General features: G+C 38.1%; 5 protein-coding genes across 6 annotated transcripts; 3 read left to right on the top strand and 2 right to left on the bottom strand.

Annotated features, from left to right (window-relative positions):
* Positions 1 to 10,798: 10,798 nt before the first annotated feature.
* On the top strand, positions 10,799 to 22,873 carry LOC117292301 (nucleolar protein 11-like). Of its 2 annotated transcripts, XM_033774311.1 has the most exons (10): positions 10,799 to 10,879; positions 11,869 to 12,004; positions 12,580 to 12,648; positions 17,295 to 17,497; positions 17,926 to 18,051; positions 18,803 to 18,904; positions 19,651 to 19,729; positions 20,522 to 20,599; positions 21,246 to 21,353; positions 22,480 to 22,873. In XM_033774311.1, exons 1-10 carry the CDS (start codon positions 10,815 to 10,817, stop codon positions 22,597 to 22,599), a joined length of 1,086 nt encoding a protein of 361 aa, XP_033630202.1. In that variant the 5' UTR covers positions 10,799 to 10,814; the 3' UTR covers positions 22,600 to 22,873. The 2 variants fall into 2 exon arrangements, with proteins under 2 accessions (XP_033630202.1, XP_033630203.1); XM_033774312.1 differs by lacking the exons at positions 10,799 to 10,879; positions 11,869 to 12,004 and adding an exon at positions 12,222 to 12,286.
* Positions 22,874 to 26,121: 3,248 nt separating this feature from the next.
* On the bottom strand, positions 26,122 to 39,793 carry LOC117292905 (85/88 kDa calcium-independent phospholipase A2-like). The gene is made up of 14 exons (XM_033775082.1): positions 39,686 to 39,793; positions 38,178 to 38,428; positions 36,538 to 36,753; positions 34,900 to 35,086; positions 33,991 to 34,175; positions 33,055 to 33,340; positions 32,511 to 32,799; positions 31,262 to 31,428; positions 30,120 to 30,216; positions 29,254 to 29,404; positions 28,864 to 29,003; positions 28,103 to 28,257; positions 27,314 to 27,484; positions 26,122 to 26,665 (listed from the first exon to the last, which is right to left on the bottom strand). Exons 2-14 carry the CDS (start codon positions 38,402 to 38,404, stop codon positions 26,441 to 26,443), a joined length of 2,496 nt encoding a protein of 831 aa, XP_033630973.1. The 5' UTR covers positions 38,405 to 38,428; positions 39,686 to 39,793; the 3' UTR covers positions 26,122 to 26,440.
* A 151-nt stretch (positions 39,794 to 39,944) lies between these two features.
* LOC117292911 (transcription factor MafK-like) lies at positions 39,945 to 43,227 on the top strand. The gene is made up of 3 exons (XM_033775087.1): positions 39,945 to 40,021; positions 40,745 to 40,809; positions 41,413 to 43,227. Exons 2-3 carry the CDS (start codon positions 40,777 to 40,779, stop codon positions 41,866 to 41,868), a joined length of 489 nt encoding a protein of 162 aa, XP_033630978.1. The 5' UTR covers positions 39,945 to 40,021; positions 40,745 to 40,776; the 3' UTR covers positions 41,869 to 43,227.
* Positions 43,228 to 48,197: 4,970 nt separating this feature from the next.
* LOC117293080 (protein SAND-like) lies at positions 48,198 to 59,874 on the bottom strand. Its single transcript, XM_033775295.1, has 13 exons — positions 59,743 to 59,874; positions 57,678 to 57,855; positions 56,280 to 56,460; positions 55,852 to 55,930; positions 55,059 to 55,145; positions 54,570 to 54,778; positions 54,109 to 54,248; positions 53,291 to 53,372; positions 51,990 to 52,201; positions 51,274 to 51,452; positions 50,560 to 50,662; positions 49,524 to 49,619; positions 48,198 to 48,731 (listed from the first exon to the last, which is right to left on the bottom strand). The coding sequence occupies exons 1-13, from the start codon at positions 59,820 to 59,822 to the stop codon at positions 48,687 to 48,689; spliced, it is 1,671 nt and encodes a 556-aa protein (XP_033631186.1). The 5' UTR covers positions 59,823 to 59,874; the 3' UTR covers positions 48,198 to 48,686.
* A 134-nt stretch (positions 59,875 to 60,008) lies between these two features.
* LOC117292738 (tubulin--tyrosine ligase-like protein 12) lies at positions 60,009 to 69,762 on the top strand. The gene is made up of 11 exons (XM_033774888.1): positions 60,009 to 60,177; positions 61,188 to 61,378; positions 62,260 to 62,458; positions 62,907 to 63,072; positions 63,619 to 63,937; positions 64,598 to 64,807; positions 65,455 to 65,569; positions 66,146 to 66,297; positions 66,862 to 66,955; positions 68,087 to 68,294; positions 68,994 to 69,762. The coding sequence occupies exons 1-11, from the start codon at positions 60,055 to 60,057 to the stop codon at positions 69,143 to 69,145; spliced, it is 1,929 nt and encodes a 642-aa protein (XP_033630779.1). The 5' UTR covers positions 60,009 to 60,054; the 3' UTR covers positions 69,146 to 69,762.
* The last annotated feature ends 1,791 nt before the right edge of the window (positions 69,763 to 71,553 follow it).

The following is a 71,553-nucleotide window of genomic DNA, read 5'->3' as shown; positions in this document are numbered from 1 at the left end:
TTCATTTGTCATTAGATGAAAACTGTTCCAATACCCAGTTGCCATAAAAACAACTTTTTGTTGTTGGCGCGCGAAGTTACAGAGGTGCAAAAACGCAATATATTGGTTAAATTTGTTTTAGGGATGCAAGCTCTTTCATTTGAACTTGTTTAATTCATGGGAAATTATAGGCGCGCTGAGTTATGAGGCGTTGAAAATGGCACGAGGGCACTGTTCGTCAAAGGTTCAGGTGCGCATAACATGATAGGCCAACGAGATCCCAACTTTTTTTTTATACTTTTGTTATAAGCCCAACTAGAGGTTTCAAAAAATGTTTTACTTTTGTTGGGATGACCTTGGCGCACATTTTTGTGTTTACAGGGAATGTACTATTCGTTTCTCGAGGGCTTTTTGGCCGAAACTTTGATAACTAGTAACTCCAAAACCGAAAGCGTCAGCAAACTAAAATTTTTGATTTATTCGTTTGGTATGATGATGTATCACTCTAATTTTTTAGAAGAAGATCTGAGAACCCATGAATCACCACTTGGTACACTCTTACAGGCAGGGACTCTTAACAACAATAATTTGCAAACTCTTTATGTTAAAAGGAAGTTGTACTGACAAAAACTAGTTTGTAGTGGCCGACATTTCAATCCTAGCAGAGTCTTCCTCAGGTAATTTACCTTTGAGATAGACTCTGTTAGGGTCAATAACACCAGGGCAAAATGTCATCGTCCTAACGTAGGACTAGCCATACATTTTTAATATCTCCTTGGACTAGTCCTAACTCTTTGAGAAATCGACCCCAGGGCCCAATTTCATAAAGCTGTTAAGCAGTAAGAAAATTTGCTCGCTAATAAAAGAAAATGAAGTGGGCACCAGTTGCGACAATGTAAGCTTTATAGAATTTCTACAAGAAGCCAGTTTTTGTTAATCTAGTTTTTTCTGTGCTTAGGAATATTTTTGGCTTTAAGGTTGTATGAAATTGGACGCTGACCACTATTCTTTGCATTTGGTTCTTTTGGTTGGTGAGCAATTTTCTCAAAGTTTAGCTGTGAAAAATCTGAAATAGATTCTTTTACGCGACTTTTTCTTGAAAGCAGCAAAGGAGAATTTGTAAACTTATAAGGTTGGGAAGTCTGACTCACAGAAGGCTAGAAAATATTAGTAATGTTTGATCTCAGAAACACTAGCCGAATACCAAAGTTGATAGATACAGCAAAAGTGTTATCCCCTACCTCATTCGCATTTTAAATAGAGCCTGACTGCTTTGGTTTCATCGTTTTCACATTTCGCTGGTCCATTTTTATGTAATTGCTCTCGTCCTGTTATTGTTTGTTATAGTTTCTGTGTATTCTCTTGAATATAATTTTTTTTTCTTGGTGGTCCTTGAGTTTGTAGTAGTTCTTTTGTGGCTTTTGTGGCTTTAATTTATTTTGGTTTACATTATTATTCTAATAATATTGTAAATCAAATACAATTCGGCCTCTGGCAACACTTTTGAAATGTTGTAATACTAATTAAATAAATAGTAAAAAATCTAACTTTTATGTTTCAAGGTGGTCCAGCGTCGATATGACGGATCAGTAAACTTCAACCGCAGTTGGACAGATTATAAAGACGGCTTTGGGTCATTTGATGGCGAGTTCTGGCTTGGCAATGAGGTTCTTCGTAAGCTAAGTGACGGTGACCAGAACTGGACAATCCGTTTGGACCTCACTAACCAAAATGGCTTGACTGAATATTTCCTAAAACCAATGTTTCACATTGCCAGTCAAACTACTTACGACTTGATTACAGGGCAATCAACTGAAACACCAACTGGTATGTACATGTTGTTTTTTAAAAGTCAATTAGACCAAATAATGACCGCAATTTCCTTTAAAAGCACTGGGCTTGATTTCACAAAGCAAATTGTCAGCATTTATAGTTATTTATAATGTGACATTACACTTTATTTAGCAACTTTGATTGAATTGCAGTTAAGAATCAATCCTTACTCTTTTAGAAATCAGCCCCTGGACACCCTTGGTAATTGTTAAAGACCAGCCGTTGATTTCACCAAACTCTTCCTAACTTAGGACTTAATAGGACAGAGTTAAGTTCCGTATTCATAGACGTGAGAAATAGCCTCTTTCTTGAAAACTATGTTACCTCAGAGGGAGCTATTTCTCAATGTTTTATCAACTACTCTCTATGTTGCTCATATTAATGTAAGTTTGATGCTATTATATATTTTGATTAACTACCAAGTGTCCACATAGCTGTGCCTTGAATTTCACTCCCTGCCCTGCCCTGCATGCTTTGTCATTTTGAATTCATTTACATGGATATGTAGTTAAAGGCACCTGGAAATAATGTTTTTTTTCCTTCAAACATTAGAGTATATGTTCCTGAACAATAAAATTATTTTTTGAGTAATTGTTTTTGACGATTTATATGTTTAACAAATTCAATAAAGTTGTGTGGGGGTGACTCCGCCTACCCCTTTTGTGACGTCAATCGAGGAAGACTTTGCCTCGATCGAACATCGAACACACGTACGTGCAAGTACATTCAAGTCCTGGACGTGAGTTTGTACGTTTGAAAAAGTTTTTTTCTTGCAATTTTCCGGCAATGTCAACCAGGTGTATTGCTGCTGGATGCAGCAAAACAACTAAAGATGGTGTCAGTTTGCCAAGTTGTCCGGTCCGACGTCTTTTCCAGCGCTGTGCAGCAAACACTTCGAGCCGTCGTGTTTCGAGAATCCGGAATACACCACACATTTTGACATGAAGAGAAACGTTTTTTTCTAAAACATGACGCCATCCCAATAATTTTTCCAGCTAGTGGGGAAGTCGAAGAAGGTACCTGAAAGACGTAACGAACCTAAAGGAGCATTTGCCTAACGTGAAAAAAATCAGGTATTGTTTCAACTTTGAGGGCATGTTTTCAGCTTGCGCCAAGCGTCACTATGCTGTGTTGGCACACTGCATGCGATTCATCGCGCCTCGATTGACGTCACGAACAGCGCCCTCTTGGGTCGGGCTTTTTTTCCAATTTGTAAATAACATGGAAACTGATTTATGTAAACCTTAGTTAGTTGTTTATTCATATTCCACTCATCAAAACACATAGTTTAGTGACAAAAGCTTTATTTTGACAAAATACCACTTCCAGGTGACTTTAATTGAAGTAAAGTAGATTGAGAGAAAGGGTTACAAAAACAGAAGTATAAAGCAGATCTCTTCATAAACAAGCCCAATGCCCCCTCGAGGGGATAGAGATGCTTATTACCTGAAAACAAAAATGGAACAGTCTTGCTCCTTTAGCACTAAAAAAAATACTGTCACACAAAGATTGTAGAACTTTAAAAAAAGTTCAGATGAATCAAGTAGATTCTGTGGACATCCTGTGTTTTTTAATGACAACCTAAATAATTGCTCTGATGCCCCACCCCCTTAATCTTCCAAACCCATCCCAAGTTTGTTGTGGTGACAAAGAAAATAAAACATCAATTTTGTTGCAGTTGAATCAAGGACATTCTGTGGACATCCTCTTGGGATGGAAGACAAGGGAATTCCTGACGAAAGAATCACAGCATCTAGTCAGCACTCAGAAATGCGTCAAGGAAAATATGCGAGACTGAACTTAAACAATTGCTGGTCAGCTGCATTAGAAGACACCCATCCATGGCTTCAAGTAGAGATAGATGATAAACTTGTACAGATTGTTGGTGTTATCACACAGGGACATCCACAGAGAGAATACTATGTGTCACATTATCAATTGCAATACAGCACTGACAGTACTGCATGGTCGTATGTGAGTGAGACACCCAGCTCTGCACCACAAGTAAGATCACTTATAATAGCAAAAATTGTGTAAACCTATGTCATAACCAAATAATAATCTTCATCACAGCATTATTGTATATTTGGTTTTGCGGTAACACCATGTGTGTATCTATACTTGCCAAGTAGATTATGTACTTTTGAGAACTTGTCTTAGTTTAACTATTCTATTACAGTGAAGTAGATTTTCGGAATTTGGGACACTTTTCAGTTCTGGATAGAACTGTCCCTGCTTTTTAACCTGGGCGATAGGTAGAAAATTGGCCAAAACTAGTTTAATCTGTAGTGGATTGAGGGGACTTCTCATTATAAACTTTATACTTCCATGGAGTTAGTTCTTAATTGGTCTTCAACGTTTCAAAAGCACAACAGTTTCTTTTCAGAACTGAGAACTCCCGAATTCCCAAAATCTACTACGCGGTAGTAGAATATAAAGCAAGACGAGTTCTCAAAAAACTGTTACCTGGCAAAGATACACACATGGTGTTACCGCAAACATATTGATACCTCACCATGCGATGCCTCAAATCCCTTACACAGCATTATTCTTCGACTTGTTCTTTTTCAGCAGCGTGTCGTGGTCGAGAGCTCAGAGCACTGGACTCAAGCCAGACCTTGAATTAAAAGGAGGCCATGCCCTGGTCAAGGCCTTGGTGCCCCATTTTTAAATTATGGGTTTCCCACAAATTTTCCAATGGAAATGCCCTTTGCAATAAAGTATAAATTGCCTTGCCTTCTCAAAGATGAAACTCCAGGCTTGCAGCTAGAAGGGGGTTTGCCCAGGTGTTTCTGGCAGATGCTGCTGAATTTGCCGAAGCACCTTGTGAACCATTACAAGGTGTTGCCGTAGTCGGGTGTCATTGTTGAAAACTCTCTGCCTATCCTGTTGAAAAACAAATAAAAGTCCCTGCGATGATAAAAATAAAGCAACAAACAGGAGGCAAATACTTTTCTCACAACTTCCTCCTTTGTTTTATACTGACAGACATTTCGTGGCAACACTGATGGAAGCACCCCAGTTACCAATCTATTCATGTACTTGATTCAAGCACGGTACATCCGCATCAGACCAACAGACTACATTGAGTACCCAGCCCTACGTCTTGAGCTCCTAGGTTACACTGGTAAATACTGGCAGGGTTTATGGCTGAACAATTGTTATGTTTCACTTTTAAAGAAACTAACTAAATGAAGAGAGAAATAAAACTCGGGTTGGGAAACCAAATTCTGGTTCATTTTACTTATTAGAAAAGTTTCTTACCTTAGAAAGTACATGTAAGTGAATATTTGGTTTGCGTAAACACCATGCGTGTGTCTACTTGCCAGGGAGAGTTTGTTCTTTAGAGAACTGTCTTGCTACATGTATTATATTCTACTCTACGGCGACGTAGATTTTTCAGATTTTTGGGAAGACTTCTCAGTTCTAAAAAGAACTGTCCATTTTTGTTTTACTACTACCTGGGCAGAAGGAAGAAAATCGGCTAGGACTACTTACAAAATAGGAAATGAAATTTATAGTTGTGAGACCAACGCCCTGTATAATGGAGCCATATCTGCCCAGTTCACTAGGCACGTTTAAAAAATATATATTATGGGCTAGACAATAAAGCCGTAGCTTGTTTCCAAAACTGTTATAAAGGGCCACACAACACAATCAGTTGTTATTAGGACCAGTTGATAATCTAGATTTTTATCTTCTAGCGACACAGAGGAACAATTCAAATAATTTAAACGACAAATTTACCAGAGTGGGACCTGAACCTGAGGCTTATAGATTAAGTGCTGGCACTCAGAGCTATATCTAGCGCTATGTTGGCAGCTTTCCATATTATTTTGTCAATATCTTTTTCAGGGGATGCCATTCTGAAGCCATTCAAAAGCTGATTACAGTAGCCTAAACAAATTGCCAAGTCGTCAAATGCGATTTATGATACCTACATGATGCGAGACTAATTTTGATTTTATTGATTCATTCTTTGTGAAAATGAGAAATCTGTAACAATTTGGGCGCAACTGGTCATCGAAGGCTGTGCACAAAAAAATAATGAATGTTAAAACACTTGCTGCACAATTTTGTGCATTCAGATGCCTGAGAAAGGCTTAAAGTTGAGTGACAATTAAATTACCTTTTTTCTTGAAAACTACATTCAGAGGGAGTCTTTTCTCGCTATCAACAGCTCTCTGTTGTTAGTTTTTATGCTATTATATATTTTGAGTAATTACCAAACAAGTCAATAGCATTGCCATCTTAACCCCCTGCCCCATACACTATGTCATTTTGAATTCATTTAAATGGGTAGGTATCATTTCCCTCACGTTGTTATTTTAAATTTCAGATGATTTTTTGGAGATGATCAACAATCATCCGTTCTCAACATACGACCGGCCAGCTAACAACTGCCCTCGCTTGCCGAGCGGTGAGGAGGGTTGGTGGTCCAATGGGTGCTGTGGTGCCGTGTACAATAATCTCAATGGTGAATACATCCAACCTGGGAATTATTCTGCTGGTAACAATCCTGTCATTAGTGGAACTTCTTGGAATGGTTCAGGAATTGTGAAAAGTGACATGAAAATACACCGCAATTCTCCCTGATGACTTGCTTTAAATTCTTACATTTTGTTAAAGGCAGTGGACACTATTGGTAATAGTCAAAGACTAGCCTTCACAGTTATTGTATCTCAACAAGTGCATAAAATAACTAACCTGTGAAAATTTGAGCTCAATCGGTCATCAAAGTTGCGAGATAATAATGAAAGAAGAAAACATCCTTGTCACACAAAGTTGTTTGCGTTTGAGGTCTCGAAATCAAAATTTGTGGAAAATTACTTCTTTCTCGAAAACTATGGCACTTCAGAGGGAGCCGTTTCTCACAATGTCTTATACCATCAACCTCTCCCCATTACTCGTCACCAAGAAAGGTTTTATGCTCATAATTATTTTGAGCAATTACCAATAGTGTCCACTGCCTTTAAAATGAAAGACACAATTGCAAGTTAACCAGTGGAAATTCTGGTATCAAAACAAATGTAGGTTTATTGATTTTAGTTTTAGTTATTAGGGCCATTCAGTATAGAATGAAGTAACAAAGTAATGCCTTGATGAGTGAACGAGATACTTTAGATCAAAGGTCTCCAACATCAGTTATTTTTTTCAACGGTTTTTCCTGGCTTAACACATTTTACTTTGTCGTTCAATCAGGAATACAACATTGACAATCATGGCCAGCTGAGTAATTTGACTTTCAACAAAAATAAAACTGAATTTTGATTTTCAGTTATTTTGTTTGTAATAACTAACTGATACAACAAGAGGTGTGGATTTCCAGAGAGTGAGGGAACAAACTTTGAGGGTAACATGTAATTTTCAAGTTGACTATAAAATCTAAGCTTGGAGTATGAGGCCCTTTGAACGTGTGGCAAAATGTTTCAAAACTTTCACTAATTTAAGTTCATAAAACACATTTAAAATGTTATTGGCCTTGAAGAACCAGCAGACTGTTTCTTCAAGGCAAAAGCCATGAAAATGATCAAGTCACTCCCTGAGTCACTGCTACACTGGATATTGGTATATTAACAACCTACATGTACGTGCCATTGCAAAATCATAAATTTTTGTTGACAAATTTTCTATAAAAGAGGTAGCGTTTTAACAGTTGTTTCTTATAAATGTAAAACAATTTCAAGAATTTGATTAATGCTACAATGTACTGTACTATAAGTAAATAAACTGTTTTAGAATATAGAAAATTACTGTTACTTTTAGAGGAAGGTTGAGTGTCATATGCATTTTTGTGTACATACTTTTTGATTGCCCAATTTTAATATTTTAGACTTTGACTGTGATATTATGTAACAGGCTTGGAATATTATCTTTGAAAGGACAAGCATTACATTTTGCAAAGTGCACTTCCATTGGAAAATCTGAAAGTTTATGGGACACTTTTGAGGGGCACCAAGGCCAAGACCAGGGGCATCGCAGGCCATGGCCTATGTGGCCTCCTTGTACATGTACTTCCACTCCTGATGTAAACAAACATTTTGTGGGAAGAAGATCACATTTTGTTTCATGTTATCACGGGCTTCAAAGCAACTTTATTTTCTTTAAAAAAAAAGTTGAACTTGTCCTCTGAAAAGTAAGTTCAGTTGTATAAATTTTTTAAAATGTCAATATTATATTTACCTGGATGACGGAGAATATTCATTTTTAATAGTTTCTTTCAATACAACTTTAAAGCCATTGGACACTTTTGTTAAACAGTATTGTCCAAAGGCCCACACTTCGTCTATCACAACTGGTATAAAAAATAACAAACCTGTGAAAATTTAGGCTCAATTGGTCATAACGGGGAAAACCCTGCCTTGTTTCCGCATGTTTCGCCGTATCATGACATGTGTTTAAAATAAATCTGTAATTCTCGACAATGAGAATTTATAATTGTTTCAATGTTTTCTCGAAAAGTAAAGCATTTCATGGAATAATATTTCAAGAGAAGTCTTTCACCATTACCTTCTGTAAACCCTGTAAGTTATTTGTAAATCTGTGAACTTGTTTTTTTTTTCTGTGCCGAAAGTGTATAATGGCTTTAAAGCCATTGGACACTTTCTGAACAGAAATTTTTCACAGGTTTGTTATTTTATACAAATTGTGATACACGAAGTGTGGGCCTTTGGACAATACTGTCTACCGATGTTGTGCGATTGCTTTAATTTGTTTAAGTTGATAAACTATTTGAAAGTTTTGATAATGAAAGAGGATTCATTAATTGAGAGAGGAAACCAACATGGGTGGGTCACTCTAAAAAATAATAGTCAATTTCTGTTCCGGAATTTGTGATATACATTTCTACCCTATTTTGGGAGAAAACATGCTTAAACCCTTTCATGCACAATTTATTTCAATGTTAAATTTATCCCCCATACACATTATTTTTTCTACAATTGCAACCCCTCAAAAAACAGGACACAAAAGCACCCTCAAGGTCCTCTTTCTTTGGAAAATTGTAAGGCTGTGCGATCTTTATTGTGTTACAACTATTTTTCTGGAGGGGTTTTAAGCTTGTAGCGATCGTAGGACCGATTTTCGCATGTAATTTTAAGAGTTAATTAATATTACTTGTCTGGTGTACAGTTGGTGTAAACATGGTATAACCTTTTTTTTTCATTCTATTTTAACAAGTTCAGTAAAATACTTTAATACTTTAATTATTTGGTGTCCAAAAACATTTGTGTCAGAATTGACTTGACCAGGTTTAATTGACCCTGACCCATTACTGGGTCAGTCTGACCAGAAAGTGTGTCAAATGACCTAGAAATGGGTCATACTGACGCAGAATTCAAGTTAAAATCCCACTTTTGAAAGACACTGGACACTATTGGAAGTTGTCAAAGACCAGTCTTCTCACTTGGTGTATCTCAACATATGCATAGAATAACAAACCTGTGAAAATTTGAGCTCAATTGGTCGTCCAAGTTGCGAGATAAAAATGAAAGAAAAATACACAGTTGTCACACGAAGTTGTGTGCTTTTTAATGGTTGATTTCGAGACCTCAAATTCTAAATCTGAGGTCTTAAAATCAAATTTCGTTGAAAATTACTTCTTTCTCAAAAACTATGTCACTTCAGAGGGAGCCGTTTATGAACGGCTCCCCATTACTCGGTACCAATGTTACCAAGTAAGGTTTTATGCCAATAATTATTTTGAGTAATTATACCAATAGTGTCCACTGCCTTTAACCAATTTCCAGACAATTTTGAACCAGCAGTTTTCGTTTGCTGTATTTTTTATTGTTGTCCCAAGTATCTTCTAGTTTAGTAGTTTTAATTATATAACTAATATACAGATACTTGTCATTTGATTGGTGAAACTTACTTCACGTGACATTCACTATTACTCCCATCCTCACCGGCGATCAAAAAGACCTATTCGCCCATGGGGAATAGCATTTCCCATTCAACAGTTAGGATCATCCTTGTTCCCAATGTTTTTGAGCAGTACAGCTCCGCTGCGCCGCTGCTAGGACAAAGGAGCACCTGTGCAAAAGGTTGTGATCCGATTTGTGCAGTGTGGCCGCTACGCGGCACTATATGATTTTTTGTTATCAGTATTAATTTGTGTGATTTTTTATAATGTTATATTTTTAAAATACATCAAATGACAAGTATCTATATGACAGTCATATAAAACAAATATTGAGTGGCTTTAATTTGTGGAATGGAAGGAATATTATCGCTCGGTAAAATTTGTACTGTTCCATTTCACTCGGCGAAACAGTCCAAATTTTACCTTGCGATGATATTCCTCCCATTCCACTCTGAGCCACTCAATATTTGTATACTATTGTACATTCATGTGCCGAACAGCCTTTCAGGCCTAATCGACATAGAGGCAACAGGTGCTATTTTGCATGATTACGATGCAGAAGGGTTTTTCGGGGGTTGGTTGCACTTGCAGCAAAACTCATGTACACAAAACCATCATTGGAAAATTGAAAATAAAAGCTGAAACAAATGTCTCAAAGTGATACAAACTTTAATAAAACCTTCTTAAAAGTTTAAATTATTTACAAACATTAAGCCTACCCTACATTTAATACAGCACAGGTTGGGGTATCACTTTCCAGCTCTGAGACCCCAGTGAGTTGAATCTAGTACTATTGCATTGGATGCTGTGTGTGTGTGTTTCCCTGGAATACAATCTCTGTCTTATTTATAAATCTTTACTACAAAACACAACTTTAAAAGCTCGGCAAGATAACTTACCTTTATCCATGTACTATTTCCAAGGTGCCTGGTTTGATGAGGAGCACAATATGAATTAATCCATCATGTACAAAATTCGATAGAAATCTATTAAAGAGCTATGAAAGTAATAACTAAAACTTAAATAAAATGAAAGTTGCCAAGTAAAAACTCTTCTGAATGAGTCATGTTAGTCGAAAGAGGGCGCTAGACAACACGTGTGCTGGCAAAACTCACAGCAGAGACCAGCATCAACAGTCATGGTTGACTTTTCGAACGCAGAAACTCCTTCTGCTGCTGTTCCTACAATGGTTGCAGATTCAAAGTAAGTGTAACGTTTAATTAAGTTATACAGATATTATTTCGTGTTGGTTGTTTCGATCTAGGGTTTTGAATTTAGTTTATAATCAACATCCCATCTGTGATGTGTTACTGTAAGCGTTATATACACAAATGTATTGCATCAGTATCGTGATAAAATTTATATACCTACGTACTGCGAGTGGGACTAGCATTAGCAATAACATTGTCATTAATAAAGAAAAGACTAAGTAAGAGTATAGACACTTTAATAAAATAATACACTCCCTATATATATAATATAGTTTTATTTTAAGCTTACTATTCTGGTTGAATTTGAATTTATAATTAATTTGTTTTATAAATTCAAATTCAACTTTAATTTAATTTTAAGCTCTTAATAGTTTTTTATACTGGTTACTTTCTATCACCAGAATATAAATTATATATAGCAAGGATTCACAATTCAATCATCAAGGCAAGGCGGAATGAACACCACCACTGGACATACGTATGTGGTGACTGTTTTGGGGAAAATTGTTAAACCGTGATTATAAATTTTAACATGTCAAACGATATTCTGGCTAGTTGCGATGTGTAACGTAACGCTCCTCCCGACGGCATATGCTGTCAGGGAGAAGGGTTATGTTAATGCAACTATATTCTGACTTGCTTGATATTATCTTAATCTTGATTGAATCATATTGTTGATAAGCAACACTTGTGCAAGATTAGACTTTTGTTGGGAGAGAATGTGATAAGGATTTGACTGACCAGTTTAGTTGTGTGTTTTGGGCGAAGCATTAGGACTTCATCCATAAAACTTACTTAGTGGAGTCTTGGGTTGGGATTCTGGTGGTGGTGGAGGTTGGTAGTGGTAGTTGTAGTTGTAGTTTCTGTTTGGAAAAAAGTGGCGCATATCTGTCACTAATATAGGATGACAGTATTTGGAGCAAGAGTGGATTGTACGTTTTAAAAAATAACATTTTGTAATTAATTTGATTTATTTTTTAGGAGTGATTCAACTTCCAGCGTGTTACATAATTCAGCTAACTTGGCGTCCCGTCTTGGCCATCATGGTTCATCTTCTCAGAGCACCCAACCTTCTATACCAGTCACTGTCAATTGGGCTAAGAAATCAAAAAAAAAGGTTTGAATTTTGTTATGAAGTCACATAACTGTACATTTTTGTTGGGTAATTCTAAGGGCATTGTGACGCAAAGCAACTTTTGCAGGCAACTTGTTGTCAACCAACTAAAGTGCATGTTAACACAGGACCACTTTCTTAGCACATGAGTAATGTTTGTAAACAGTATCTTAGGATCCACACGAACAATACGTTAACACTCAAACGTGAATGTCTTTAATTTCTTCTTCGAGACTTCCTGGAACTGGTTGCCTGTAAACTGCCTCTTGTGACATGACCCTAAGTGTAAGTTGTGATAACTGTTACCACTCATCCTCTCAAGTGTGGACTGTCAAGTGGAAATTGAGATTCTCCCGAAGGGTTGGAAGTAAACGTGGGGAGGACGGATGGTTGCAATTATCCAAACAAAAGTTCTACTTGTCAGGGCACTGATGGGAGTTTTGTAATTGCTTGGGCTATCACTTAATATTTTCCAAAATTAATCACGTAACTATGATTTTCTCAGGAGAAGTTTTGAAAATATACACCACAGATTGTACATATAATTTGTTACCTTTTTTTTTTTTTTTTTCCAACAGGCTGACAAATCTTCATCTGTCCAAGATGAAGTAGAACAATTAATTGAAGACATTCTGAATATTTCAAAGGTAAGACTGCAAATAATGCATTGTGAAAAACATTTAAAAAAAATTTTAGGTACAAAAACACATTACAAGATAGTTGTGAATTTCGCTGGTGAATTTTAAAACATGTTTCTTGAAACAAGCGGATTTGAATGCAAGAAATCTGTGTCATTGAAACATACTTTAGGATTGTGGTTTTACCAAAACACTGTGTGTAAATAGTTCAGAGTGCTGCAGGTAAACAATCTACAGGCTATTTACAGAGAGCATGGGTGGGATTGGCAGTGGCGTAACCAGATAATTATTTTCAGTTGGATGGGGGCAGATGACATGACTTTTGGGGTTATTTATGTAGTGAACCAACTCCAGTTGTGGGTGGTGGGTTTTGTTCTGGTGAGGGGAGAGGGGTTCTGAGAGGGGGATACTGCCACCCCTGCCCCACTGCTGCCCTCTTGCTGGTTACTGGTTTTGTTTGTTTGTTTGTTTGTTTTTTTATTTCCAAATATCACTATAAATAATTATGAAACATACAAGAAATAAGAACAACGAGTGATAAGAGGAGGGCACCAGGAAAAAGCCTAGGCTTGTACAGAGCCTGGACCCTTTATAATATAAATTAATAGGTTATAGTTTATAGCAATAACAATATTGATTATTGAAATTAAGGTACGGTGAAAGGTATAGTGCATACAGCAAAAAAAAACACAAAGCAATGATTGTTTGTAATTAAACTGTTTTGAAAAAAATTTGTTTGCTATGCAGCCATAAATACATATTGAGATTGATAACAAAAAGGAAAATTAACAGAACATTATTTAGGAAATTACAAAAACTTGATAATTTGGAATGGATAATCATGGTACGCGTGTAGTTACAGGTGGTGTCATTTTAGACGATACTGGTTATAAGTAGGTTTTTCATGTATTTTTTGAAGCTGTGCACAGTTCTAAATGAAGGTATTGGGGTGAGCTGATTCCAGAGTAGGGGGCCTTGATGTCTGACTGTTTTCATAAATAAAGTGGTCCGAGCCTTTCCAATATGAATTTTAGTAGCTGATCTAGTGTTATGTGGATGGATGTCAATATTTCGTGTAAAGAGGAGTCTTATGTTACCTGGTAACAAGTTAAATTCAAACTTAAACATAAGGACCCCAAGATGATATTTATACAGTTTAAAAATATCGAGTGTTTTAAATTGCTTGAAAAGGGGTGCAGTGTGCTCTCTAAAGCTAGAATTGGCTATAACTCTCAAGGATTTCTTCTGTACGATTAATAGCTTGTTCAGGTAAGAAGCATGAGTATTTCCCCAGGCTAGAATCCCGTATTGAAAGTGGGGCAACGCCAGCGTATTATAAATAGAGAAAAGCACATTTCTAGGCAGAATATTTTTAAGTTTACGTAGAACACCCATAACTTGGGAAACTGATGTGTGAATCTTTTGGCAGTGAGACTTCCATGTAAGGTTGCTGTCAATTATAACACCTAGAAATCTAAAAGAATTAACTTGGCTTATTTTAGAGTTGTTTATATAAATATTGATGTTGTCATCTTTACATATATTTGAAAATAACATAAAGCAAGTTTTCTTTTCATTAATTGATAGTTTGTTACATTTAAACCACAATGAAACCTTATGCAGTTCTGAGTTCATTACTGAAACTGCCTCCTTTAAGTTACTATGACTAAAGAAAACATTGGTGTCATCGGCAAAAAGAATAAAGGATAACAATTTCAAAGAATTACAGATATCGTTTATATATAAGAGAAAGAGTATTGGACCTAGAATTGAACCTTGAGGTACGCCACATTTAATAGTTTTAGATGTAGAGTCATAATCTTTCCAATGAACGAATTGTTTCCTATCAGAGAGATAGCTTTTGAACCAGTCCAAGGCCTTTCCCCTAATTCCATACCTCTCAAGCTTTGAAAGTAAGATAACATGATCAATAGTGTCGAATGCCTTTGAAAGGTCCAAGAACAACCCTATAGTGTGGTTACATTTATCAATAGACGAACTGATTTTGTCAACAAGGTCTATTAGTGCCGTTTGGGTTGAGAAGTTAGCACGGAAACCATACTGGGAGTTATGCAGAATATTATACTTAGTTATAAAGGTATTAAGACGATTAGCAACCAAGCGCTCAAGCAATTTGGAGAGACATGGTAATATAGAAATAGGTCGGTAGTTGCATATTAATTTAGGGTCACCATTTTTATACAAAGGAATAACCTTAGCCTTCTTAAAATCATGTGGCACAATTCCTGACTCCAGCGATAGGTTAAATATTTTCAGCAACGGCCCAGCAATAATGGTGCCAGTCTTTTTAATAAGATAGCTGTCTAATTTATCATGGCCAGGACTTTTGTTAGACGATAAACCATCAATACACTTCAGAAGTTCACTTTTAGTTATAGGGGTAATAAAAAGAGAATTAGGATAATCGCCTTCGATAAAATCAGTGGGGTTTAGTCTTGAATCCGGAATCTTTGATGCCAGGTTAGGACCAATATTAGTAAAGAAATCGTTAAAATGCTCAGCAATGTGTCTTGGGTCGTCTACGGTCGTACCATTGACAAGGAATGAATCAGAACCGGGCGGCTTCTTACTTCTTTTGTTCAAGACATTATTGATCATTTTCCATGTTTGTTTAATATTACCTTTTTCCTTATCAAAGGAAGCAGTGAAATAAATCTTTTTCGCTTCTCTAATTACAGTTGTTAACTTGTTTCTGTATTTATCATACTTTCTTTTGTTAGATTCATTTGGGTTTCGGAGATAACATTTATACAACTTGTGTTTTCTTCTGATTGATTTCAACAGACCCTTGGTCATCCAGGGATTGCACACGGATTTCTTACATTTGAATCGTTTATATGGAACATATCTATCAAACACTTCATTTAATTTTGTAACAAACCGGGAGTAACATTCATTTACATCTTCAGTATTAACAATTTCATCCCATTGGATTGTGTCCATTTCACGTTTCATGAAGGAGACATTTCGATCTCTGGTATCCCGTTTCCAATAAAACATATTTGAGTTTTTAACTTTAACAAAACTGGGACCAAACAATACAATTGGCAAATGATCACTAAGACCTGAAGTAATAATTTCTGCCTGATGAGAGTCTACGCTGTTGGTGAAAATGTTGTCAATAAGAGTAGCTGAATTGCACGTTATTCTTGTTGGTTTGTCTACAGTGGGGCGAAAGGAGTGTGAATATAAGATATCCAAAAACTCGCGAGTTGGGTTATGGGAATCATTTTTAAGTAAGTTTATATTGAGATCCCCTAAAATGTAGCAGATTTTGTTTTCAGTCGTTAGTTTGTTAAGAATTTCATCCATTTCTTCGGAAAAGTTAGAAACAGCAAGACCGGGAGGTCTGTAAATTAAACCTATGATAATAGTTTTCTTTGTATTTGTACCGATTTCTAAAAAAGTTGATTCAAAACATCCTGAAGCACTAACAATATCGGGCCGAATGGTGTATTGCAATGAGTCTTTTACATATAACATGACACCACCGCCATTTTGCATAGGTCTATTTTTGTGCTCACATTTATATCCAGGAATGGATAACATAGAATGCGGGGTGCTTTTGAGCCATGTTTCAGTAAGACCGATAATGTGGAACTTATGTTGTATTTCATTTAGAGTAAAGGTGAGATCTTCAAAATTTTTGTTTACACTTCTGATATTGGCGTGGAAGATTGAAAAGGAGTCAATTTCTAATTCCTTTGTTTTATCTCTGAGTTGTCTTTCTGACAGGTATTGAGCACCACAGGTGTTAAATAAAAGCTGACTAGGATCCGCTGAATTCAGAATTGTCGGGTTAAAACCACAATCATTGAAACGAAGAGTAGTGTCATTCAATGGCTCAGAGCTACTGTCGTCACTACTTGCGCTTTCGTTATCACTCATTGTGTGAAATGAATTCAAATTGGTGACGACGGACAAGCAGACTGATTAAGTACAATGGGGGTGATTACATGTATCAAGCTAAGAATAAGAAGATGCACTGTGTACAGACTGATGAATGCAAAGGGAACAAAATGGCACCACAATATAAAGCAACATGGGGTAACTTGATTTACAAGAAAATAACACAAGTACATTCCAATAAGATTGATTTGGTTACGTCAATACCAAATCGAGAAGAAAATATTTCTAAGTCATGAGACCAACATGGAAGCTTGCTGTTAAAGCCAGTGGACACTATTGGTAATTGTCAAAGACTAGCCTTCACAGTTGGTGTATCTCAACATATGTATAAAATAACAAACCTGTGAAAATTTGAGCTCAATCGGTCATCGAACTTGCGAGAGAATAATGAAAGAAAAAACACCCTTGTCACACGAAGTTCTGTGCGTTTAGATGGTTTATTTCGAGACCTCAAGTTCTAAACTTGAGGTCTTTAAATCAAATTCGTGAAAAATTACTTCTTTCTCGAAAACTATGAGCTGTTTCTCACAAGGTTTTATACCATCAACCTCCCCCATTATGATTACTCGTCACCAAGAAAGGTTTTATGCTAATAATTATTTTGAGTAATTACCAATAGTGTCCACTGCCTTTAAGAGGCAAGTTCTATTACAATAATTAATATACATGTACATGTAATGTTTAGATCATGAAAATCTTCTTGTTTCTAAATTTGTTTTGTCAAGGTCAAGACGATAACAAAGTTCAATCAACTTTGCGAGACATTACTAGATAAAACGTGCAAGTCAACAACACTGACTTTATCATGGAGAACAACATCAGCTGGCGTCATATTGAACAACGTCGTAGACAGACACTCCGATAAGAAACCCTTCTGGCCCAAGAAGTCTCTACTGAACCTCATTCGAGATTGTAACATAGCAGCAAGGTGAGAAGAAACCAAAGAAACTTCCTTTATATGTTGAGTGTATGTTTGGCACAACAAAGACCATCGCCTGAAGGACTAAGCAAGTGTTTTGCTGAAGAACAAAAGTGGCCACATTCTGACAACACCAGGGCCAAATTTCATAGAGCTGCTTAAGCAGAAGTTAATGCTGAACAATCTTCTGCTTAGCAGAAATAAGCAGGATACCAGTCACAAATAGTGTATGTGACATGTTATTTTGGCCGGTAATCTTATTCTGGTAAGCATAATAATGTTGTGCTTAGCTACTTTTTGAGCTTGATCAGCTTTATGAAATTGGGCTCCGAGTTTGGTGTTCTAGACAACTTGACAACTACATTCCATAAGTCAGTAATTCATGTAATCAATTGTATGTCACTTCTCAGGATAAGTTGTTGTTATTTTTGTTTTAGTTCTTGCACGCCATTGATACTGTTGGCCATAGAGTTGAAGGATCTTGAAGTGGTAGATTGCTGCATAAATCACATGCAAGACATCCCAGACTCTATCTTGACCAAGTCACTACAATTCTACATCAGGTGAGAGTTTATTGGACATTTCTGTTCATTGCAGCTCTACAGATTTTCCCCATTTTTTTGTATGACACATCGCCCAACTCACAAGGCCGGACAGCCACTTCAAGGCGAAGGCTGAACTAAACTGATTACCGACTCAACCGTTACCGACACACTGCCACCTACTCATGGGGCTGAAACAGGGTTATCCTCTTCACAGTCCGTAAGGATGTAGGACGGTATCATCCACTAGGAGCCTGGCTGGTTGAGCAGATTGCACTACCGTCCCAACTTTTTAAGAAGCAATAATGTTAAAAGTGCCTTGCTCAAGGACACAAGTGACATGACCAGGATGCGAACCCACACTCCTGCTGCTGACAATCCCAGAGCTTGGGTCTGGTGACCTTAATCGCTCGGCCACAACGTGCCACAAATGAATTAAAACAAGATTTACTTTGCCTCTATAGTGCTTACAGGTTTAAAACTGACCACCAATCTTTCAATTAATCAATCAATCAATCAATCAATCAATCACATTGCACATGGATGCATCATTCTAAAAGCTGAGGCTTGTGATGGATGTACCCGTTTAAACAATACAAAACAAAACAGGATAAACAGCACTAAATTGAAAAATAACAACTGCTAGGGTAGATCATTTCACAAAGGTTAAACCATGGTTACACAAAATAGAAAAGGGAGACAGGCATCTCCTTTGCACAAATTACAAATAATAACCCACTCTTGTTGTTCATTGTTTGTTTTTCTCTTCCAGGTATTTTCAGTCTGAAGGCGATAGAGGGCAGCAAACAGGAGATGATGAACCAGCAACTGCCGCTCCTCAATTTTCTATCATGTGTTACTGTCCACAATATGTGTATCCTTTAAGCAATAGCTTCTGTGTTAAGAACAACCAAAGGGCAAAGGCTATAAAGTAAAGCAATCTGGATATTGTTGCTACAGTGTTGTAGACTTGTAGCCACGGTGGGCGGTACTGGGCGGGCCTGCCCAGGACTCTCAATTTTTGTCCAGCACTCTGAGCAAAATACATTATGCTGCCCAGAACAGATTTTGGAAACCTGGCCCCACTTCAGCAATAATGGCCCATAATTAAACATGAATAATTTTGTTGATCTCCTTGCCCTCAGTAGACTTCTAACAAAATTTGATTTATTGCCCACCACTAAATTTGCTCTAGCTACAACCCTGTGTTGCTATATGCATCCTGAGCAACAACTGAATAAGTCATTCCTGAGTTTGATTTTAATAATGTCTGGTACAATGACTTGCTTAGGTAAAAACAAAGACCCAAATAATACATACATACATACATACATACATACATACATACATATCAGCATTTATACGAGACGCATTTTCCCAAAGGTTACAAAGCGCCCACAGAAGATGCAACGAAGAAGTCCAAACTCAAGATGTTCCAATGTAAAGTGGAGTAAAAGAGTCAAGTATTTCTGTACAAATGAGTCTTAAGTAGTTTCTTGAATTGTTTCTGTGAAGTTGCATGGCGAAGATGTGATGGTAATGAGTTCCACAGATTTGGAGCGCTAGCAAAAAATATGAGATTTCTAGTGAGTGTTTTTTTCTTTAAGTGTGTTTATTCAGAAACAAGGTCTTAAGTTGTCCATTCAACGACACATTCATTCTCGATTACTTGAAACAGTTCAGCTTTGATGAAGCTTTGGTGAGTATAAGCACTAAAAGTAGCTAAGCACAACAAAAACATGCTTACCAGAATAAGATTACCAGCCAAAATATCATGTCACATACAATTTGTGACTGTATCCTGCTTATTTATGCTAAGCAGCACATTTTAAGCAGTACTTTTAAGTTCATGCTCTACACATGGGCTCAATTTCATAGAACTGCTTAAGCACAAAAAGAAGCTAAGCACAATAAAATTATGCTTACAAGAACAGGGTTACCAGTCAAGATACAATGTGACACAATTTGTGACTGGTATCCTGAGAGGGTAGAGCTTGATATTGTGCTTAAAAAAAAGCCTTTGGAGCGCCATGGGAGCCCGGGGCTGTATACTCCCTAGGGAGCTGAGAATGATAACAGGAATGTTATTGGCCCAATGACCAGGGCGCTAATGTAAAGTGCATGTAGTTGTTATTATTACCATGGAGGAAGGAAGAGGAGCTCGACCGACCCGCAAAACCGCAGAGTAACAAAAGAATACCCTGACAATGCCCCTGTCTGACCGAGGTGTTGTTAAACGACCGCGGTACCATAGGATCGACTTTTGAAGTCCGTTTGTTCGAGCTCCTTCCTCCATGTTATTACATACCAAGATAAGTAATGAATAGAGGGTGATTTTAAGTGTCAGATAGGGTGTCTGAATAAAGCAGAGCTTGCAGGAGCCCCCTATAACTAATGGGGGATGATAAAACACCCTGATAATTTATACACAGCCAGTGTCATAACATGTATTTAGTTTGTTTATTCCTACGGATATTTCCTTTGCTTTTAGGTGTTACTTCAGTATCTGTTCTGTCTAGTAAAGGGTTCATCTAGTCAACAGAACGACTCTACACCAACATTAAATGCTGTAAGTTATCCCGCTATAAGCAGGGCTCAAATTAACCACAGGCCAGGGCCAAAGTTCACAGAGCTGCTTCAGCATAAAAATTTGCTAAGCACAACAAAATTGTGCTAACCAGAATAAGGTTAACTGTCAACATACTATTTTTACACAAAACAAAATGTAACTGGTATCCTGCTTAGATGTGCTTAGCAAAAAAAAATGGTAAGCTGTATTTTCTGCTTAAGCAGCTCAATGAAATTGAACCCTTGTGTCAGTAGTTCAAGTGTTGGGCCAGTAAACTCATTACCACTAGTTAGCAGCTCTGCCAAGGAGTGTCGAGACTTGGGTTCAATGAGGAAAAGCATGGAACGTGATCGAAGATTCCTTGACTGAGTTTAAACTTGAAGTAGTTCTGAAATATAGTATGTATTGGCACTTGCTGAAATTAAAACAGTTTAACTGAAATGGATGTTAAACTGGGTTGTCTTATGTTTTTATTACGGTCTATTAAAAAGACTTGATCCCGTGAACATTCTGAGCCACAAGCCCTGTTAGCCTGGGATTTCCCCCAAGTTCAAGAGAAGGCGAATTTGACATCACATTAACACATTAACACATTGTATTAAAGAATTACATGTACCTTTATATCCATTTTCTTGTGTTTATCAAGGTTGCTGATTGGACGAGTGCTTTGTTAGACGCTCATTTCATGCAATTTCTCTTATCTTATGAAGCGAGGAAGTTGTTATTTGAGCTGGCAGATGCTGTCAAGTATCAAGTAAGTAAAAACGTCATCCAAAGGGAAAAGAACCCATTTATACCCCTGGATGAAGAGAAGCAATTGTAGTAAAGTATCTTGCTCAAGGACACAAGTGTCATAACCGAGCTTCAACCCACTCCGATACCTAACCACCAGAACTTGAATTTGATGCTCTTAACCACTCGGCTATGACACCCTACAAGTGAAATATATCTCCAAGTAATTCGGGTTCGAACCCCACCAAATAATATTTTTAGTGTACCCTCACACATCTGTGTATCCCTAATGCAATAATTAATTAAATAGATAGTGGTAAGATAAGACTTGAGGCTATCCATGGTGGTAAATACTAAGTTAGGTTTGTGGTGACACCATGTAAAAATCTCTTGGTGGGTAGTGGTGACTCTGAAAAGAGCCGGTTTGTACTGCTGGACGTTTTGGTAAGTGTGCTCTGATCGTCTTTAATTGCGCTATCTGCTGCTAGTTACAGAGTTGAAACTGGGTTGGTACCTGGCTTGCTCTTTGGTCTAACAGGGGAAGACATGGTCCTGAATCCCACCCAAGTAGCTTATGAATTTGTCTGGTATGATTGGGGAGCACCGAGTATACAGTGCTGACCACACACATGTAAATTGGGTTAACTAAAATGATTATCTTTACACACTAAGTAATTAGTACATCAGTCAAACTGTTGCCACTGGTAATTACAGAATTCAAACTGGGCATCAGGCACAGTCAATGGTCTTGTGGTTTAAACATTTGCTCTAGAATGCAAAAGTCACGGAGTTGAATCCCATTTGTGTGAATTTTTCTAAAGGACTCTGAGATCATCGATTACAAAGAGGTTATAAAAATGCAATTGAAGGCATGATATTCTTCCTACTTGAGTCTGATTTCTGATTTTGGGGCCTTCAGGAAAAATAATCAGGAAAATGTTGATTCAATAGCCTGAAAAGTCTATCAAAGCCTACACCTTGTGTACATGTACATGTAGGTCAGCCCTTGTACTCAATAAAATGTCCCTACTTTTTCCAAGGACAAAATATTATGCCTAACATTGTTGAAGAGTAAAACCAAAATATTTTAAACTAAGAAAGCATTTAGATTTAAAGTTTGTGTTTTACCGTAATTTTTCTGTCTGAAGGAGATGTTCTACAATGAATTGGAAGCTGTTCAGGCTATTCTGGAAAGTTTCAAAACATCAGCGTCTGTTCCCGTCAAGCAAACCAGCGGCAGCTACAGCATTGAAGTCTTGATCATGTAGAGAGACCGTCTAAGGATTGTCTGGCAAGAAAATGGGTTACTGCCTACCCCCCCCCAAAACCCAAAATTATAACATGAAAATTACCCCTATCCAACACCAGAAGTGTTAAAGGTGTTGGTAGTAAATTAACAATATACAGTGATATGACATTTATTAGTCACTTTTGAAAATTGGTTCAAAGCGCCTTAAACTAATACTACCCCTGGGCCCAATTCCATAGTTGCTTAAGCAGAAAAAGTAGCTTAGCATAACAAATGTGTTCCTACCAGAATAAAGTTACCATTTAAACTACCACGTCAAGTGTACAATTTGTGACAAGTATCCTGCTCATTTCAGCTTAGCAGAAAAGTGTTAATCAATATTTTTTGCTCTAAAGTCCTTTGGAGTATGCTTATCATTCACATCAACAACCTTTGCCCTAACACACCGGTACCCAGTTACTCTTGGGTGATGTGAAGCAAATACAGTTGAGTTTCTTGCTCAAGAACACAATTGTCATGACCGGGATCCAAACCCATACTCTGATGACTCAGCAACTAGGGCCTAATTACATAAAGCTGGTTTGCAGGAAAAAACTGCTTAACCAATTTGTTTGCTAAGCAACAATTGAGTGGGGGCACCAGTCCCAACAATGTAAACTTACTAATGGAATGTTGGCTGGTAACCTGTTTTTGCTAAGTAATGTTTGTCTGTGCTTTGCAAGTTTTTGTGCTTACACGCTTTATGAAATTTGGCCCAGAATTTGAGTTTGATGCTCCAGATCACCCAGCCATGACACGCTACAAAGCAATGCAAGAAGCATGTGGTAAATGTACAGTTGTAAGATTTTCTATAAAATGCAAATGAAGTCTGTTTATTTTAAACTGCTTCTGCTTCTGGATAAGATAACAATTAGATAAATATTCACAAATATAATATACAAAAATGTAGATATAATACAACTTATGACATATATTGTCGTTATTTCTATAGCTTTGGCTTTAAGCCCAGGACAAGTAAGAGCCCAATGTCATGGTTCTGCTAACCGTAGACAAACAATTAGTGCTTATTGAAGCCGACAAGTCTATGCTTAGGTCAAGTGCATTTATGGCATACTCCATTTTACAAGGCATTCTTCGCTTACACGGCCAGCGCAGAAATTCAGGGCTTTTGCACAGTAAAAGGGGGAATGGAGATCATGTGCACTGAATGCAACGGTAGGCAGAGCCATGAAATTGGGTTCAGGTGGATAATAAGTTTGGAGTTGAAGTAATCAATAGATTTTTATCACTCACTCTGAAGATATTTTAATGTTTTGGTTCATCCTCCGATGACATGCAAAATGCAACTTGCCAAGAATGTTATGTTTTGTTCCAAAAAAGAAGCATTTTGACCCATTTCACAAGATACAATGCACCAGCACACACCTACCCTCTCAGTCATTTTAGAGTCAAACTGGTTGAAATGGTAGCCACAATTGTGCAGAGGTGCATTTTCCATCATGCAAGGGTTCAGTAGGGAGAAAAAGATTACCAACAACTTTAAAAATAAAAATTGTTTATAAATAATTATAATTCTCATTTTCTAATGCTTTAAGGAGTCAGTAGGGCTTAGAGACCTCTACACCAGTTATGTGGTAAATATATTTGAAAATGTAATTGATAAAAATAAAAATGTTTTGTTGGCATTATAATCACACATCTGTGATATGTCTATGCTATGATCAAAGGTTAGGACAATAACAGAAACTACAGCATGTTTTTGTATCTAATATTAATTCTTATACAATAACTCTAATTGTAAGGCTTGCTGCATTTTTATGGCATGTCAGGTTACGCAAAACTTAATGTTGTTTAAAGACACCGGACACTATTGGTAATTGTCAAACACCAGTCTTCTCACTTGGTGTATCTCAACAAATAAGCATAAAATAACAAACCTGTGAAAATTTGAGCTCAATGGGTCAGTGAAGTTTGGAGATAATAATGAAAGAAAAAACACCCTTGTCATACGAAGGTGTGTGCGTTCAGATGCTTGATTTGCGAGACCTCAATCCACTTTAGAGGGAGCCGTTTCTCACAATGTTTTATACTATCAACCTCTCCCCATTACTTGTTACCAAGTAAGGTTTTATGCTAATAATTATTTTGAGTAATTACCAATAGTGTCCACTGCCTTTAAGGTGCAAGCACCGGGCTGTAAGTTTCATAAATGTTCCTCCTAAAGTATTGAAGTTTTGTGAACTACTTATTGTCTGACCAGAAGCCATGTCCTGAATAAAAAATAATGAAATGAATCGAAAGAAAGACTTGGACATACATGTATAAGGAATCATTTCTCACGTGTTCTTGCTACTTAGTGGTTATCCTCCTGAAAATCACCTTAAAATATGACTAGCCAATGTGCTGTAGTTTTTGAGAAATGAGTAAAACAATGTCATATTTTAAGGTAAGCTTTCCACCGTCGTTATTTTCAAACTGTATGTAAATCTGTGAACATTGTGTTGTGTGTCTGTAATTGCTTTTGAAGATTTGGTGGAATTTGGAATCTACATATGAGGGATTGTAGAAGATTATTCCATAATGTCAGTGTTCATTCTTGCTTATAAAATGTATGAATATATTCTTTCAAAATATTTCACTGACGGGTAGGCCTGATACTTCAAACCAGTTCCTGGAACTTACTTAAAAAAATGCAAATCTGACACTGAATTGTTTGGAAAAAATATAATTTAACGTACAAAAAACTGTCTACTATTATTGCACTATTTTAAAACTAAATAACTGTCACTATTTCATATGATACTAAATATAAAACAGTTGTATAACAACAAATCGCCAAATTTGTTCCAATCTATACTCTGGTTTTGCCTGATGATGAATTTTGTTTTAAGTACTGAAATGCTTGACAACGATATCCACATATAAATTGCATTGTTTTCTCAATAGCCAGCGCTTTTTCGGAACTCGCAATGGCCTCTTGCCATCAGGCACTCCGGGTTGTCTAATGGTTTAGATATCTGATCTGATCTAAGCTTCAGGCCTGAGGTGGGATTCGAACCATGGTCCACAAGAGATGGCAGGGAAACAACCACCCAGCCAACCTGATTGGGAGGTCAGTTTTACATCTGACTCATTAAAACTACAAGCATAAACAATTTGAAATATACTTCCCCGTTCTAAGAAAAGATCACTGCAGAGTACACGTTAAATTTAAACCCATCGATGGCCAAATATGCAAATTATGCTGCATTTTTTAACAAGGATTTTGAATAAGGCTGCTTATGGCACACACAACATTACATCCACTTTACAGTATAATATATCATTATTGAATAATTCATTACACAGTCACTGTATCGTGACAGCTCAACCAATCATAGTACAGTATATACCTATATAGTGGCTTCATATAAAGTGCTCATATCCGTCAATCAGTGCGCTCAAGGCGCTTCAACATTCAGTATTTTCCTGGAAGGTATGTGGGACTACATTTGAATTATGAGACCTACTCCTTTAACATTGCACCATGTAATGGTTTACAAGGTGCTGTGGCGCAATATGCAGCCAATCAAACCAGGAACACCGAGGGACGAACCCCTTCTCTTTGCAATGGGTTTCTTGTATGTGCATTGCACAACACACAAGACCAACGGCTTTACGTCCCATCTGAATGACAAAGCATCATGGACACATGTGTCATGACTGGAACTCGACTCCACACTCTGCTGATCAGAAATACCAGAGCTCGACTCCGGTGCTCTTAATCACAAGGCCTCAACACGCCTCAAAAAACGTGTAACTTAAACTCATGAATATGCAAGATGTATTAAATGAGCTCATAAAAATGTATGATGTAAATCTTACTGTAGCTGGGATTTCAGGAGTTCTCCAAGTTGCGTGATCTTATCTCTGTTTTGATGTAAGTAGACTTCCGTCTCCCAAAGCATCTTGAGTAAGACGCTGTCTTTGGTTTCGTCCAATGGGATGTCTGCGCTCATTGGCGTACTGAAGCGGTAGAAGGGAGCACCAATCATATTACACCAGGAGCGTGCACGATCCAGAGTGCGCCCTCTAGCATCGGTTAACTTTGGGAAGAAAATTTCAATAAAATCAACGCATAAAATGATGGTGTGAGACGCTTAAGTTTAGATTAAAACCCATCTACCTGACTGGGCCCAATTTCATAAAGCTGCTTAGCAGAAAAGACTGCTTAAAAAATTCAACAGCAAAGCAAAAAATTGTGGGGCACCTGTCACACCAATGTAAACTTAATGGAATATTGGCTGGTAACCTGTTTTTGCTTAGCAATATTTGTCTGTGCTTACCAAGTTTTTGTGCTGACAGGCTTTATGAAATTGGGCCCAGAATTTGAGATGCATAACTGTCATAAGGCGGCTTCTCAGAGTGTGTTTTCCTTTAAAAACATCGAAACAGCTCAAAAAACTAAAGCTTTACTTCGCCTTTACTAAAAAATAATGCGCCTTACATCCATGACTGGACCCCAAGGCGCTGTACAAATTAAAATAGCACCAAGCAAGAAGCGGATATAATCAAAGAGCATCACAAGATTTCTTAAAATATAAACCACAAAAACCGGACCAGCCAATAATTTAAACCACATGCCACAAATGTTAAAAAGTTATGAAAAGTGCCCCAAAATATAAACATTTGTTTAAGTTACAATTATAAATAAAAAGTGTCTATCCAGAAAATATATTTGAAAGTTATCTTACCTGATCAAGTAGAATCTCTCCCAAGTTAGCTGCTCCAGCGATGGCCTTAGCAGCATTAAACAAATCTAGCATGCTGCTAGGTCTGGCCATCTCAGTACTCTTCATTGGTTTGCATGGGACACACCCCGTACCTACCGAAACAACCACGCCCACATCACGAGTTGGTTCACCCTGAAAAAAGTTAACAAAATGTTATCAGACAAAACAAAGAAGTATACAACTTTTCATCAGAAAGTGGTGGTCGGAAGTTGAAGATCTTGAGAAATGTTGCTTGTCATTGCCATTTTGGAAAACCTTATTGTGGGACATTATGCCGTTGGTCCCGTGCTTTGTGAAACGCACGTAAAAGAACCCATTGCATTTATCAAAAAGACATGGGGTTCGCCCCGGTAATCCTAGTTTGATTGGCAGCATATTGTGCCACATGGTGCTATGTAAAAGGATTAGATCTCATAATAGACCGATCCAGTAGGCTCCGCCCACGACGCACGTGTGAGCAAGAACACGTGGGGCTCTCCAATGCCTTTCTGCACAACTCTGCCGGGCGCCAAGATACGCGCACACATGTTGGACATTATTTGTCGGACCTTCGTTGCATTGTGATTGGTCAATACGCAATGGGGCGGAGCTTAGTGGATCGGTCTAGTCAAACATGGTCCCACATACCTTGCAGGAAAGTACTGTATGTTAAAGCGCCTTGAGCTGATTGACGGATGGTAAGGAAGAGAGGGTATGAATGTCGTTAACTGTTAAAACTCAAAAGTATCCATCCATCATTCCATGACATACCTTCATTTTCTTATCCATATTATACTCCTGTAGCTCGGTCAATGCATCCAGCGTTGGATTATTAGCAATTAAACCTCCATCTAAGAATCGTCCCATTGGTTGGAAGTAGGTAGGAGCGGCACCACTACAGCGAGCTGCCTTCCATATCAGCTGCTCTGTAGATATAAACAATAGTCATAATTACATATGACACACTAGATCCTGGTCATCTGATTGGTGCCATCCATTATTTGACCATGTATTTACTGCTTCGACACTCCATATTTTAATATTGTAGGGTGTCATGGCCGAGTGGCATCGAATTCAAGTTATGGTTGTTAAGTCATCAGAGTGGGGTTTCAAATCATGGTCATGACACTTGTGTCCTTGAGCAAGATGCACTACTATAATTGCTTCTCTTCCCCAAGGGGTATAAATGGGTACCTGCTAGAGTAGAGGTTGATATTGTGTATGAAAAAGGCTTCAGAGCGCCACGGCAGCTCGAGCTGCATACTCCCCGGGGAGCTGAGAAAGATTAAAGGAATGTTATTGCCCCTATGACCAGGGCACTATAAATGTTAAACACAAGGTATGGTCATGCCAGGGGGGACAAGGTTGGAGCCATCAGTATGAAATCAATTTTATAGCCACAACCATTGTAGTATTTTGAAAAACAGAATCATGCACACGTAAAACTCAGTTGGGACCAACCTTGCCCAGGAAGTTCAAATACAAAGTCTGAAATGGATAATATAATAAAATTTAAAGTAACTTCAAATTACCATGGAACAACGGTGGTGACTCAAAGGTGTCTTTGTTATAAACGAGGGCAGCAGACGATGAGCATTTCGGGGGTTCGTAGCTGCGAAACATGTGTAGAGGTGGCGGTGTTCGGTCCCCGAGTGTTGCTGTGACCAAAACTCTACAAAGAATAAATCATAATTTATTCATGTTTTTTCCTGGAGGAAATTCATTTATTCAAACCTTAAACAGGTAGTTAAGGTACAAAAATACTAAAAAGCCATGGCATTAAAACGAAATATAAAGTTAACAAAATCATCATTCATATGTATAACCCCCAATGGAGATATACTGTTTTCAGGAACACAAATAACAACCAATTGCTAACGTGACGTATGCAAAGTGGGCCTCATGATTGTTTTTTTTCTTACTTATGTTTAACGATGGTGTCCATCTTGGTGTCTTCACCAAAGAGTTGTTTGAGAAATGTTTCTAGCGGTTCAGAAGGGTAGGGACGATTGCCGAAAAAGACGGAATTCTTCAAACCAAAGTACAGACCTCTAGTCTCCTTCACTGAAAACCCTGTAGAATAAATAAAGAATATCAAATATAAATATGCAATCTTTACGGAGTCATGGCCGAGTTGTTCAATTTCTGGGTCCAACTTCATAGAGCTGCTTAAGCACAAAAAGTAGCTTAGCACAAAAGATTTATGCTTAGCAGAAATGGGTTACCAGCCAAAATACCATGCATCCTGCTAAGCAGCTCTAAGAAATTGGTCCCTGTTGGTTAAGTCATTGGAGTGCAAGTTCGAATGCCAGTCATGACACTCTTGTCCTTAGGCAACATGCCTTACTATAATTACTTCTCTTTAACCAGGGATAAATGGACACCTGTGAGGGTAAAGGTTGATATTGTGTATGAAAAACCACTGAAGCTCCACGGCATAAGCCATCTAGCTCAAGGACACAAGTGTCATGTCCAGGATTTGAGCCGACACTCGGACAACTCATAATAATCAACAGAACTTGAATTTGATGCTCTAAACCACTCGTCCATGACACCCTACAAATGATTTACGTTTATCAGGGTGGTGCCAAACCCATGGGCCCAACTTCATACAGCTGCTTAAGAAGAAAATACCTGCTTAGCAAAAATGAGCAGGACACCAGTCACAAATTGTACATGTGACATTGTGTTTTGGCTGGTAACCTTATTCTTGTTAGCATAATTTGTTTTGCTTAGCTTATTTGTTTGCCTAATCAGCTATATGAAATTTGGAAGTAACAGTTCTTACCTACTGCCAGTGCAAGGGCCAATATACCTCCAGTACTAGTGCCTGCTATCCAGTCAAATAAATCAGCTATTGGCCTTCCAGCTGCTTCCTCTATTGCCTGAAATAAATTCATCGCGTATAAAATGACAACACTGTTCAAGAATAGTAAGACAATGTCTTTATTATTTTTATTCTCTTAAATATATATTTGGTATGCCGTAATGCCGTGTGTGTGTATTTACTTGCCAGGGAAGATTTTGTTCTTTCAAGATATGTCTCGCTGAGTGGTTTTCTGTATTCAGGAGACTTCTCAGTTCTGAAAAGAACTTTCTTGCTTTTAAACTACAATGTTCTACCTTGGATATTAACTTCACTAGCACGAACTGAGTTCCTAATTGGTCTCAACGTTTCAACTAGCTGGCCTTAGGAGACTGCATCAAACTACTTCTAAAACGCCTCCTTTGCCAAGAGGTCAGGAATTCTGACCCCCGATAGATTCTGTCCTCAAAAACTGTCTCGATTGCTATGTGTGGCTACAACACAAGATTAGGGGCAAGCTTTTGTCTAGTGACACAAGAAGCAGTGAACACCCAAACACAATTCTGAATGAACAGGCATGCTTTGCTTCTTAAGCTTAAGTAGGCGACCGGGCTAATAATTATGTGTTTAACTTGCCCCCAGGAAGTTTTATGAGCCCTAATTTTAAACATGTATTGTCATCAATATATCTTTCTGACGCAATAATAGTAGCAATCAAATCTAGTATAATAGGCAAATAAGTTTACCCTCAAACAGTTGACAATAAATTAAAACGTTTAAAAAATGTATTGTTCTTATCTGAACGGAAAAAATATGAGGATTTTCAAAGTAGGTTGCACAGATTACCGAAAGTAGCCCATAGGGCAGGTCGAGAGGTGGTGTTTACTCACCCGTAGCTAGAAAATGTCTACAGGGTAGCCCTGATGTGTATGGCACAATGAATGGTATTAGGGTTTGCTCTACAGAGGTTGCTAAACTAAAACTCTATAAGTCGAGTCTTGCGTCTCCAATACTCTGATAGTATTTTACTCACATATAGTTTAATTGTTTGTAATGATTGATGACTACTCACTAAGAACTCATTTGAGCATAGAGTCTCCAGATTCTGATACTAATTTACTCACATTTAATATCTGGATGAGTACAAGTCCTCTAATTCCTCCCCCATCCAGGCACAGGACGTTGTCACTCTGCCTGCAAGATGATGCATTATCTGTCTCATCTGTTGCCATGGAAACACCTTGCTTGCTGGCCATCAAACCGATACATATTGCCAGGAATTCATCATAAGCTATAACGAAAGTATTAAATCATAAATGGGCATGACACGGGAGCTTGCACCTGTACTTATAAGACAGTTTCTTCATTCCCATTGGTCAAGAGCAACGGCTGAAACAGTTTCGCCACATCACGCCATACGAGCGACGCGCACAGCATTCTCTTATAAGGAGTTGTATACCCGGGCCTTACCATTTCAAAGCTGGAGGGGTGTTGTGTTGAAAGAAATCATTGAACAATTATCATATTTGCGTTTATTTTACTTTTTAACAATTATCAATTTATCAGTGTTGATGTTTTTTGACCCAAAAGGTATTTATGAATGGGAATCAAAGTGTGTTGATTCGTTTTTAACTAGTGGTTTAAACCCGCCGAGGCCTGGGTCTTGATAATTTACCTCAAATTCGCCTCGGTAAAATTATCAAGAACCAGGCCTCGTTGGGTTTAAACCACTAGTTGAAAACCTCTTCACCACACATTGATTCCCTTATTTAAAACTGGATTTTTACGTAGCCCCTTATCAATAGTGGCATTTAGCCTTGTTTTGGACGAACTAGCATAAAAAAAGAGTCCCACGTTGTATCACAAACATGGGTGTGATCCCTGGCTACACGGCAGTTCAGGGTTCTATGGCTTCTGACTGGCACCTCTAAACAGAAAAATAGGGACACCGCCAACATAGGGCTAGATAGCTCAGTTGGTAGAGTGCTAGCACAATAATCCGGAGGTCTTTGGTTAAAATCCTGCTCTAGACAATTTTTCTTTGTTCAACCCCAAAATCATTTAAAATTTACCCATTCAGTTTCCCTTGTGTTTTTTTTTTTGTTATTTGAAATAAAAAGTTGCTAAGGTGATCCCCTGGCTGATGCTTCCCAGTTTGTATCATAAACTTGAGTGTGATCCCTGGCTACATGGCAGCTAACAGTTGTATGGCTTCTGACTGGAACCTCCAAACAAAGATATTGACAAAATAGGGAGATTGCCAATGTTAATCCGGACGTCATTGGTTCAAATTCAGATTCCGTTGAGGTTTATTATTTGAGATAAAAAAAAAAAAAATTAAAAAAAAAAGTCTGTCATTGCCACAATGAATACCTTTATTGCTCTCTAACTGAGTGAAATCAGTATTAGCAGTGGTAGGGTTTCCGTTGTACGTCCCACCAGCCTTACATCCAGCACTACATCCCTGCATGCCTGGTGGGCAACGCTTGGCGCCTACCAGGTGTAGAGCGCTGATGATATGATTGGTCGAACCCATGTAGCTCCCAAGGGAGGATATTATGGGAGTTGTGGCAATGTGGCGTGGAGATTCCTTCTTCATGTTTACCGCATTAACATCAGCTCCGAAGACGATCAAAGCATGAACCATGTCCAAGTTGTTTTTCTGGATGATAAAATACAAAAAGATACTTTCAAAATGTTGAATCCAGCTATGGACCCCTTTGACATTGTGCAGCACACTAAAATGCACCTATCCCGTCCGCCATTTTGTAAATCAAACTCAATATTTTCACATGTATGATGTTAGTTGTATTGTACACATGTAATTTTATATTTGATTAAAACAATCAAACAGTTCCCAAAACTAAAGCTATACTTTGCCTTTAGTAAGCTTCATGTTGCATTTTAATATTCTCACCCTGACTGCATCGTGAAGTGGTGTATCCCCACCTGGTACCCGAACATTAACGTTGGCCCCTGCACACAATATTGCCATAGCACACTCTAGTCTCTGCCTCTGTATCATGACATGCAGTGGGGTGTGACCGGTCTTGCTCTCTGCGTTCACGTCCAGTTTGCCATGTTTGATAGCCAGGTCAACAAACTTTGCTGACTTGGCGTAATGCAGCGCTGTTCCTCCATACTTGACGCAGGTGCTGCTGCAAAGCTGGGCATCAGGTGCTTTCATGAAAGCTACAGCAGCACTGTATATGGTATGGTAATGTTAAAGGCATGGGACCTGTTTGGTTATCATTTGTCTGGGGTGGATTTACAATAAGTTCTCTGCTGAATGAAATCCACCTTAATTTCATGTATTTTTTATACTTGATGAAAAACAAAATTCAATTCAGTTAAATTTAATTATTTTTTCAGGTGTCTTGATTCTGCATCTGCTAAGGTAGTTGTTGCTACAAAAAGTTCATGCAGTTATTTAACTAGTTACTTTTCAAGACACAGCCGTCGTTTTCACCAAATTCTTAGGACTTAATCTTAGGACTTAGGACAAGTCAAGTTCTGTAACTACTAGAAGTAAGGATGCATTGAACCCATCCTCATCCTTACTCAAGATAGAACTAATTCTAGCGTTTCATGAAATCGGCTGCTGGACACCTTTGGTTGAATGTTATTCAAAATATTTATCAGAATACACTTTCTTGGCAACAAGCAACAGAGAGCTGTTGATATACTACAAAAAAATGTGAGAAACAACTCTCTTTAGTAACATAGTTTTTGAGAACGAGGCAATTTCTCAGAAAAATATTTGAAACTGAGAAAGACTTGCCCGAAGCAGCTCATCAAATTAAACTGCTCAAAGAAGTGGGTTTGGGGTATGATGCACACGTCTAATACTTACTTCAAGTTCTGATACTTGAAGGCGTAATGTATGGGATGGCCCATAACATCAGTAACACTGACCAAGGCTCCAAGGTTAGCTAGCCCTGCAGCTGTATCCAGATTGCCCAGTTTACAAGCTACTTGTACAGCTGTCATACCACGTAGATTGTAACGATTGATGTCACTTGTGTCTTCAGTCAATACCTTAAGACAAAAGACATCGGAATAATTCAACGGTATTTGGCCCTTGGTAAAAAGGCAATTAAAACTTTTGATTAGAAGTCTACAGCAGCTTTCGATAGTATTGACCCGTTTCACCTGACGTCATCATCAAAAAAATCTTGAATGCGCCATACTAGAGGGCGATTTCACTGTACGTTTTTATATATAACTCTATGATGTGCGTTATGCAGTGAAGTGCGCAGTTTAGGCGACGCGGCATTAATACACATAAACCTAACTTGCCCACCAACATGGTGAGCGTGGATCAGTCGCCGCAGTCCCCCAAATGTGAACCTAAGATTGTGTATTTACTGATTACTCTTCCTGCATAAGCCTTTTTGAGATATGGCAGACACAATGCTACCACACTGTAAAGTTGTGGTAAATTTGTGCGTATTGACCATAGAAATAGAACGTATGTTATTCAGTGAAGTGCGCAGTTTAGGCGACGCGGCGTTTACACGTAAACCTAATAACCATCAACATGGCGAGCGTGGCATCAGTCGCGGCGTGTGACGTGCGTATCACGTCCGCCATACCTCAAAAAGGCTTATGGGCATAATTGCTCCAGATTTTCGGCGACATCTCAAAATTTCAATCACGTTTTGAAATGATAATATCTTGTGTTAGTTATAAGCACTATATGAGAAGCCACTATTTTTATTATGAAATCATTTACTCTTCTCAATACCTCCTGAATCCTTACCTCTAGCATTGGTGACACATTCCCAACTAATCTGGCTGCATAGTGGAATACACTTTCTCCCTCAGCATCAGCGATATTCAGTTTAGCTCCGTAAATAACAAGAGCTTTGGCCATAGACACATCATTCCACTTCACTGCTAGATGTAGAGGCGTTCTCTTCGCATCACACTCCTGACTATTTATGTGCCTATCAAAATTTGTTTTGGGGTTGAACAAAGACAAAATTGACTAGAGTGGGATGTGAACTAATGACCTCTGATTCAACATGCAGGGCTCATTGGTTCGACTGACTCCAAATCATTTGAAAATTTATCTAATCAGTTTCCCTTGTGGCTTAAAGGCAGTTTACACTATGGGTAATATGGGTGTATCTCAACATATGCATAAAATAACAAACCTGTGAAAATTTGAGCTCAATCGGTCACCAAAGTTGCGAGATAATAATGAAAGAAGAAAACACCCTTGTCACACGAAGTTGTGTGCGTTTAGATGGTTGATATAGGATTTGAGGCATTGCATGGTGAGGTATCAATGTATATTTGGTTTGCGGTAACACCATGTGTGTATCTACTTGCCAGGTAGAGTTGTTCTTAGGGAACTGTCTTACTTTATTCTACTGCCGTGGAGTAGATAATCGGAGGTTCGGGAGACTGTCCTGCTTTTTAACTATTACCAGGGCGGATGGTATAAAAATTAGACTGGACTACTACTTTAGCTTATAGGATCATAATTAACTGTACTGCCGCGGAGTCAGTTGTGAATTGGTCTCAACGTTTCCACTAGCTTGCTCTAGTCATCGTCAGGAGACTGGTTGATTTCGAGACCTCAAGTTCTAAACTTGAGGTCTCGAAATCAAATTCGTGGAAAATTACTTCTTTCTGCAAAACTATGGCACTCCAGAGGGAGCTGTTTCTCACAATGTTTTATACCACCAACCTCTCCCCATTACTTGTCACCAAGACAGGTTTTATGCTAATAATTATTTTGAGTAATTACCAATAGTGTCCACGGCCTTTAAGCTTTAAATTTAAAACATATGTGAGCTCTTTTCATACTACAGAACTAAATCCTTAGGAATAAACTCCAGGGTGAATTTTATCCCCATCGCCATGCCATCCGAACGGTCTAGGGCCAGGGACTCAAATTTACTGCATACGGGTTTGAATTTTGGTCTGGTCAGTTGCAACACTTGTGTAGATATTAATTTTTTGTTTTTTTACCCATACACAAATGTGTGTTAGCACTGTATTCTCAGTTCTTTCCCGAGTCCTGTGAAATAATATCCCAGGCATGTTACTTGGTGGGATTCGAACCAACGACACTTGCAATTCTACAGCAGTGTCTAGAGCAAGGGTCGTTGATCCCCGATGCAAATTTAACATCTCTTTTATACTTGTGTAGATGGCCAAGACACTTTATCAAATGGGTACCGGCTACAAATATGGAGTAACCAGATAACCTGTGATCCTGTCCAGGGGGATAGAAGTATTCTCAGTTTCAATACATGTTCATGAAACTGGATAAACACCAGCCCCATGAGCTATAACGACTCCGGACAGACACTACTTCCTTTTTTTTACTGCCCGAAGAGCATTTCATAGAAAATAACCCCAAATAAGTAGCGAAAAATTATCTTACTCTATAACTTGTTTTGATGACAGGCACTTGTCGAACTTAGCTTGCACAGCGATATGAGCGCTGGACCATGTAGGGTTGGAACGTGAGCCATTGATGAGTTTCTGTAGAATCTCTACTGTCAGGTATTGACTGCAATGGTTGCAGAATGGCGCCAGGGTCTGATAGAGCTTGCTGAACTCAGAAATGGTTGCGTCACCCACAGGCAATCTGAACACACTGGAATAATAATATATATTCATAAATACCTCAGACATTTTCGCTATTCCTATTGGTGGAGAGCGCGTCAAATGGGTGTGTATAAACCTTTGTTTATGACCAGTAAAAAGTGTTGAAACATAGGCGTGCCATGCGAGTTTGCATCTGGACAGTTTCTTCATTCCTATTGGTCGAGAGCAACGGCCGAGACAGTTGTGCCACATCACGCGACACGCGCGAGGCGCACAGCATTCCCTTATAGCTGGAGGGGTGTTGTGTTAAAAGAAATCATTGAAAAATTATAATTTTTGCCTTTATTTTACTTTTTGACCATAAGTGTTGATGATTTTTACCGAAAAAGTGATTATGAATGGGAATCAAAGTGTGTTGAATCGGTTTTCAACTAGTGGTTTAAGCCTCAACTTCGTCTCGGTAAAATTATCAAGAACCAGGCCTTGTTGGGATTAAACAACTAGTTGAAAACCTCTTCACCACACATTGATTCCCTTAATAATAATAATGGTGGAGATCACCCAGCAGGTCCGTCAGGCATGTCGCTCATGGTGCTGTACAATCAATACAAAACCAAATAATATGTACATGTATCCTATAAACCACCGGAATAAGGTAAGAGCAAAATCACACTACACATTATACAAAGTAAACCTTATTATGGATTCCGAGCATAAAGCTATATATATTGACTAACTTGCTCCGCGTTTTGAAGCTCGACTAGATTGACAAACTAAAAAAAGTATACGTGCCTTTTAAACATGACGCACATGACGCTCGCAGTTTTGTACGCTCATCAGCAGATTGTGCGTTTACATTTGCTGCATTTTTTGGTTTGATGACACATAGAAAAGAACAAACGCACTATCATACAAATAGCCGTACAATTGCCGTACAAAATTTCAAGCTTTTGAATTGGTTTGTACATAAACATGGATGCGCCCACATGGCTTCAAAACCTAAGTGCGTGTATAACGGGGTGTTAGCGCTCTAGTAAATAGCTCTATGGTTCCGAGACATTCCATTCAGTTTGTGACATGTAGTAGGTGTGTCACATTTCAAACACAATCTATCACTACAATTTAACACACAATGTACATGTACACAGGTAAACACTGATTATCTTTACATATATGATAATCAATGATCCATTTCGTAATTTTGCAACGATATTCAAAACAAGGAAATCTGGGCCCAATTTCATAGAGCTGCCAAACGGTAAGCAAATTTTTGTGCTACATCAGAAAAAGTCTTTTAAGCTTATTTCACAGGTTAGCAAGCGCAACAGAAGGTTAGCACGCCTAGGTGAGTTTTATGGTAAGCAGGGCTATGAAAACGAAATTCACAGGGTAAGCACAAAATCAGGCATTAAGCAATGAAATCGGGCCCAGCTCATCAGCTAAAAAGGTTCCAAGAGTTTTATTAATACTGACCTGAATGCAAATAGATTGTTTTGATCCAAGAACAGCACACACTCGTACATTTTTCCCTTCACATCATTCAGCAGTCGCAAGTATTCCAGATTCGAGACAATCGGCCAGTTGGAATATTTCTGCACTGGATGCTCCACTTTCCGAACGGTGCGAGCGGATGGATTGATGGTTTGGATGTTACTCAGGACACTGCTCACCATTTTGTTGAGGTCTTTGAACAGTGCCATGATGTTGGATCAGTCACCTATTATCTGAGAAAAATGTAATTGATCAATATAAACCAGTGCTCCGTAGGCCCTAAACACAAGTGTTCCAAACATGTAAGTCCCCCAGCACCATTGTCACTGGGCCCAGGCACCAGTGCTGATATATATAGGCCCCAGGTACCAGTGTGACAAATATACATTGTTACAAATTGTAACATTGTAAAGTAATGTTAACTGGCTGGTGAATTTGTCTTTCACTTTGTAGTAGTGTGTCGCAACCTAATAAGGATACAAGCATGCTCGAAATGATTGTAGACACGTGTCAAGACTGGTGTCCTAACTCCCAGGGATTGCTGTTCGCCCAAGATTCGGTCACCCACGGGAAATTAACATTGGCTGTAGTGTTGTAGGAGGAGGACTCAAAAAGAGGGCCCTACCAGAAGTAGTTTGGGAAAAGTTTCCGTATGGTGCCACCAATGATACAAGCTTTTAATAAAAATACATTCATAAAAATACTCGGACAGTTACGCTATTCCTATTGGTGGAGAGCGCGTCATGTGGGTGTGTATGTTTATGACCAGTAAAAAGTGTTAAAAACATGGGCGTGACACGCGAGCTTGCACCTGTGCTTATAAGACAGTTTCTTCATTCTTATTGGTCGAGAGAAACGGCCGGGACAGTTGTGCCACATCACATGATACGCGCGACGCGCACAGCATTCCCTTATAAGGAGTTGTTTACCCGAGGGCCTTTTTCCATTTCATAGCGGGAGGGGTGTTGTGTTGAAAGAAATCATTGAACAATTATCATTTGGTAGAATTATAGAATACAGGGCCACTCCAGGGTTAGGGTTAGGGTTAGGGTAAGGGTTAGGGTTACTCCTATTTACTATTTCGGTTTCGTCCAGCGATCGTCTCCCGTTTGGTTTCGTCTGGCTATCGTCTCCTACCGAAAAAGGTATTTATGAATGGAATCAAAGTGTTTTGAATCGGTTTTCAACTAGTGTTTTTTTTTAACCCGCCAAGGCCTGGTTCTTGATAATTTACCTCGACTTCGTCTCAGTAAAATTATCAAGAACCAGGCCTCGTTGGGTTTAAACCACTAATTGAAAACCTCTTCACCACACATTGATTCCCTTAATAAAAAACACTGAAAACAGAACTTCAACTTGAGCTGAGGGGTTTTGATTGAGTTGAGAAGTTGAGAAAGTAAAAAACCCAACCGCATTCCATTCATTAGATATTTTTTCTTTCAGTTTTTATGAAAGTTTCACATTCAAGAAATTAGTGGTCTCCTCCTTACCTTTTGTAAGTGACACACCTATAAAAAAATGAACAATTTGTCTCGAATTGAATGTCTTCTTGTTTTGTTGATCTGCTGCTTTTGCTGTCACAATCTGTAAAATGACAAAATCTAAAGTCTAATCTCTTATTTGAGACAATGGAGGGCGCTTTCCGAATCATCACACTCGTACCCACAGGTAATGGCTCTGATGAATCGACTATTTTATGATTGCATAGTTACTACAGGAGCCGGGTACGAGGGAAGCCGTAGTCAAGGTTGTCAAACCGGAATTACACTTACTCCGAAGTGCGAAGTGATAAATCGCGAAGTAGGAAAAGTTCCTCCAATTTGCAGGTAAATTTTCATCAAAGTTCGAAAGTATATTGATACTTTGAAAGTGGATTTTGTTTTATTGACACACAGATATCATGGATTTCTACTTTATGGGTGAAGTATAGTGGGGGAATTAGTAATAAAACTTCGGATTTCTTTTGATATTCATGTTGTTGTTGAGAACTGGAAAATGGGATCTGAAGTTTATTTGTTTTTCAGCCATGCCCATCATCATCATGATCGTGGTCATTGCAAATACCACGCATTTCATTGACTCGATGTCTTGTAGTACAAGTTTCGTGATTAAAAATTAAATAGAATAAAGGTCCATCCATGGACATCATCGTACATGGATTTGCGTTACAATCAATAAATCATCATAATAACATTAAAATTACTTTCTCCAGATCCAAATCACCGTAAAATCTCAACCTCTAACAGTCATAAAGGGATTAAAACTTGCCATTGTTAACTATTTTATGTCGAATTCAGAAACAATAATTTAGCACCTTCATTGACATAATAAATGAGCCATCTTGTTACTGCATACACATGCCAGTTAGAACTAGTTCCAACCAGACGGAGGTGTGGAAGTTCTAGCGCCAAACCGAAGATGGCATTGTGTGTTCAAAGTAAACAAATCTGCCCAAGGAGTTCAGCATATTTCTTCATCAAGATAAATCTACCTTTAAACACTGAATATATCGTGACTGAATGATTGCATATTATCTGATTCATTGTTAGATCTAAAGTGAAATTAAGTTAACTCTACAACCATGGTGCGAAAAGCTGGACCCACCAATGTCAAGGTAAATTCACCGTTCTCATCCCATAAGGTTTATCGCGAATAGCAAAATATCAAAAGAGGGCGCTGTTGAACCCACACAAAGGTATCTAGGCGTTGCGTGCGCGAGTCGTAGAAACTGCATAGAAACCGCCCCATATTCCTTCCCACAATGCATTGCGTTTCTGAATCGTGATAAACCTTATCAAGACAATGTCTGTAGGTATTTGCCTTTGCCTTGAATTGGAGCAAAATAAACTCTACATCTTCAAATAAATGTGTTAACTATTTTAAATATCTTTTTTACCTTTGATCAAGTTAATATTCTTGATGTTAATTCAGCTGCTTTAACTTTGTTGTGTATGGTGGCCCAACTGTGCACACGATATATCATTGTAGGATGGCATAAATACAGTGTACTGGTACATACATGGTCACACAGTAGGAGGGTTGACTATGTACAGTGACGTATTCAACATATTGCTTGCTGATATAGTTTGTTGATCATTTTAAAACAACAGGGGATTATATTGAATGGTAGATAGTAGGAGGGTTAACAAAATTTGTTGAAGAACTAAGTGTGATATGTGAGTAATTGAATGATTTTGTCTTTGTTTGTGTTACAAAGGTAAAGCAAGAACCCGTCTCTCAAGACACCGTGATAAGTGATCATGACTTAGTTACCTTCTCCGTACGAGAACTCAACCGTCGTCTCCGCGGCCTCAGCAAGGAGCAAGTCATCATGCTGAAACAAAGACGGCGTACTCTCAAGAACCGAGGCTATGCCGCCAACTGCCGTGAGAAGCGTGTCTCCCAGAAGGAGACATTGGAAGAGGAACAGGCCAGGCTCCACGACGAAGTCCGCCGGCTCAACCACCAGAACAAGAAACACAGGCAGAAGTTTGAGGACATCCGTGGCAAGTACCAGGCCCTGTTGAAATTTGCCGATAAAACCAATGTGAAAGTCAAGATGGTGACCAGTTTACCGGTGACATCTTCGGCAGTTGCTGGAAGCTCAAGCAAGATACACATAAATCAGACTAATACCAGAGCATCCACATCGCAAGGCGATAGGGAATCGTAGTTTGATGCTTTTGATTTGATTTGATCTGCCAACTCTTATACATGTTCAGGCCCGATACTTCACCGGGGCAGCAGAGGCTGTCCTTCAAATGCTACAGTATAATTTACAATTTCCTCATAGGGTGCCATTTACCAAGGAGAAAATGCCTTGGTGCCCCTTCAAAAATGAAGCATACAGGCCTGGATGAAATGATAACATACTCCATGTACTTGGAGTTGACATGTGTAAACAAACACAAGGCCCGATTTCATAGAGCTGCTTAAGCACATAAAGCAGTTCATCCCAACAAGATTATGCTTACCAAAATAAGGTTACCAACCCAAAAAAAGCAGTTAACCCAACAAGATTATGCTAACCAGAATAAGGGTACCAACCAAAGTACCATGTCATGTACAATCTGTGACTGGTATCCTGCTTATATTGGTTAGCAGAAACTTTTTAAGCAACGTTTTCTGCTTTTAAGCATTTCTATGAAATTGGGCCCTGATTATTGTTCATATTGACACTGGAGTTTTGAGGTATCAATGTATAATCAGTTTGCAGTAACACCACATGTGTATCTACTAATACATGAATGTAGAACAATAAACATTTAGCAGGACACTTCTCCCAAATTCTTAAATCTACTCCACGACAGCAGAATAAATTACAAAACAAGGGTCTCAAAGAAAATTGTTTACACAACAATTAGATACACAAGGTTTTACCACAAAAAATAATATACATAATTGACATTGCTTATCATAAATTTGCAACAAATTGAATTTAAAGTAAGGTGGTTTTGTATTTAACCCTTCTACGGCGCTATTATTTTCCAGCACATTTAAAACCATCCAATTGCTAGGGTTGTGTATGATGGCACAGCTGTGCACAGAAACTTACTGTGTGTATGTGCCAGGCCATAGAAAGAAAAAAAACACTTCAATGTGCAATTAAGTAGCAAGAAATATTAAATATTTTAAACATTTTGTACACGTTACATTTTGTAACAAAAAATAACTTTTAATTACCCTGGATATTAGAACTGAATTTATAGTAGAAATTATTGTGTATTATGTAAATTTCTATAAATAGTTAATCTGCCAGATGGTATGGCATAAAAGATTATTAAGTATATTGGTAGATGCTAGTTAAAACTAATAGGGATTTTATGTTTGCATCTGGGATGAAGAATATAAATTTTGGTTTTTACCCATACATCGATTTGTGTTAGCACTGTACACTCAATACTTACACCTGAGTTATGTGTACCAAAAATACCAGGCATATTTCTCGGACGATTTCAATTCTAGAGCAGTGTCATAGTCATACCAACTAGACCACCGAGATTGCCTGGTAGCTAGAGGCAGTTCGAATCCTATATTTTAGCAGCGGGTTCCACAACAATTCAATAGCTGTTAAATTTGCATCCGAGTATTATGCCAGTGTTTTTTTTCACAGAACTCTAGAAAAGTACTGAGCAAACAGTGCTAACTAACATCGGTTGTATATATGCGTAAAACCAAAATAAATATAGTTTCAAATTGAAATATAGATCTGGAACCTCACACATGCAAATAAACAGTGCTTCATTGTTAAGTTCCCCGTATGCACAATGATCCTTGCAAGGTCTAGTTGCAATTTGTTCGTACGGTACCAGACTATTTTGTCTTTCCAGCAACAAGCTACATCTGAATTAGTGGCTGCGACTTGATTACCATGGTAACATCCATTGCAACTACAGCTACAGCTTGATTCCTATGTCATCATGCACTGAAGTATAGGTTGTCCATAGCCGTAGCCAAATCCCCAATTTGGATACGGTCTTTGTTTCCTTTCTCTCAGGCAGTCAGGAAATATTACATTTAAAAGAAAATGAAATTCCAGATCTGTAAAAACATTTCGCAGAATAAAACTTTGAAATAAATATTAATATTAGCTAGGCATTAATATTTTCATATATTATTGTACAATATAAGAAATGCAGTTATCTGTCATTGTCTGTAATGAATTTAGAAGCAACCTCAATATTTTGTTGATGTGGCGTTTCAGGTTTTCAAAACTTTTTTGACATCTTTAAATATTCTCAGGAGATTGCATGACGTTTGAGACAAGATAAACATGGTGGTAATTTTTGGGCAGTGTCTTGCATGCATGTCATACCTTTATTTTTAAATACATATTTTATAGATTTTATTGTAAATGTAGCTGTGATTAAATATGGATTTTCACTCTGTAAATGTTGAATCTAATAAATAGAATTTATAATTAACCTACCCATCTTTTCTTTTTGATCATGTTGATTTTCATCATGAAAGCAAATAAACTTTCACCCAAACGAAATGTTGGGCTGGATGGGCTTACAAATAAATGTAATGTGTTGTATTTTTATGAGTTTATTTTGGAGGGAAAATGTACGGGGTATGTTCTGGTCTAATTTACTTTTATAGTTCTTCAGGCCTCGAGTTTCATTGAGACCAATGATTGTTGCCCTGGTCTTGGCCCAGGCCTTGATGCTCTTTCAAAATATTCCCATACCCTGCAAAATGTTCGATAAGGAGTGCCCTTTACGAATTGAGGATAGTCCTGCCGTCTCAACGTTGAAATTCCAGGCCTGAGTTTTGTTTAGTGTGATCTGCAAGATACAAATATTTGCAGTATTTTTGTTTGATTTCATTTTTCTTTCCCGTTTTTAAAGACACTGGACACTCTTGGTAAAATAACGTCTAAGACCAGTCTTCTCACTTGGTGTATCTCAACACATATGCATAAAATAACAAACCTGTGAAAATTTGAGCTCAATGCTTGATTTCGAGACCTCAAATTCTAAACAAGAGGTCTCGAAATCAAATTCGTGGAAAATTACTTCTTTCTGGAAAACTACGTCACTTCAGAGGGAGCCGTTTCTCACAATGTTTCATACTATCAACCTCTCCCCATTACTCGTTACTAAGTCAGGTTTTGTGCTTATAATTATTTTGAGTAATTACCAATAGTGTCCACTGCCATTGGACATTTTCGGAACAGTTAACAGATTTACAAATAACTTACAGGGTTTACAGAAGGTAATGGTGAAAGACTTCTCTTGAAATATCATTCCATGAAATGCTTTACTTTTTGAAGAAAACATTAAAACAATATCAATTCTCGATATTGAGAATTACAGATTTATTTTAATCACATGTCATGACACGGCGAAACGTGCGGAAACAAGGGTGGGTTTTCCCGTTATTTCCTCCCGACTCCGATGACTAATCGAGCCTAAATTTTCACAGGTTTGTTACTTTATACAAGTTGTGATACACGAAGTGTGGGCCTTGGACAATACTGTTTACCGAAAGTGTCCAATGGTTAACAACAAGTTGTAACATTAGTATTTTGCTTTCTGCCTGTTAGAAATTCATTTGAGGTAAACATATTTTAAAGCATGTATATTTCAAATCAGTTGACAAAAAAGAAGGCATAAATCCGTGAGTCTTAAAGTTATTTTCTAAAAATCTTTCAACAAGCAGCATTGGTGTTTAGATATTTGTATTGGCAAATTTATAATATTTTCCAGTTTGTAATTTTGTAAGCACTTTATTTGTATGCATGAATGCAATTAATAATTGTGTTGCAATTTTGCCTTATTTCTTCCCATCTTTGAGTTTAAATAAACGAACCATACAATGATCTCATTTGGAAATCTCATTTAATTTTGTAATAATTGTAAGGGAAAACTATGAAGTAGACATTTTGTCATGGGTGTTGTGCATTTTCATATTGGGTTAATATCAGTTGCGGCTTTCAAAATAAGCTAGGGTTTCAAATGCCATTTCCTGAATTCTGATAGTGTTTTGGGTGGACATGTTTCTCCGGAGGATCAGAATTGGTATAACTTTATAATAAGTGGTCTTTCAGATTGAAATTGGCCGAGTTGGCATAGTGGTATCTTTCCTCACTCTTTGCCTCTAGGACCCTAGTCTTGGTTCCAAGACCTTGGGTCAATTTCACAGAGTCCTAACTTAGGACAAGTCCTAGGAGATAATAATAACAATAATAATACAGCATTTTTAAAGCGCACTTAATCTGTAAAACATTCAAAGGCGCTGGTCAAAGAACAAGAAGAAAATTTCACTCAATATCTGCATAGGCTAATCTGAAGAGATGGGTTTTGAGAGAGTGTTGGAATCATGAGATGTCATGTGTGTCCTTGAGATGTTGAGGCAGAGAGTTCCAGAGGCGTGGTGAAATGTTACTGAAATGCCCTGTCCCCATAGCTGGATAAACGGGTCAGAGGAACATAGAGCATGCTGCCAGATGACCTCAGACCCGGCCTGGCACTACGGGGCTGAAGCATGTTCGGCATGTAGGTAGGGGATAGTCCATGGAGAGCCTTGAATGTCAGACGGATGATCTTGTATTGAATTCTGGAATGTATGGGTAACCAGTGGAGATTGTGTAAAATAGGAGAGATGTGTGAAGATATTTTAGTACCTGTCAGTAATCTCGCGGCGGCATTTTGGACAGATTGTAGGCGATAAAGTGTGTTTTGAGGAAGCCCGGCCAGGAGACTATTGCAGAAGTCAAGCCTACTAGAGATACTAAAAACGCATGGCTAGTCCTAAGTTAACACGAGTGGACGAGTAACTCGTCCTAACTCGAAATAAGACTAGTCTTATCTCTTTATAAAATCCACCCCTTGGCATTGCTTATTTCCCAGCCTCGCTACCATGAGCAGCGTGCTGTATCACCCGCTAGCTTTGCAAAAGTCTATTCTCACTACCATAGATCGCACAGATTTTCACCGATTTCCTATTTTTATTCACATGCTGAGGGTACACAAAGTGAGAATACTGGCCTTTGACATTTACTAAACGTGTCCAGTGTCTGTCAGGCACAGTTGTACTCTTAAAAAAATACAAATGTCTCCTTTTCTTTTTTTTATTTGCCAGCCAAAGATACATTGTGTTTGTTGTTACTTTCAATGACTTATAAGTGTTTTGCTAGAGTCATTGTTAACAAATAAATGACTAAGATATATCCTCTTGATGTTTCAGAGTTATTGATTTATTGTCCGAGTATAATCGATAATGACTCAACGAGGTTGGTCACCACTTCCCCTATACATAAAAAGAATAAATACAAGTTTATAAATTAGTTCTTAACCACTATTTCACTTGCATTACCAGATGTATGTACAATTTCTACAAAACCATTAATTGAAAAATGTGCAAATTTCACAAATTGGCAAAACAAATTCAATTGATTTTGGACAATTTTAAGGAAAAAATATTTACACTGTACAACTATTGGAGATTTCTGTAAATGACAATATTTATATCCAATATTTGAAATTACAATTTAAATCACCCAAAGACATAGTAATCATTATGAAATTGGCTAAAATGAAACATCTTTTTCATCTGACAAGTAACACCTGTTATCTCCATGTAATTCCTTTTCCAAACAGTGGACTTAATTGGATCATGCACAAACCAGTTGGGCTGCCGACTGTCTCAGGCAGATTAATTGCTCATCCATAAAATTTAATGACCCAAGTATTTTAATGTAAACACACCCACTCACTGAAAAGGGTGTATACTTTCCAAACTCAGATGATTATGACAAAAAATTAAAGTAAAATTTACTTTTCTAAAGATTGTACTATTTTCCCGACAAATATTAAATTTAAAAAAGGTGCCGCCCTCTTCAAGAAAGTTGTTAACTATTAGATCTGTACCTATAAAGCTCTTTTTTTTTGCTAGTGCATACTCTTTTTCATCCTGTAAGGGTGAGGGTGGGAATCCCCGTCATGAGATTTGTGTCTATGAACAAGACACTTAACTATAATTCATAAATACCTCAGACTGTTTCGCTATTCCTATTGGTGGAGAGCGTGTCACGTGGGGGTGTTTAATTGATTGATAATGACCAGCTGGAGCTGTTTACAACCGGTTGTTTTTCGGATACTACGCGCTAGTCTTGGTGCAAGACGTTTCTCGTTACGGGTGATGCGGCGCTGTTGGCGAGTTGGCCGCGCTGTGTGTGAAAAGAAAATGAAAAACATCTTGCACCAAGACCTAACTATGTGCATGAATGCATATACGAAAACTGTCTCAGTCATAAAAATGCATCACCTGATGCCGTCCATACAGAGCTCAAGGACGTTGGAAAACGGATAAGTGTTTACTTTATAACACCTTTTAAACAAAAAGGCATTTATGAATGGGAATAAAAGAGGTGACTCATTCTTAAACTTGCAGGGTTGTGGCCATGCGATAAAGGCCCGAGCCGAGGGCCTTTAATTATCACACGGCCACGACCCTGCCGGTTTTAAACGGCCGTTTAAGAACTCGTCACTACCCTTTTATTCCCTTAACAAATGGTTCGTTGTGATTGATTTAGCTAAGTACATGTACATGTACATGTACATGTAGTAGCGTATATTTGTTGCATAGGCTGTACCCCTATGGAACTGAGATGGTTTAAGGAATGAATTAGGGCCCAGTGACCACAGAGGTAATAAGTTGGAGCGCTTTGAGAAGCCATTTGGGTGTGAAAAGCGCTATATAAAATCCGATTATTACTATTATTATTAACCTTGCAAAAATTCAAATCTAACGAAAAATAAAATAAAAACCAATAAATACAAAAATTAAAATCAATATCTAAACGATGATATCATTTTGGATGATGAATAAAATCTGATGTAATTCTCACGCCTTTTCCAAAGTGCAATGTTGGACATTTTCTTATTTCCACTGGGCAGTTGACTGGTTTCCGTAAGTTGCTGTTGATGACTGATTCACACAATCCATGTAGAGTACCAGTTACAGATGAACGCATCACCTTAAACGTTAATATTCTGGAGGGTTGAGGATAAACAACCGATCTTCCTCTTTCTGTCAAAAGAAATACGAAAGTGTCTCAACCGTAATGAAAAAAAGTGATAAAAGTTTTCTTAAATAACACTGTTTTTCAAACCCACCAGTCTCAATGTTTTGTTTATGGGAGTAAATATTTAAAAACAGCTTGTGAAGCTTTTGAAGAAGCAACACATCCATGGAGTCTGTAGTTGCATATATTAGAATATTGTGACGTCAAAGCAAGAAAATAGATCTGGACCAAAGCGCTATATTTTACTGGCGAACACATTGTACATGTTTATCCATATGTACATGTACGTGTTTGCTCTATGTACATGTCATGTTGTTATCAGAAGACAAGTGACTGTAGAAAAAGGAACACAAAAGGAACAAGGTTCACCTCACAATGGTATCCTTTGTATTTTTATGTCCTCACCTTTTTTTTACATGCACTTATAATGTCTATGGAGGTTGTTAGGGAGGGACAAAGGAAAACCCCACATAGATAATGATAGCAAGCAATTTGTATTTTTGTGTCCTCATAGTTTGTCATGCACTTAGACTATTGAGAATATTAGGTTAGAGGGACAAAGGATGAAGGAAAGTCCTCACACTGATGGTATAAATTGATGTACATATGTGAACTGAAGCTGTGACATCAGTTTTAACATGGAGTACAAAGGTTTCACTACAGATTTCTTGTTAAAACAAAGAAATCACATCCCTGTACTGTGCAGTGGAGCACCACTCACTGTTTCCTTTACATCCCAAAAGGAAAAACATGGGCAGACAGTTGCCGTGTCAGTATAACAAAACTATAGCAATTACCTTGATCCACTTAAGTAATTTATTGACGGCTAAGATGGCTACTTGTTTGGTTGCTAAGGGACCAAAGACTGCATAAAGTTCAAAACCTGTCGTAACCTGCCATAAACAAAAAAACAGACACACATTTTGAGAAACATAGTCCTTGGTCATTGAAAACAGTAACCTACCAGGGGAAATTTCATAGACTTGCTTAAAGCAAGAAATTTGCTTGAACAATCTGTGCTAAGCAGAACTGTGCATGATGCAAACAAAAGGGTGCATGTGACATGATATTTTGGCTGGTGGCCTTATCTTGGTAAGCATAATTTTGTTACTTAGGTACTTTTTTGCCTATGAAATCTAGCTAAACACATTTGAAAATAACTAAACGATGACACCTAGTTGAACTGAACATTGTAAATTTCAACCTTGGTTTGCTTTAAAGCAGAAGCAGAGCACTCAATGTCTAAGGTCAACAGGATTGTGCTTGTTGAGAAAGAACCTTGATCAAGAACAAGTGACTATGGATGGGACATATAACGCAGTTTGTTACAAAAATGAGATTTCAAACAAATGAGTCTTAAAGCCATTATACACTTTCGGAACAGACAAAAAATAAAAGTTCGCAGATTTACAAATAACTTACAGGGTGTCTGAAGGTAATGGTGAAAGACTTCTCTTGAAATAGTATTCCATGAAATGCTTTACTTTTTGAGAAAACATTAAAACAATTATCAATTCTCGATATCGAGAGTTACTGATTTATAACACATGTCATGACACGGCGAAACGTGCGGAAACAAGGGTGGGTTTTCCTGTTATTTTCTCTCGAATCTGATGACCGATTGAGCCTAAATTTTGTTATTTATATATAAGTTGTGATACACAAAGTGTGGGCCTTTGGACAATACAGTTTACCGAAAGTGTCAAATGGATTAAGACTTTATTTAGATCAGTGATATAGAAGGGAGACAAGCCAAGAGCTTCGAAAGGGATCAAATTCAAAATTACGCAATACGCAATTTGATCGAGTAATGAATATTTTTAATTGACTTACCCAGCCTAACAACGCTTCTCTCGATCCAACATGAAACATAATCTTGAGTGGTCTGGCTGCATTGTGAACTCTTTGATGAACGTACTGATACATGCTAAATAACCTGAACAAAATAAAATGAAATTCTGTGAACATTTTATAATAATACTTGGTTCTCATATAGCTTGTATTACTATTAGCTTGATCAAGGTCCTTTACTGTATAAGTATCCGTGTTTATTGAACATTTCTGATCATTTCATAAACGATATTCATGTGCCACATAATTGGGTCGCAGAATTCATAATTTCAATAACAATCTTTCTGAAAAAATGTAAATACTACATGTAAGCGCCTTGAGAACCTAGTTGGTAGATACGTGCGCTATATAAGGCCCAAACAATATTTTACCAATTGATCGTCCCTGCCCACATACTTTTTTGGAGCCGCATCCTGGTTTTTTTTACTATTTTTCATTTTTGATTTATAAAAAAATAAAAAATAAAAATAAAAAGCTTTTCCCCCCAATCTAACGTGATGCTCTCGAACACCTTTATCCGCTGTTTTGTTTGGGTTCAAACTGAAGAATCTGTGGCCTGTTTGATTTTAAATACTTAGCAGCCATCTAGGGAAAATAAATCATAAAAAGGCTCGCATCCTCCTCGTTTTGGAAAAATCCGAACGATCAACTGGCATTTTTTTTAATTTGGCCTAAGTCTATCAATACTATTATTACCTTGCTCTTTCATCGCTGTCTTTATACGGAGCTTCTAGGTCCGGCGCAGTGAACTGAGCAGTACTCTTGGACTTGTAAATGAAATGTCTTAAATCACTGATACCAACTTCTCGACACCGGTAACCACCATCCGCTATTGCTTTTGTAATCGCTTCCAAGCAATTATGCTTTTTTAATTTCTGTGTAATAATCATACAATATATAAAATTATTATGATACCTAGTCTTCTATTAATTGCTAGATTTCCGCGCCACCATGCCTTGAAGTACATGACATCTATAATAACACCTTTTGCAACAGTCGTAGCAGTAGCTGTAGCCACCAATAGACCGGTCCATTAAGCTCCGCCCCATTGCATATTGACCAATCACAACGCAACTAAGGTCAACAAATAAGGGCCGACATGCGTGCGCGTATGTTTAGCGCGCATGGCAGATTGTGCAGAAAGCTATGGAGAGGCTCACGTGTTCTTGCTCACACGTGTGTCGTGGGCGGAGCCTAATGGATCGGTCTATTGTGGTAAGGGCTTACTTTACCTCCAGACCAATCACAACGCAACTAAGGTCAACAAATAAGGTCCGACATGCGTGCGCGTATGTTTAGCGCGCGTGGCAGATTGTGCAGAAAGCTATGGAGAGGCACACGTGTTATTGCTCACACGTGTGTCGTGGGCGGAGCCTAATGGATCGGTCTATTGTGGTAAGGGCTTACTTTACCTCCAGAATCTTCTCTTTGCATTGGGCCAATTCAAAGAACATCATTTTATCCACAGTGAGTAGGAGTAGACACGCCTTGCTGTTATCAAGGTATGAGATGTGGGCGTGTAGGAACCCTGTACTGTCAAACTTTGGTAAGCAGATTGGTATCCAGGAATCAGCGGTCTGGAAGGACGTCGAGGCATTCAGGAGATTAAACACTAAATGAAGATCTGATAAAAGAAAGGAAATAAATTTAAGCGTTTTGGCGACCCAACTAGAAAATGTTTTGAGGTTCAGTCATTTTCAGCTGTGTAGTTATGGAGCAGTGCCCTACAACCAAACCATCTGAATCTGAACTATACATGTATAATCGGAAAAGCGTTCTAATAAAAAAAAACATCAAACCAATTTTTTTGTTGAGAAGACAATTAAGAAATTTGAGTTTAAGACATGGGAGGAAAACCCCTTTTGGGAAAACCAAATCCACATGCAAGGCTCCGGTCGGTGTATCGAACCAGGGTTCTCAGAGGTGAAAGGCAGGGACAGAAACCACTGAGCCAACCAGACTGAACCATAACCAAGGACTGTTGGTTTGTTTTAGACTAAGCTTCACAATGGGAGGTTTTAGAGACCAATGAAAATAGTTTATTGAATTTACCAACAAAAGTTGGTAAATTCATAAATACCTTTTCGGTCAAAAAACATCAACCCTTTTTAATCAAACAGTAAAATAAATGCAAAAATTATAATTGTTCAATGATTTATTTCAACACAACACCCCTCCAGCTATGAAATGGTAAGGCCCTCCGCCGCCCTCGGGTAAACAACTCCTTATAAGGGAATGCTGTGTGCGTCGCGCATATCGCATGATGTGGCACAACTGTCCTGGCAGTTGCTCTCGACCAATATATTCATTCCTATTGCAATAGGAATGAAGAAACTGTCTTCTCTTGAAGAAGCACAGGTGCTAGCTCGCGTGTCACGCTCTTGTTTCAACACTTTTTACTGGTCATAAACAAAGGTTAATATACACCCACGTGGCGCGCTCTCCACCAATACGAAAAGCGAAACTGTCTGAGGTATTTATGAATAAAGATTGAAGACAAGAAATGGGGTGGGAGAGAGAACAGCAGGGAATACGTAACAAAGACAACCCAGTTCAAGCTGACCAGGATTAATAAAAGTGTATTTGTCTTCATGATATCTGAATAGGATGTTTGGTGTGTTTGTATGTTTTTGTGTGAGTATGTTGTCTGCAGAATGTTTTCAGTCTGTATATTGTCTGCAGAATGTTTTTGAACAGACCAACAAATACTCACCGGCAGGATGTAGGACATACTTCTTCATTCTGCAAAGTGTGACTAACTGATTGTCGGCAATCAAAATGGCAAACACAAGATCCTGACGGTAAAACAACCAAATCAACAAATTTTTAGAAAACAATAAGTTGCTTATTGTAAATTTGACTGGCATCCCCGAACCAAGCCATTCACAAAATAGGAAAACAGCCAACATAAGGGCGCGACAGCTAAGATGGTGGAATGCCGATGTCATCGGAAAACCTCACCCCATGACATTCAGTTCCCCATATGGGAAATTAACATGGGCTGAAAGAGGATGATTCAAAGAGGGCGCTATCAGAAAGAGTTTGTACACAGTTTGCAGAACAAGAGACTAAATCTGAGGGGAACAGAATCTCCGGCACGTAAATCTAGGGGTCGCAGGTTCAATTCCAGCTCCAGTCAATTTGTCTTCATTCAACCCAAAACTATTTTTTTAGTCATCTTAGGGTCACGTCACACAAGGCAATTTACAGGCAACCAGTTCCAAACAATTTCCAAGAAGAGGATTCATTCACATTTGAAAGTTCCGATATTATTCTTGGGGATTGTAAAACATTGTTTGACAAAATAATCATGTGCTACCCAAGTGGTCCTGTAGCATGCACTGCAGTTGGTTGCCTCCAAGTTGCATGTAACCTTTGCCTCGTGTGACAAGGCCCTCAGAATATTAATTTTTTATTTTTTTTTTTTGGGGGGGGGTTTTACCCATACACCGATGCGTGTTAGCACTGTATACTCAGTACTTTCCCAAGTCCAGTGAAAAAATATCACAGGCATGTTACCTAAGACCTTACCTTGATTTTGGCACTCTGCATACTGTGGCCGATGATATCTCTGATTGTGTTGTCCAGTGGTAAACATCGGACAGCTGTTAGTAAGAAACTTGGGTCTTGATCGATCAAGTTGAGTAGATTATCTAAAAACTTCTCTGTGCCTAAAATATAATAAAATTGTAGAGATGATTTTACTCTTTAGTCTCGTTAATTGTGGTGTTGTTAGATGTGAGCTTTTGGGCAATGGTAGGCACTGAGACTGTAAGGTTCATGAACATTAATAACATAAAAGATGTTAAATTTACATCAGGAAAAATATATATCAATTTTTGTTTTTACCCATTCCTATAAAAAAAAATCACAGGCATATTACTCGGGTGGGATTCTTTATTACTCATTACCAGTTCTTTCAAAACAATCGGTGTCCAGGGCACTATATAAAACCTTTTTATTATAATAAATTATTAGTATACCCAACCTACCTGAGAGCAATCTTCGTAGATCATAATTCTTCCTCGTTTCTAAGACTCGACTTAGCTGTGAGAATGTGAGTACACTAAGGACCTGATTGTAGACATAAGTGAGTTGCATCAAAAGTTGCTGTTGTGACTCGTGAGTTCTGGATACAGCAACTAGTATGAGCGGCTGACGGACCAGGAAAACAAAGGTACGATCAGCGGATACAATGGACCTGAAAAATAAATTAAAACAGAACACTGGTGGATGGAAAACTCAAACAATTTGATCTCAACAACTGGACACCAATTCAGGAGAATAGACCCTGCCCATGAATAATGTTAATTGTACATTTTGGTTGGCAAAATGAGGGAACATCGTGCTGTTTTGTACACGGCTGAGGTATTTAGGACTTGTAGATAAACTATGCCAGCCTGCACTATTATGTTAACTGGTTGGTTAATGGTTCTAAAAGTACGAGGGTTTCATTAAAATAAAAAAAGTATTTCTCTCACCTGAGACTATTTTTTCCATCTTGTACAAATGATATTAATGCCGACATAACACCCATTAACGACACCAACTTGTCTTCATTTCCATATCTACAAAGAGAAAAAGGTTTACACAATTGGTCATTGAAATTTCAAAAGAATAATGAGAGAGAAAACACCCTTTGCACAAATTCGTGTGCTTTCAAATGCCTCATGAAAGGTTTTTACTAGAGTCAAATGATTGAGTAAAAAATTACTTCTTTCTCATAAAAATTAATTACTTCATAGGGAGCCGTTTCTCACAATGTTTTACAATACCAACAGCTCTCTATTGCTTGCTACCAAGTAAGCTTTTATGTATATAACAGATATGGAACGGTTTGCGGTAACACCATGTAATGACCATCTCTAATGAGTTGGGGTGGTTCTGGTGCTTCCTCCAGCTTTCTCCAGAAGACGATCAGAGCAGACTGATCGAAACGTCGAGTTGAAACCAACGATTCTTTTCAGAACCACCCCAACTCATTAGAGATAGTCATTACATGGTGTTACCGCAAACCTTTCCATGTCGTATTTCCACCATGCAAAGTTTCAAATCCTACTTACATAATTGATGTTAAATTTGCATCAGGGATATAGAATATTAATTTTGGTTTTTACCCATACACCGATGTGTATTAGCACTGTTTTTTCAGTACTTTCCCCCGAGTCCTGTGAAAAAAATATCATAGGCATATTACTCGGGTGGGATAAATCGGGTAAGTTTTTATGCTAACAATGATTTTGAGAGTGTCAAATGCCTTTAAGGGCTTCTTACCTTGAGTATATAGGTTTCCCTGCTTCACTGAGGATAAACACATGTTTCTTATGATCACGCCAGGTACTGCTGTGAATATCTGTGGACAGAACAAACATTATACTTTTCTTCGTAATAACTTTGATAACTTCCTGTCAACTGTTTGTGAAGCTCCGTGGGGAGGCACACACTTCCTACCTCGGCCTTGAATTTTCATCTCAGGCCATTTTCATTTTGCAAATGTACTTCCATTTGAAAATCTTAAAGTCTATGATTTGATGCCTTATTTGCAGGCTACCATGAATGAGTGCACGTAGAGTAAATCAGTCAAAGGGAAATAAGTGGCTTGGCGAGATCGTACACCTCTGGGGACAAGTTTGCTGTATTCAGTATTTATTACAGTTGTTGAGTATAGGAACCGAGACCAATATGGCCACCTTATAAAGTACCTTCTTCTGTTGTATCTCTAAGTATTGCTTCTCTTCGTCTTGCATCTTCTTCTGTGCTATTTGTTGGTGTCTCATCCCTGTTTGATGCCCCATCTTCTCTACCATGTTGCGTTGTATCGTCGGTTATATGTAAAGCTTCTACTTCCTCCTCAAGATCTTCCTCAAGGTCTTCTACATTATTCTGTTAAAGCACAAGAGAACTTACTGTGAATAAGTCCAAGTTTGTTGCATAAGACAGGAAGTTAAATAAAATGAGCAAGAGAGAGCACATTCATTTTCTATCAGTGTTTCTCTCTATTTTGTAGGGAGCATGGCTCAAGACCAAAAATGAACAAATCTACACTGTTTCACATTTGAATTTTCTTTTTAAAGGCAGTGGACACTGTTGGTAATTACTCAAAATAATTATTAGAATAAAACCTTGATTGGTACAAGTATGTGGAGAGGTTGATAGTATAAAACTTTGTGAGAAACGGCTCCCTCTGAAGTGACGTAGTTTTCGAGAAAGAAGTAATTTTCCACGAATTTGATTTCGACCTCAGAATTAGATTTTGAGGTCCTGAAATCAAGCATCTGAAAGCACACCTTCGTGTGACAAGGGTGTTATTTCTTTCATTATTATCTCGCAACTTTGACAACCAATTGAGCTCAAATTTTCACAGGTTTGTTATTTTATGCATATTTTGAGATACACCGAGTGAGAAGACTGGTCTTTGACAATTACCAATAGTGTCCAATGTCTTTAATACGTACTAAGATTAATCTAACTGTTAAATTTTTTAAATATTTCACTAGCTTACTCAATGGAATTGAAATCAATTTGTATGAGTTTAAATGTAAAATGTAGTGAGGTGTCATAGTAAAAAACACAAGACTGCTGGTCATTTATAGAGCCCCTTTAAAGCCATTGGACACTTTCAGTAAACAGTATTGTCCAAAGTCCCACACTTGTATCACAAACATATATAAAAAATAACAAACGTGTGAAAATTTAGGCTCAATCGGTCATCAGAGTCAGGAGAAAGTAACGGGGAAAACCCACCCTTGTTTCCGCATGTTTCGCCGTGTCATGACATGTGTTTAAAATAAATCCGTAATTCTCGATATCGAGAATTGATATTGTTTTAATGTTTTCTCGAAAAGTAAAGCATTTCATGGAATAATATTTCAAGAGAAGTCTTTCACCATTACCTTCTGTAAACCCTGTAAGTTATTTGTAAATCTGTGAACTTTTATTTTTTTTCTGTTCCGAAAGTTTATAATGGCTTTAACCAGAGGATGCAAAGCGCTGGGGTTAAAGTTTGCTGGTCTGAAGCTCAAATCACTGGCCTCAGGTCTTTGGTCAAGTGTTCATTTCAAGCCCCAGGGTTGTACAAGGTTAAATATTTTTGTAAATACCTCTAATTCTGTTGCCTCTGTAGCTAGCTCCTCCACAGACCCAATGTGTTCCTCTACAATACTTGCAATAGTCCCACTAGCGAGACGTTCTCTTCTTGTCTGTTGAACTGGGGCGTCGACGTTCAGATCATAGTCAAGCTCCTCATAGGAATCTTCTGTTGCTAACATGGGATGATCACTGCAAATTAAATATTCCAAAACACAATTTCATTGAAATATTTACCCTGAAAAAGTCAGTGAGCCACAAAGTTAATCAAGAAAAGGCAAGACTCTCCATTAAAAAAAGAGTCAAATAAAGATGAAGATTCCTATTTTGGGGATGAGATAAAAAATAGTGCAAAACCATCATGACCTGAGATGAGTTGATTGTGCACTGTTGCATGTGAACACTGAAGGGCAGTGCCTTCACTTCATCATTTAGGGCCAAATCGGCAGGACCCATAATAAGTCAGAATATAAATGCCAAGCAGGAAGGAAGAACTATTGTTTTGTGTTTTCTTGCTCAAGGACGTCGGACACAATGGAAGGGACAAAGATTTAAACCAACATTATGATGAATCAGCCGCCACAACAAGAGAATTCGGTGCGCCAGACGTCTCGACCGCGACACATCTACAAAGACGCGTTGGAAATTTGGGTTTTTAACACGCCCCCTTCTGTATATGTTACTGTACACTTTATCTGCATTATTGAGCCGTCAACAAAAATATCTAAAGACACATCACACGTTACCCAGCCGAGCCTTTACAATTTCATAATTTTCGCTAATGTTTTATACGCGGGCCGGCCCTTTACAATTTATTTATAAATATACAGCGCCGGTGAATGATTGCGTAATGCATCATTTTCTTCCTCCATGATTTTACCATGTTAAATTATCCAGATTACCAGAACCTTAAGTTTATAAAATTTAAGGATAATATTACTTTACGTATCCTGCTACCACTTTTTCACTCTTTTTTAGCGGTGTCACTATTTACCGGAAAACACCAGAAAATACCGGAAAACACCGGAAAACACCGGAAAACTACCGGAAAACTACCGGAAAATACCGGAAAACACCAGAAAACTACCGGAAAACACCAGAAATTCTCGGAAATAAAGGAAAACACCAGAAAACTACCGGAAAACACCAGAAATTACCGGAAAATACCCAGAAAATACCTGAATAACAGCGCCGAAACACGACAGAGCAGCCAGCGTTCTCTATACACAAAAAGTAATGCCGACGCAACTTCTTACATTAGAGTTGTACGTTTTTTTTATAAACTCCACTGAAAATAGAGACAGATAAAGGAAGGACTGTGATAAGTTTAATTATTCCTCAGTTCTTCATATACGTATTCCTGTGTCGTGTTTTGGCGCTGTTATTCAGGTATTTTCCGGTATTTCCCGGTAGTTTTCCGATATTTTCCGGTAATTTCTGGTGTTTTCCGGTGTTTCCCGGTAGTTTTCCGGTGTTTTCCGGTATTTTCTGGTGTTTTCCGGTAGTTTTCCGGTAGTTTTCCGGTAGTTTTCCGGTGTTTTCCGGTGTTTTCCGGTAGTTTTCCGGTATTTTCCGGTATTTTCTGGTGTTTTCCGGTAAATAGTGACACCCCTTTTTTAGGGATATCTCATTTGAGGTAAATCATAAATGAGATACCATATTGTTTTAATAACGAATGAAAAAGTGGTGGCGTGATTAGCAAAATTTTCAAAATTTAAGTTTAATTTAATTAAAAATAAAGGTTTTTTTAATGATCACTTCTGTCATGAACGTGTGTGCGTGATGTGGTGAGGAGACCTTCTGCCTAGTCCTAGCTTTACCTGGCATGAATGAATGAGCTCTCTAAAAAAAATGTAACTTTATCAAGTTACAAACAGAAAACAAACACAACAAAACTCATTCCTATTTGTTATCTGCAGTTGACAAGCTAATGTCGATGATGACACAGATGAGAGTGACACAGACAATCAGACAACAATCTCAGCAGCCAGACACACAATTACAACGGTCTGGCTAAAAATTAAACAAATTAGTTCTTAGACAAAATCGAATTTCTAAAACAAATAAAATGGGACATACCTTGCTCCTGGTTCCTCTCCAATCAGAACATCTTGGTCTTCATCATGATTAGTATTGGCATGGACAGGGCTCTGTGCCATTTTCCACCGAAAAACACAGACAATTTTGGGAGGATAACTATTTGCACGACGATCTCACCATTAACTTTGAATGGCGCCCTCAAGTGTCGAGCCCAAATGTTATGCTAGACGGGTTCCGAATGGGCGTCGTATGCAAAGCTTATGATTGTACAGAGAACACTAGGTACCATGCGCACGTGTGTTTGTGATTATTTTTTGCATCAAAAGTTGTTGTATTAATATCGAAAGAGGCATGGAAAACGGACTGGAAAACAACGAGTACAACGATTTTGTACTCGTCCATAAACCTCAACTAGAAAAATCAGGAGTTCCACAACATTTCTGGCATAGTTTGTATCTCAAACTAAGTAATCAGGTATCGATAAGCAAACAAAAATTGAAGCAATGTTTGTCTGTACATGGGATTGGGAGGTAGATTACTAGATGACAATCATACAATTACAATGGTCAGACAGTGGTCAGTGTTAGTTACGTTACCTGCGTGCGTGTGTGTTTACTGTACATATTAGTGCAGTATGGCGTACGGTATAGATTAATTGTACCGATTAGTGAGTGTGTAGGAGGGATATACGAACCGACGTATATCTCAGTGTAGCCTGTGTCATGACTGTAGGCAACACATCGAGGGTCCAGCAGTCAGTGAGGCGGGCGGGGCTGTGGGGGGAGGGGGGTCACAAATCACAGGGACAAACAGAAGATAAGTATAACAATAACTTAACAGTAATAATAGTCAGTAAACATGTCAAAATCACAAGCCAGTCACAAAAAATGTCCCAAAATAACCAAAAGACCCACAAACAAAATGGAAAAGTTTCTGTATGGCGCCACCACTTTTTCATTCGAAATAAAATAATATACTATATAGTATCTAATTTACCTGATTAATATATCCCTTTTTGTAAAAATGAGTGAAAAAGTGGTGGCGCCATACGGAAAGTTGTCCAACAAAATAGATAGCTTAGTAAACCGCCTTACTGCTGGCTTTTCCTACTTCATCGGTATTTGGCATAGTCCTTCAGTCAGGATGTAAATGCCAAAATTCAGGCAGTTAATGACCCCATTTAATTGAACTTGCGATCATTTTTTGTGCTCTGAATTGATTTTAGTAATGATTTTAGGCCCCTGACTGAATGGAGAAATCGCTCATGACTATCGAAGGATTCTCTGTAAGTGTAGTGTTATATAGACGATTGTCCTTCCTCAACATCATTCATAATGTCAAGTGACAGATTTGCCCCTGATGCATTTTAAACAGTCGTTGATTTACATCCACTACCCATATTTTAAAACGGCTTATACTATAGTTATATATAGCCTCCATCATTAAAACCTGAAGATTTTATTTATTTTCCCCAACCAATGCAGGTTTACGATGCCGGTGAAAAGTTTATGCTGACGTACATGAATGATGACGTTGTGGAAGAATGTGAAGAAGACAACGATGAGGAACAAACTAGAAATAAAATAAATGAGGAGAATACTGGAGAAGACAAACCACCAAAGCTGAAAGTTGTTGTGAGTCACGAAGATGGGTTGTCTTCTTCTCATGAAGACAGGTGTGTGTCAAGATGAAAATATTTGTTTCTTGAACTTGTAGTTGTGTTGCTAGCTATACAGCTAGACTTGTGGACAAGATGTTAATGGTCTGTCATTGTGAGATAGTAGAGTCATCGTGGTGGTAAATACTGCTCTCATGAGATGACTGGTGTGGGAAGCTGCTGGCTGCTGACTTCAGTTCTCCGCTGTTAAATGGGACCGTAGTTGTGAGAGCAGTAGTCCTGGGAGGGCAGCAGTCTCGCGAGAATAGGAACCCTGTCACTGTGACATACATTTAACGACTAGTCCACAAGTCTACTATACAGCTCGCAGTGTACAGTAGTTGTGATGATCAAAATGATTTGGCCAATCAGGTTTGCTCAGTGGTTTCATTCCCTGCCTTCCACTTCAGTGACCCTGGTTTGAATTCCAGACTGGAGCCTTGATCAGGTTTTCAGTCCCTACCTGATTGCATGGGTTATCTCCCTCATTTTGGGGATGCCTGACCAGAGGAGCCTAACCTTACCAACCTGTCACCTGACTTGAACGATCTGACCTGACTGACCTGACCAGACCCTGACATGACCAGACAGGCCTGACTGGACTAGCCTGAACGGACTGCAGGATCTGACCATACTGACCTGACCGGTCTGACCTGACCGGACTGACCTGACCGGACTGACCTGATCGGACTGACCTGATCGGACTGACCGGATCGGACTGACCTGACTGACCTGACCGGACTGACCTGACCTGACCTGGCCTGACTTGACTTGATCTAACCTGACCAGTGTGCATGACCTGACCTGATTTGACCTGACCTGACCAACATGACCAGACATCATGACCTGACCAGATGAACCAGACCTTACTGATCGGACTATTCCATTCTTGTTTACAGCATCTTTCTGATTGACCATGCTTGGACATATCGTTTGATCGATGCAAGACATCAGCTCCATGAAGTCCCAGGGTTGCTGGCTAGACTGATGAGTCTCATGGAACTCAATAGAACGGCTGAAGACAACGACGATGCATGCATTGATAGAGTGCTGGAAGAATCATGGAAGTACAACCGTACATACAGCTTAAACATACAGGTAAAGTTAAAGGTCATGGGTTAAATTAATCAGGATTGCGAATCAACAGCATGGGTATTGGGCGCACTATTCAAGCAATCTATAGGGTCAAGTACTTTAACTGAGCACACAAACCGTCCACTGTTAGCAGCCGCACCCTTGTCTGGATGCTGAATAGGCTTTGACAAGTAGCCGGATAGATGTAGGTAATGATTTGAAAGGTATAGACAGTGCTGTCAGTGTCGTTGAGTGTTTTTAATGCAGATCAATGAGATTTGATGATTGTACAAATATGTTTGTCCATAGGTTAGGGAACAAAAGCATCTCGCTCAACCTTTATACCCTAAATGTTGCCATTAATTTGCTGCTTATTATTTAATCATTGTGTGCTTGATGTATCTCATACCCTCAAGATGCTCAAGATCAATCTGACATGTCTTAGCATAATTTATTTTGTTTTCCATTGAAGGGACTGAGTACTGAGGACAAGCAGCCAGTGTGGTACATTCTGGATGAATTTGGGTCACGTATTCACCATTCGGATACTCCAAACTGTCGTCTGGTACCACTCCTCTACGCATCACAGAACATTGCATATGACCTGCTGTTTCCCTTAAGGCACCTGGAGTATGGAGGTAGGGAACTGTCTACATTATCCACAGATATAGAACACAGACAACGCTAAGCACAATTTGTTAAATAGGCATGAATTGGCAGTTTACTTGCCCCAAGAGGTCATAAATGGCCAGTTTAAAGGCAACAAGTACCTTCGGCTTTTGGAACCGTTTGTTTGTTTATTTGTTTGTTTGTTTGTTTGTTTGTTTGTTTGTTTTATTCACCAAATAAATGTAGATGTACATGTATACAACAAAACTAACCTGTGAACATTTTATTTCAAAAGGAGGTTGCGTTTTTTATATATCTTTGAAACTTCCCGAAGCAAATAATGTCCATCAGGAAGGTAGGCATTATAGGAATAACCAATCTGATGAAAAATGATATCTTTTTACAAACTTTAGTGTTTCTCAAAGTTTGTATAGTTGCCATTAATTTTCAGTGATTACCAAACGTTTACAGACCGTGACCCTTTAACGCAGATTGAAACCTGTGACTCGACAGACATTGTTGAAGTGGTGATAACACTAATTTCTAGCTCGCTCCCTGTAATTGTCCATTTTTAGAGGACGTAACGGTGGACTTTGCCTTCAATCATCCCGACCCACTGATGCGCCAGATTCACCTGTTACCATGGCAACACAGTGACCTAACCCACGTCAGCACAGAGCACCCTGAACCAGACGACGCTTATCTCTCCCGATGCTGTAACTACAAAGCTCCTGTAGTAGGTGATGAAATCATCTTACCGGACACCTCTAAGCAGCTGAAGGTCTTTAGTAATAACTCTCAGGCTTCAAACAATCTTAAACATCCAAAGTTTGTGATTGTTGAGAAAGAGGAAGAGGCGGATATTCTCTACGTTTCAAAAAATAGAGATTACAGGTTGGTCAATTGTGTCGTATTCAAAATTCCAAAATTATTGTAAATTTTATTTTGGTCTTGCTTAAGACCTTTTCACACTACTCTGTACCCCTGGGGACCTCAGGACATAGTAGTGGGTCCTTTCACACTGATCTACCCCGGCAAGTTTGTGTTTGTTGAGAAAAAGGAAGAGGCAGATGTTCTCTTTGTGTCGAAAAATAAAGATTACAACGTTCCTAAATTTGGTTTATTTTGATTTTCCTTGACATTTGGTTGGAGACAAAAATGTATTTTACGCATTACTTCAAAAGTGAAATATTTTTCAAAAAGCTTTATAGTATCAAAGGCTGCTGTAGGCAACTAATCAAAAATGTGTATAACAATTAATTTTAATAGTGATTACCGAATGTATACCTTCCCTTTAAGCACCTCGAGTGTTATTATTGCGTATCAAATTTTCCCCTGCATATATTGGTGTCACTGTTAACAGTATCTTTTAAAAACAATGAAATTTCAATCGCGGTTTCGTAGTCTTTATGGAATGCTTAAACTTTATTTGATACATTTTTTGTTGTTGCCAATATTGGAATAAATGTCTATACAACTATTATTCATGTAACTTTTTGAGTTGTAAGAATCATTGCAGTACATAATTTGAGATTTCATTTTCATTACCGTCAGGAAAATTTCCACCGAGACCCACCAATTCATCAGCCAGTTTCCTGGAGAGAAACTTATCACAACCAAAGATCTTCTTGCCTTTGTTTCTAGACGAGCAGGAACAAAGGACCAATCAGGGAGAAGCATTGGCCCAAAATGGCTCCCAGTGACCTTTGACCTGCTGCTGGCATTGCCTCAGTTTGTATCATACTTTCAACAACAAAAACAAAAGTGAGTTTTCAATTGAGTCTCTGTCTTAACCCTTGGTCTACAAAGTGCAAAACACAGATATGGAAAATAAAAACAGAGATATGGAAAGCTTACGCTGCACTTTATCCAATGATCAACTATTTTATCCAATTAAATCATTGGGTCTGTAAAACAGGTGTCTGTCTTTATATCCTTGGGCATAGGGAAAGGGACAAGTCTACTGCACGTCCCTTGGCCCATCCTTAAAGGGACATGTTGCCTTGGATCAGTCAAGTTGGTGCATGGAAAGTGTTTGAAACCATTTGTTATAAAATGTATATGGTTAGAAAGATGTTTTAAACGTAGCATATAATGATCCACACAAATATAGTTCACAAAGTATGAGGAAAACCGCGCACTTTCGAGGCATGTTTGTGTGGATTATTATAGTCTACTTTTAAAAAATCTTCCTAACCATATCGATTTCATATTAAAAAAAAACTGTTTCAATTGCTTTTCATGGAACAACTCGCACGATCCAAGGCAACATGTCCCTAAATGAAAATATCTAATGTGCCACTGTAGATTCAGACAAAAAAACCTCACCTGTTAAAATAATCCAACAGCGAAAGTGGCTGATTCAACATTGAGTTCTTAATAATCTCTTTGTTGTGTTTTTTTCTTCCCAGGGGAGCACAAAATATCTGGATTTGTAAGCCGGTTAATCTAGCCCGTAGTCTGGACACCGTGGTAACCAATGATCTGAATCATATCATCAGACAGACAGAAACAGATATTCCAAAGGTAAGGGCTCTTTTCGAAACCATGGCTTCTGCTTCGGATTTGGCTCAGGCTAGCTTGGCTCCGTCGGTTGTTTTGACAATTTGCGCGTGCTTTGCAGATACGCGGTCGGGGCTTCAGATGAGAGAACAGAGCCTCAAGCCGCACGCATCCAAAGCCGAAGCCGTGGTTTCAAAAAGGGTCATGGAAATATGTGACTTAAGAAGGATTATCTGAAATAAAAAGGTCACAACTCCTTTAAGGTGATCCTCTGGCTGCCACTTCCCAAGTTGTGTCGTAAACTTGGGTGTGATCATTGGCTACACGGCATTTAATGGGTGTATGGCTTCTGGTTGCCTCTACCCCTCCCCGACCAAACAAAGATATTGACAAAACAGGGAAACCACCAACATATGACAAGATGGCTCAATTGGAAGAGTCTCGGCACCTTAAACCGGGGGGCATTGGCTCAAATTCTGCTCTAGTTATTTTTATCTGTGTTCAACCCCAAATTATTTCAGATTTACCTGGTCAGTTTCCGTTGTGGCTTATGACTTGATAGGATACAAATAGCGGTCAATGTTAACTTTCTTTATACAGGTTGCCTGTGAGTATTTGACAGACCCAGTCCTGTATCTCCGGGATGGGATCGGACCAGTCAAATTTGATCTTCGTTTTATCGTTATGTTGTCATCGGTGAAGCCGTTAAAACTTTATGTCTACAAGATCTTCTGGACTCGATTTGCTAACAAGTAAGTCATGGTACCACGGAGCCGCTTCTCACAATGTTTTATATTATATAATTGACATACAGATCCTTGTCAATTGATTGGTGGAACTCACTTCACGTGACATTCACTATTGCTCCCATCCGCACCGGCGATCAAAAAGACCTATTCGCCCATGGGGAATAGCATTTCCCATTCAACAGTTAGGATCATCCTCGTTCCCAATGTTTTTGAGCAGTACAGCGCCGCCGCGCCGCTGCTAAAACAAAGGAGCACCTGTGCAAAAGGTTGTGATCCGATTGCTATTAAATTCGCCTCGTGAAATGGAACAGTCCAAATTTTACCTTGCGATAATATTCCTCCCATTCCACTCTGAGTCACTCAATATTTGTATACTATCAACCTCTCCCCATTACTCGTTACCAAGTAAGGTTTTATGTTAATCATTATTTTTGAGTAATTACCAATAGTGTCCACTACCTTTAAGTTCCATTTGTCTCGTTGTATATTTTAAAAAGCAAACCCTGCCAAGGACAATCCGATGTGTATCTCATTAGAGTCAATGTGTGTTTTGTTGATTACTTACAGGCCATTCTCATTGGATCATCTTGATGATTACAACAAACACTTCACTGTCATGAACTACGTCACAGGAGGTGAAGTTGGAGATAATTTCTTTCAGGTAATTTTAGATCCATTTTGTTATCCATGTAATAATAATAATAACAGTTTAAGGGATTACACGGTGATGCGCGTAATATGCACAAAGCAAGCCTCTTTTCCTTTAGAATGATAAATATTTAATAAACGGAACCTCTGCATTCAAGTGACATTGAAAGGATGAAGCAATAGGATTTGGTGTATTGCTTGGAGACACAAGTGCCACGATTGGGACTCGAATACCCACGAACACAGAACACCAGATCTTGAGTCCAGCGCACAAGACCGCGTGTCCATGACAGTTTGGCATACCATGATATTGGAGACAAAGACCACGAGCAAGCTGGAACCATAGTTAATTGCATGCCTGGAGCTTTATACAAGCTTTTGGAAATGAATGTTGGAAAGGACCAGACAAGTCTTGCAAGTATTTGTTGGAACGTTAGGTTCCCACGTAAATTTTCTAAATGGGTAATTATTCCCTGGCCTAGAAAATTTTCCAATATTTGACACTTATAGACCGAAGATTATAGAAAGCTGGAGATGGGGAATTCGGGCTGAAATGTAAAATAAAATTATCATTATTAATGATGTTATGTTTTTGTGCTTTACAAATTAGTGTCATTGTCTACTATGTTGCTTTCTATTCTTTGTATCTTCCATGTGATGCTTGTGTGTCTTGAATTGTAGTATCAGAATATCAACTTATCAGTACTGTTACCTACCCTTTATAAGATTTTTTTGTCTACAAATGTTTTCTTTAATAAAAATGTTGTTGTTTAAACATGCAGATAAATGATTCAAAAATGTATTCACAGTGATTGTACACCGATAAGTGTATGACCTTTGACCTTGTATGTAAATTATTTATTAATATTAACTAGAAATCTCGTGTGATGCCGACCTCATGTTCAATTATGTGTCTCAATTATTCTTCATCAAGTGCTATATAAATGTTCTGTATCAATTATTGTTACTATAAATTTGAGACTAAGTTGTGGAAAACCAAAGGTCAAAGTTATTGTTCACTGTTCCCAGTTCTACCAAAATGTGCCTCAAATGTGATTACATAAATTGTTCACTAATTATATGACGCTTTGCGTATTCGGATACATTAAATTACTTTAAATTGAGTTTGATGTTTTTCCATTAGGTGCTTTGGCATGAGTTTGCCACCAATTTCAACCAGCAGTTTCCTAGTTACAACTGGGAGGATACAGAGTCCAATATTCATCAGATGATTCTGGAGTTCTTCCAGGCGGCAATATTGGAGCCTCCGCCTAAGGGTATTGCCCACTGCCCATGGTCAAGAGCTATGTATGGATTGGACGTCATGCTGAAATGGGACACCAATCATGCTGGTAAACTGCTTTTACATTGTAGATGCCCAATGCGCCGTAATTTTGACAGCGGGAGGGCGCTCTAAAACATGTTTTTATCACTTCCAGGGGTATATTCATTCATACAAAAAAAAAAAGTTATTAAAGACTGTAACACAATACCAACACAGACATCACATCCATCACAGACAATAAGACCTCTAAAGGAGCCGTTATAACACGCCTCTAAGGCAAATTAAAACTACAGGGCAACAAAAGTGACAGAAAGGCGATTAAGCTGTGCGGGAGGAATCACGTATACCCCGGAAGTGATAAAAAACTATTGTGAGTGTCAAATTTTTGATTCCCATAAATGGCCGCTCGTGTTAGTTAGCAAAGTAAAAGGAAAACCACTCGAGGCAAATTTGTGTGGATCATTGTATTCTACTTTTAAAACGTCTTTCTAATCATATGCATTTTATAACAAACGGTTACAAACGCTTTTCAAAGAGCAACTCGACCGATCCAAGGCAACGTTTTCCTTTAACTTCTAAGGGAAACAATAAATTGCTCAACTCTCAATTTGATTGTTTTTATTCAGGAGAGAACGCTTTAATTTTCCAAGGGAAACATTAAATTACTGAATTCTCAATTTGATTGTTTTTATTCAGGAGAGAACGCTTTAAACTTCCAAGGGTAACATTAAATTACTGAATTCTCAATTTGATTGTTTTTATTCAGGAGAGAAAGTCATGCAGCCTGTTCTACTTGAGTGTAATTTCTTCCCAGACTGTGAGAGAGCTTGCTGGCATCGGAAAGAATTCTTTGACGACATCTTTAGTACCCTCTTCCTTGGGGATATAACGGACCGACCAGTGAAAGAGCTGCACTGAAATAAAAAACTGAAGTAGTTTACTTTATTACAGTTAGCTCTGTATTACTCAGTACTTTTCCGAGTATAACTGTATAATGTTTGAAAGAATACATAATTCTCTTTAACTGTTATCTCCTGAATGTAATCTGTATTTTGCTATTTATCCTCTCACATATCACTAGTAATGGCAGTATACAAGAAGATTTCTTCCCTTTCTGGTTTCTAAGCTGTGCCAAAATTGTGAAACAGTTCTAAGCGCCTGGCATTTCCCTCTTTGTTGATCCCCTGTAGTTGCATGACTGCTATTTTTAAAACTTCTAACATGCTACACTGTGAACATTTTCATTTTACTTGTTCCCTATTTCATAGAGCTGCTTAAGCAAACAGTACTGCTTTTACAGTTTTCTACTAAGCAAAAATAAGCAGGACACCAGTCACAGATGGCACTTGTGTTATCATTTGACTGGTTAGACAACTCTGTTTAATTGAATTTGTTTTGTGCTCAAGCAGCTGTATGAAGTAGGACCCAGATGGTCAGAGCAGGGAATTGTTGGAATGAAACGCTTAAAGGAACATTACAAAAATTGTTTTTGCTAACAAAACAGTTGCTGGCAGTGTAAGCACTTTATGTAATCCACCTTATACATAAACTGACAAACCTGTAGAAGTTTGAGATCGATCGGCCATTTGGGTCACAAGAAAAAATAGTGAAAACCCGATTACAACTTGATGCCAAAATAAAAATGAATAAAACGCTCACTGAGCGATAAAATCCAAACGCGAAGTTAGATTGTTTATTTCTCATAAAAATAATATGAAATTTCAGACAGAAATATTTCAAGGGATGTTTTCTACTATCATCATCATTAGACCGTGTAAAGTTTATGTAAATCTGTGATCTTCACGATTTTGGTTTCTTACCAATTCTGTAATGTTCCTTTAACACAAAGGTAAATGAGCTTACTTGATTTTCATGGGTTATTGATTAAGTAACCGACCTCTAATTGACAGTTATTTACTAACATGGTTTATTGTCATTTTTATTTTTATATTTTAAAAACAAACATTTTGAGTTAGCATCTACTTTATACTCAAAATGCCATCAACTGTCATCCACTGTGGTTTTAAACTCAGCCCTCCTACTTCATGACCATTCAATACAATTTAATGTGATTTTACATAAACTATGCCAGCCTGTAATGTGGTATCATTTGGTGTATGCATACAGTAAACACATGACCACAGTTACGTGATCGTAACACTATGCACAAATTGTGTAGTTGAATGGTTTCAAATACTAGGTCAACTCACTGGGTATATTTACCAATAGCAGAAGATTAAAAGGTTTTATTTACAAGACTAACGTTTGTAATGGGGTTTTTTAATACTAAATTTAAGATGAGATGTGATCATCTTTGGCATCGAAGTACTAATAAAACTGGCTTTATAAAAAATAACAAATGTCTTGAGAATGTTTCTGTCTGGAATGGTATTGTCTTTGTATGAATCTAATATTGTGGTACCTCAATGTGTTGATCCTCTTGAAGATCATCAAAGCATACTGACCGAAACGTTGAGTTGTCACCCACCAGTTCTTCTTAGAACCAACACTTCTCAAAAGAGATGTACACATCTCACATTATTCTACTCTCACCATGCAAAGTTTCAAATTCTGCTCACTATGTTTATGTTTCGATGAAATTTAATAATTTTTGCTAAGCAGGAGACCATCCACTATTTATCTCCCTCAACACATTCAATACTTCTTCATTTAAAATTATACATGCCTTCCTCCATTCTTAACGAGATTGTAAAACAGGAATATAAATTCCATTAATTGCTAATTATGTGAAATTATTATGATTTAGGTCTGTGTATTATGTTAAGTGCTTCTGAAAATTAATGGCCATGAAAACTCACATGGTAAGTAGTACAGCAGCTTTGGATAGTATAATGCACTTTGAGAAACATTTCACTTCGAAGTTCTATGGTTATGAAAAAAAGATTAAACTTTTTATCCCTAAAAAATTTACTATAGAAGCTGATAAGAAGCGTTACCACAGTAACGCTTCTCAGGCTGTGTATTAATACTAGGGATTATTCTTCCTGTGTAATCGCTCCGGGTTTTCGGCGATATCTCAAAAGTGCGACAACCTTTTTCTAATAATTGTTAACCGTGAGTCCCTGCACCGCCCGAGTTTGCTGAAAAGATAAGTAGTTTGCAAAACTCTTCAAAGCAAATTACTAAGAATCGTGGTTCAAAATTTCAAAATGCGTCATATTGACTATCGAGGCCTTGTTTTATGTTGAGGTTACTTTTTGTCTTCACAAACACAAACGTATATACAGTGTATTGCTTTGGGCGGCTGGGTGGTGTAGGATAGCTAAAAGGTTCACTATGTTACAGTGACCGTTAAAGACACTGGA

Source organism: Asterias rubens, chromosome 7 (assembly GCF_902459465.1).
Source record: "Asterias rubens chromosome 7, eAstRub1.3, whole genome shotgun sequence".
Classification (NCBI taxonomy): domain Eukaryota; kingdom Metazoa; phylum Echinodermata; class Asteroidea; order Forcipulatida; family Asteriidae; genus Asterias; species Asterias rubens.
Note: the sequence above shows the minus strand (reverse complement) of the source record. Positions and strands in the feature narration are given on the sequence as shown.

Bases quoted from the DNA above. Each gene is read 5' to 3' on its own strand.
- LOC117292301 (XM_033774311.1), top strand. From the start codon at position 10,815: ATGGTTGACTTTTCGAACGCAGAAACTCCTTCTGCTGCTGTTCCTACA. The intron at 17,498-17,925 runs GTGAGAAGAAAC...TTTTTGTTTTAG, and splicing joins GATTGTAACATAGCAGCAAG to TTCTTGCACGCCATTGATAC. The intron at 20,600-21,245 runs GTAAGTTATCCC...GTGTTTATCAAG, and splicing joins CTACACCAACATTAAATGCT to GTTGCTGATTGGACGAGTGC.
- LOC117292905 (XM_033775082.1), bottom strand. From the start codon at position 38,404: ATGGCACTGTTCAAAGACCTCAACAAAATGGTGAGCAGTGTCCTGAGT. The intron at 36,754-38,177 runs GTCAGTATTAAT...TTATTATTCCAG, and splicing joins AACAATCTATTTGCATTCAG to TGTGTTCAGATTGCCTGTGG. The intron at 33,341-33,990 runs GTAAGTATTAGA...TACCATATACAG, and splicing joins TTCAAGTATCAGAACTTGAA to TGCTGCTGTAGCTTTCATGA.
- LOC117292911 (XM_033775087.1), top strand. From the start codon at position 40,777: ATGGTGCGAAAAGCTGGACCCACCAATGTCAAG. The intron at 40,810-41,412 runs GTAAATTCACCG...TGTGTTACAAAG, and splicing joins CTGGACCCACCAATGTCAAG to GTAAAGCAAGAACCCGTCTC.
- LOC117293080 (XM_033775295.1), bottom strand. From the start codon at position 59,822: ATGGCACAGAGCCCTGTCCATGCCAATACTAATCATGATGAAGACCAA. The intron at 55,931-56,279 runs GTACTTTATAAG...TTCTGTCCACAG, and splicing joins TAGAGATACAACAGAAGAAG to ATATTCACAGCAGTACCTGG. The intron at 49,620-50,559 runs GTAAGTCAATTA...TGTTTATGGCAG, and splicing joins GAGAAGCGTTGTTAGGCTGG to GTTACGACAGGTTTTGAACT.
- LOC117292738 (XM_033774888.1), top strand. From the start codon at position 60,055: ATGGAAAACGGACTGGAAAACAACGAGTACAACGATTTTGTACTCGTC. The intron at 60,178-61,187 runs GTATCGATAAGC...CAACCAATGCAG, and splicing joins ATCTCAAACTAAGTAATCAG to GTTTACGATGCCGGTGAAAA. The intron at 68,295-68,993 runs GTAAACTGCTTT...GTTTTTATTCAG, and splicing joins ATGGGACACCAATCATGCTG to GAGAGAAAGTCATGCAGCCT.